This window comes from Heliconius melpomene, chromosome 4 (genome assembly GCF_056956725.1).
Source record: "Heliconius melpomene rosina isolate 202511_hmr_F chromosome 4, ASM5695672v1, whole genome shotgun sequence".
NCBI classification, from domain to species: Eukaryota; Metazoa; Arthropoda; class Insecta; order Lepidoptera; family Nymphalidae; genus Heliconius; species Heliconius melpomene.
The window spans coordinates 147,364-208,311 of NC_140392.1; the positions used below are offsets into that span (position 1 = coordinate 147,364).

Sequence of the window (60,948 nt, forward strand, 5' to 3'; positions counted from 1 at the left end):
GCTTGCGGTCGTGTCGAGCGGGCTGGGAGTTTCCCTATTCCAAGCAAAGCCGGCCGCGACACAGAGGCCGCGACCGGGGGATAAAATTAGACTAATTTAAGGGAGCTAACGGTCCCTAACCGCTGAACCCGACGGCGCCGAGGCGCCGCCGGGCCGTGAGATAAGCTAGACTACGTCGTCGGTTCCGGCGACGACGGTATGTGTGTCGTGCGTGTGTAGTGTGTTTCCTACCTACGTACGGGGCGTTTGCTACGGTAATGGCGTCATCGGGGTCTAAGAGGACGCTACGCGGGCGTCTACGAATCGCGTGAGGCGTGTAATCACACGCCTCAGCGATGAGGGGGTTCGCGTGCGAGCCTGCGCGCTCAAAGTAGCGCTTCGCTAAGCGTTTGCAGTGCCCGTGAATCGATTCCAGTTCAAAATCTCTATGTAGGTCAACATTACGCACGTACCAGGGGCACCTGATGCGATACGCAAGAATTTATTTTGCTCCTTTTGCAAGGGGTAACAAGCTTGGTGTGCGCGAACGCAACGCAAGCGTAAGAAAGGACAGGTCTAATACAAGTTTTGTATAGTGTCAGCTTATTTCTAAGTGACATTTTACTGTTCTTGTTTATGAGATAATATAGTTTATTGAGAATGTACTTTGCTTTATTGCAGACATTTTTAATGTGGGGTTTGAAAGTGAGTCTAGAGTCTAGAGTGACACCTAGATATTTGACCGGTTTTTCCCAGGGAATGGGTTTATCTAAGAGATGGATGGTAGAGACTTTTAGTTTTATTGAGAGGGAAGAGTATTGCTTTACTCTTCTCGGGATTGACTTCGATTCTCCATAGGCGGAACCACTCACCGAGTGCGCGGGCCGCTTCCTGGAGTCGATCTTTTAATAAAATAGTACAATGTGCGGTTGTGAAAAGGGCTGTATCGTCGGCGTACATAGCCATGTGAACATCCGGAGTGAGCGGCATGTCACTGGAGTACAACGAGTACAGGATAGGACTGAGCGTGGAGCCCTGGAGCACGCCTGCGCGGAGGAGGCGGGGGGAAGAGAGAGTGCCTTCGACTTTATAGCGAAAGTATCTATTAGTGAGAAAGTCCCGCAGGATGTGCACGAGACAGTCTGGCAAGCCGTAAACGGTGCGCAGATTGTAAATCAAGCCGTTATGCCAGACTTTATCGAAAGCTTTCGCTATATCGAGAAAAATAGCAGCTGTATTGCTGTGAAAATGATCCCTAAGCCTATTGAGCCTCTAAACTGTCAGCGAGACATTCCGCTTTTTCGGTGTCATCGGCGGCAATTGATAAATCTGACCTAATGAGAGGAGGCATAGTCGAGAGACAATAGACTCTAAAAGCTCGCGAGAGCGCCAGAATGCCTGTTGCGATGGAGCGAGCCCTTCGAGCTTTTTATCCCACGGCTCACCGCGCAGAAGTTCGAATTTGAATCGAACTCTCCTCTTTAATCTGTAAAATTCCCTACGATTGTTGTCAGTCGGGTACGAGTCGTGTCGTCGCATAGCTACGTTCCTACGCCTAATCAATCGCCTGAGCTTTTCTAAGATAACAAACCTACCGTCGGGCAGATTTGTTACCTCTTTCGAGCAACTCTGGGTTGTATTTTGAATGTAATCGGTGAATTTGTTCGCCGCGTCTATCGCTAGCGCCGCGGAGTCGGAGATGCCAGGTATTAGTTCCTTAAGAGGAGATTCATTTGAACGGAGGAGCTTTGCAAATCTCCTCCAGTCGACCACTGTTTTGGTGGGAGGGCCTGAGGGGCGCTCGTCACCTAGTTTGAGAATGACAGGACGGTGGTCCGAATCTATGTCGGGAATGGTATCCATTGAACGATGCGGCAATGCAACGTTCGAAAGTATGGCAATATCGAGTACATCGCCTGTGCCGCGGGCACTAAAGCGAGTGGGAGAAGGCGGGCCTATAACACAAGTGTTATATTTCTCACAGAAGGCTAAAAGCCTCTTGCCGCTGACCTGAGTCACCGACGAATTCCAAAGTCTGTGTTTACAATTGAGATCCCCGATCAGAAGGACCGAGTCACCCATACTAAGTAGCGCCAAAATGTCGCTTTCCAATATTTGCCTATTAGGCAAACGATAAACTGAAGCTATAATTAAAGGCTGGATGGCCTATGAGGAACACCTGACACACCGACGCCTCGGCTGCTTCGAGAGACGGAGGGTCGAGTGGTACACAATGTAAATTCTTCTTGTAATAAATCATAGTGCCTCCTCCTTTGGTGGCTCTATCATTTCTTACAATCCTGTAGTTAGCAATGCCAGGACTACGAACCGCAGGTTTAAGAAAAGACTCCTGTATACATAAGATATCTAACTGGTGGGCGAGCGCGAAGGCGCTCAAGGCCTCTTTTTGGCGTTTGACACCGTTTGCGTTAAAGGTCGTTATTGACAGGGCTCTAGGTTTAATTCGCGCGAGTTGCGAGTCAGCGGGCAGTGGGGTAAACTTATTTATGACCGCCATTGGAAAAATTTAAACCGCCACGAAGCCTTGAATGGCTTCTATGAGATCAATATGATCTATAATAACTTGGGCGTGATCGTCGGAACCATTCGTGTTCCGAAGTTTCGCCGCGAGGACTTTGATTTCCTTGAAATCAAAACATCTAGCGAAACTTAGCACAAGTGCTAAGTAGCGACTTAGCATTAGAAGAGGGCGCGGCGGAGGCGGCGGTCGCGCCGGAGGGCGCGACGGCCGCCTCCGCCGGGGAGCCGCTACCTGAACAGTAGACGGCTGTACCGGTGCCGCAGCGAGGGCGACGACCGGTGGAGGCGCGGGTTTAAACCACGCATTCTCCTTTGGAAGAAGGGCAGGCTCGTACTTAGTAGGAGCCGGCTCCTTTTTATTGGAGGCATGATTTTTGCCTCCGCGCCTAGTGCGTCTGCGCGGCGCACGGGAACATCCGCGATAGACATCCGCGATGACACTGCCCTATGAGACCCCTCGAACGTGGGGGTTCGACTCGGATGCCGGTGAGAGAACACACCGACCTCAGATTGAAAATTTCCTTTCCCTCTTTCGAGAGGTCCAGGATAACTAGGACAATATCGAATTTCGCTTTGGTACGCGAATTATAGAGACGGTGCGCCTGGCGCACGGGGAAGCCTTTGCTTCGGAGATCGTCGAGAACGAGGTCGACTTCGATCTCCTTGGGAATGCCCTTGAGAACGACGCGCAATTGGCGCTCATCCTCAAAGGCGTATGAATGGTACCCTATCTGATATTCCCGAAGGAATGTAGTGAATTGTCGGTGTTCCGACGAAGATTGGACTTGAATTTTAATTTCAACCTGCGTTAAGCGCGCGGTGGAATATTGGATCTTATGTCTATTAAGCCATTGTGAAACCTTGCCCCATTTGTGCTTTTCTTGCACATAAATGGGCGGCGGCGGTTTGACGCGGGGCGCGCGGGGGGGTACGTCCTCTTCCCGTTCAACCGCGGGGCAGGGGAGGGGAAAACCGTTGGCGCGTTCGCGCGGGAACGACGGCCTTCGGGCTTATTCGCCTTTTCGGCCGGGGGGGGGGGGGGGGGGGGGGGGCCTTAGGGGCCTCGGCCTTACGTTTGGCCGAGCGGGGTCCGACGGTCTCGAAACCGTCGTCATTGTCCGTATCGGAGGACGGGCAATTGCCCACCTCCATCTCTACCACAGAACGGATCGGAGAGGGGGGTCGCGGGAATGTTGCCTCGACGGGGCGACACCGCGGTCGCAAGGCCCGCCGCAGAACATCGGCTCGTCTTCGGCACTCGGGCCGGCAGCTGAAGGCTGCATACTACATTCGACGGCATCCGGGCCGACATCGGGCACGCTCGGTGAGCTTGGCGCATCATTACGCGTCTGCGCGAACCTGACTACGGCGTTGTACGTATCGCCGTGGAACGTTTCGAGGTACCTCAGCAGCTCGGAGCTACTGAGGCCGGCCATCGCTTGTCACTCCCCTCACCTTGCGGCGAGGGACGGGGTGTGTTCGTTAAATTAACACTATATTCGGCAAGCTAAAATCTACCGTCGGTGAACGGTAGGTGAGTACCTAGCTGTAACAACTGTGTATCCACTTACTTGACCGACAATCCGGACGCAGAAAAACGAGCGATGCGGAACTCAGCAATCGCAGTCAACCGCAGCACAACACTAGTATGTAATACCACACAACACAGGAAACGAAATAAATATAATATGGGGGGGCTTGGGGAAGCGTCCGATTGTGCAACCTCACCGAAGCAAGGCCGAATCGGATCTGAAAAATAAAGCCTCATACTGTCGGTCTTTTATTACCGAAGTGGTCTTAGTTGGGGGGGACCTATATTACCTACGTCACTACGTCGAACAAATGTCAAACAGCTAGCGAGGGGCGACATCTGTAGAACTCTATAGTCTCTGGATATTGTCTCTATTGAGATAGGTTATAGAATGCTTAAATAAATAGTGCAAACTGCGTATTTGCGTAGAGGTTACGCACGATTCTGATTTCGTCATGTATCTATACGCTGCATAATAAAATTGATTTAGGGCTTTGTGTTTTTTATTTAACCAGTTTAACATTATTTTCTTATGACTAATCATTGGATGTTTTTGTTAAATTTATAATTTTACGAAAATATAATGGAGCAGTTTTAAATGTTAACTATTTCATAATAAAATATTATTCTATTTAAATTATGGGTGTGAATTTGATATATTTATGGGGAAATTTGATAATTTTGCCCACACAAATTATTACACGTACTTTAAAGTTAGAGAAGACCCCTACTTTAACCGTTCTATTAGAAAAAAAAGGCCGATTCTCGACACGACAGCTGATTGTTGAAAATAACATTTGATATAATTATAAACTAAATATTACAAATGTCTTGTCAATATAGTTAGTCCAATCCATAAACAAATACTCAAATTGGGTTAATTTATCACTTATGATTGAAATGGAAGCTTTCCAAAGCAAAAAGCATAGATGCTTTGGAAGCGATGACAGGAATTGAAAACCATAATTCACATTTGGTTCACATCGAAGATGTTTAGAAGCAGGAGTAATCCATTTTTCTTGAACGACGACATCTATTGCGAATTTTATAATAAACCTGGTCTGTGATGATCTACAGTTAAATCATAGAGGTTCTGGCACATCGCATATCAACTGCTAAAGACATATAAGTCTTCTTCTTCTTCCTGGCATTAATTCCGGCTATTACCAGGGTCTGCCTTCCTACTTACCCTACTCCACTTTGCACGATCTTTTGCGTCCTCGGTGGTTAGACCATTGGCTCTCATGTCCTGCATCACGACATCCAACCGCTTCCTTGGGCGTCCGGGAGGTCGCGCCCCAGGAACTAGTATAGCAAGGCACTTGCGTCCGACATAGTTCTTAGGCCGGCGCGTAACGTGGCCAAACCATCTCAAGCGACGCTCTTGGAGCTTACCCGCTACGTCACGGACCCCAAGACTACCTCGAATGAATGTGTTGCGTATGCGGTCAGACCGCGTTACGCCGCACATCCACCTCAGCATCTTCATTTCCGTGACGTGAAGCTCCAGAGTGTGCCGAGATAGTGCTGGCCAACATTCGCTGCCGTATAAAAGAACCGGTCGGACGATGCTCTTGTATATCAGCCCCTTGAGCTTGGGCGGTATTCTGCGGTCGCAGACCACACTAGTGACCTCCCGCCATTTGGCCCAGGCAGCGCTTATCCGGCCATGGACATCGTGGTCGATGCCTCCAGACTCGTGCATAACGGATCCAAGGTACCTGAACTTCTCCGACTTAACGGCTGACTCAGGACCCATAAGGATGGTGCTCGAGTCCCGGCTCCCGCAGGCCATGTACTCTGTCTTCGACACATTTAGTTTAAGACCGCCGTTCTCAAGCGTACCCTTCCAGAGGTTCACTTTACGCTCCAGCGTCAGTCGGTTCTCGGCAATGAGTGCTATGTCGTCGGCATACATCATCAGCCATGGAGGCTGGTCCTGGATGTGAGCCGAGACAGTATCAAGCACTACATTGAACAAGAACGGACTAAGAGCCGAGCCCTGGTGAACCCCCACTGTAATCGGGAAGGGTCTAGTGTCGCCAACAGCAGTCCTAACCATAGAAGCGGAATCGTGGTACATGCCTCTGATAATCTCAATATAGGCCTCAGGGATCCCTTTGGATCGCAATGCCCACCAGATACACTGACGAGGCACACAGTCAAAGGCCTTCTGCAGATCTAAAAAGGCCACGTGCAGAGCTCTCCTTTTTTCCCTGTATGCCTCCATCAAAGTTCTGAGGGCGAAAATGGCGTCCATGATGCCCGATCCTGGCTGAAATCCATATTGAGACTCAGAGACAGTACACTCTCGGCGGAGCCTGAGGTCGATCATGCGCTCGAAGAGCTTCATGGTATGACTCATAAGCTTAATGCCCCTATAACTACCACAATCTTGAACACTGCCCCTTCCCTTGTAAATAGGGGTAATAAAGCTAAGCCGCCACTGATGCGGCATCTTACCAGTGTTAAAGATATGGTTAAAAAGGTCAGTAAGCATGAGCACACCAAGAGAGCCCAACGATTTCCACGCTTCGATCGGGATGTCGTCAGGTCCCACCGCTTTTCCGTTCTTCATACGTCGAAGGCAATTACGTGTTTCGTCAAGGGTTATTGGGGCAATAAGTCCGAGGTTAGGCGGTGGGTCGTGATGAAGACTGCATGGGTGCTGAGTATTCAGCAACTCCTGGAAGTAGCTTCTCCACCTCTACTTCACAGAGTCATGATTACAGAGCAGCGTGCCCTAGGAATCTCTGACGCAAAGACATTTTGCGATATCTTGCGTCACTTTATCCCGGGAACGTGCCAGTTTGTAAATGAGCTTCTGCCCCTCCACAGTTTCAAGTTTATCATACAATGGTGACAAACTCTCACTGCGGGCTCTGGCTACAGCTCTTTTACTGGCACGTTTAGCTACTGTGTACTCCAGTCTGTCTTCAGGAGAGTTGGATTCCTGCCACTTCTTAAAGGCAGCCTTCTTTTCACGAGTCATCTCCTGGACCTCGTCATTCCACCACCATGTCTCCTTGTCGATGACAAGTCCTCCCCTAGAAACACCAAGAACTCGCCTACCTGCCGCAATGATTGCCGACTGAGCCCGATCCCAAGCATCCTGAGCAGTCTCGGTGTTAGTCGAAAGATTATGACTTTTCACCTCTGCCAGGAAGTCGGTCTGCATCGGTCCATTCAGCAACCACCACTTGATCCGAGGCCTACGTTTCTCGGCTACTTTCTTCTTCGGAGTGACGTTAAAGTCCATGACAAGAAGACGATGTTGGGCTGTTAGGCTTTCGCCTGGAATGACCTTACAGTTAGTTACCCTGCCCATATGACACCGTCTAGTCAATAAGTAGTCTATTTGAGTTGAGTGGGACCCGCACTTATACGCGATAAGGTGCTGAGAATTCTTTTGGAAGAACGTATTCACGACGGCCAGATCAGACGCAATACAGGTTCTTAGAATGTTTTCTCCCTCTGCATTCCGAAAACCATGCCCAAAACCCCCGTGAACACGCTCATACGTCTCAGCAGCCCTACCGACGTGCCCGTTCAAGTCCCCCCCAACTAAGACCACTTCGGTACACGGCACAGCAAGTAGCACCCCTTCATACTGCTCCCAGAATGTCTCCTTTTCGGCCGCGCTACATCCCGCCTGGGGAGCATAGGCACTGATTAAGTTTGTGATGACGCCCTCAATCAGTACCCTCACTCGCATCAAGCGGTCGGAGCGACGGTCAACTTCAAGGAGCCCATTCTGAAGCTCTTCAGAAAGCACTACCGCTACACCGTTTCTACCCGAAGGTGACCCAGTGTATATAAGCCGGTAACCCTGTCCGATTTTACGGGACTTATTGCCCTTCCAGCGTGTTTCCTGGAGGAAGGCACACTGGACCCGACGTCTCATGAGTACATCTGCGAGTTCCCTGCATCGTCCGGTCAGAGAGCCAATATTCCACTTTGCAAAGCGGAGTTTCCTTCTGGGTACTAGCGTCTTTAGCCGTGCCTGTACATGACACGGTAGCCCTTGCCCACTTGTCGCAGGTGTAGGGCGATGTGCCTGCGCGTCGTTTTGCGGCGACGCCCTAGCCGTACCCAGTCTGTTGTTTTGTCGGTCCATATAAGTGGTGGTTGGCGGTTTTTAAATGGAGCGACTGCCGTCTGACCTCCAAAACCCTTTTGTGGGGAAAAACCGAGGAAGGGAGAGGAAAATAGAAGGGGTAGGATAGGTAGAAGGAGGGAGCTAAGGGAAGGAGGGGGGGAGTTAGGACACCATTCTTACGGACTGGATGAGGATGTAAGAGTGGCGGCTCAAGGATCCGGGGTCGCGTACCCGTATGCCCACAAACAAATATCGGACAGATATTAGTCAGGACATCCTCTGGATCAAGACATATAAGTCGTCGAGAGGTAATTACTTTCATTTTACATGACTTGAATATTGTATTCGTACAACATGGACTCATGTACAAGTATTTACTAAGTTACTTATCTTTTTTCTTACAGTATCAAGACAATGCTGAAGAATACCATGGGTTGTCTCAAGCAACCGTTTGCCGCATCAGTACTTTTGCTAAAGAAGAGCATATTATGACAGAATTTAGTTACTCCTATTTTGAACCATCAAAACCGAAGCGCGAAAACATAATGAAGCACATATTGCAAAGAGAAATACTGCAGAAAAATACTTGGGAGTGACATTGTAAATAAAAGAAATGAACAGTTCAGACAAGTTCTTAGGGGTAGTGAAAATACATATACTTAATTATTATGCTGTTTTACAATTTTTCTTAGGATACATTTTTGTGAGTAAAAAAAAATAAATTTTCTATAAATCTTATTTGCTCTGATAATATAAATTTATTTTTAAAGATTTCTTCTAAGTTTCTTTTTACATTTTGTTTTTCATTGTCCATTTGGAACTCATACAGCTCTTTTTGCAAGCAATTTCATTTTATGCTATTTGCTGAGCAGTACTGTTTCTATTATCACACTGTAACCAAAAATGTAATATATGCATTATTCTTTTTAATATAAGCTTTCCAAACAAATATGTATTAATCATGTTGAAACACTTTGTAGTAACAAGTTTGTTATACTAATTATAATATAGCTTGTAAATTGATTGAATTGATTTTTGAAAAATTTTCTGCTCCAGCATTGTCACAGGGAAGCGATGAGTTTTCTGGTTTATCACATTTTATTTCAGTTGTCTTTTTCCCTCCTGTTATATTAGGAATATTATATTTTGTTATATACTGAAACAAGAATTAATATAATGAAATAAATATTTTACTCAAAATTAAATACTATTTGAACAATATTCGTGTTTTATATAAGTAAGGTAAGTGACGGTAACTTCGTGATAGTACGTGGTTTCGTGAGTTTTGCTTCTGGCAAAAATAATAAGCAATTTAAGTATTATTTACGGAAACTATATATATATGACGGCGCGCTGCAATTTATTAGTTTTAATTATAATTTCGCAATTATTATATTTCGATTTTAATTGATTTATGTAATGGATTATATTAGAAGAATATTTAAAATGGAGCGGGTAACCCCGAATAGGGTAATAGGTGTAGCCACGAATAATAGCGGATGTCATTGGTTGACAGCTATGGCGTGAGATGTTCACCAATTAACCTATTGGCTCCTAATCTATTGTAATTTTGTTAATCTTGTGAGATTTATTGTAAAACTGTTATGTAAACGAGTAATAAGACATTGTAGAATATAAATGTGACTTTTATTAAAACATCTCTGTTGCTACAACGCCCACAAATGAATAGTAACAGCCAAGACCGCTTTGAGGCCCCTTCTGATGCTTCTACATATATATATACATGACGAATGACATCCACTCTTATTCGTGGCTACACCTATTACCCTATTCGGGGTTACCCCCTCCATTTTAAATATTCTTCTAATATAATCCAGTCATATATATATATATATATATATATATATATATATATATATATATATATATATATATATATATATATATATATAATTAATATATATATAATAATATAATAATTAATATATATATATATAGTTAGGAGACTTCTGTGCTACAAATGTCAACTGTCAAATATAGTACTGCAATGTGTCAATGTCACTGTCAATATCAAAAAGCCCGCTCTTTTCATTTTGTTATTAAGTTACTAATTTAAGCGGGAAGACATATTTGGCCCTCATATACTTGAGGTTACACGTGTTGTAGTCGATGTGATTTGTTACTAGGTTGTTAATAGCTCATTATTAGCAAGTTATAAAGTAATTTAAATGTTTTAATTAATAAATATTGTGAATTGGTTAAAAGAGCTGCTATAATTAACACTGAGTAAATACTTATATGTGTTTTCGAATGTTGTTGGTGTTTTATATAGGTTTCTAGTTATTTAAACTTCAGTTTATAGTTATTTTGATTTTTAATAAATAAGATTGTATTTGTAATAATAGTGTTGTATAGTTTTCTTTTGATATTTCACTTCTGAAACCTAATTATATAATATATAATTAATATATATATATATTTTATTTGTAAAAGGTTCACCAGCAGTTGTTACAATGATACTTATAATACTAACACATGCAATACAAAAAAAAAGAACTTAATTGTACAACTATATAAAGGTAAACACAGCATGCAATCACATAATTGTTTTACTTAAATCTAATGTTTATAAAAATGAATTCTAATCAACTTGTATGCAGTTTAAGTGCTACCTACCAGTTAATGAAAATTATTTGAGATTTTTCAAGATATTATTGTGAAATGTATTTATCGAATCATAAAATACATCCGTAACCATACTATAGTCGTTTAGAAGTTTGCTCAAACGAGGAATTGCTGAATTTGAACCGAGTACGGTGCGACGAAATGGGATAGACAGTAGTGCAATTTTAGACCTAGGATAGCAACGAGGGACTTTGAAATTAAAGCTACTTAACAATTGAGGACAGTCGATATAATTATTTAATATTAGCGAATATCTATCGATAGTATCGATACTTTTCCGACTGGAAGATACGATACTATCGATAATATCGATAGTATTGATTTGTCCGATAGTATTGTACCCTTTTGAACTATCAATAGTTTCGATACGGGTTTAAAGAAACTTTACTATCGAAAAGTCACAATGTCATTTATGCGATAACACAATTTAACTTAATATCTATTGTAATGTAAATTATGCATCGTCGTTACTTACTTTAATATTAGTGCGTATAATAACGTAACAAAATATCTTTGGATTTAGCATCAAGACAATAGTAATTTAATCTATTTCAGACGATAGTAAAATTTATGTTAGTCGGTATAATTTAATAGCTGTTACTAAAAAGTTAATACATAAAATATTTTTAGCCACACTGCAAAGTTATATGATACTATCTATTTAATCGATACTATCGATCGTTGTTTCGATTGCATGGGCTTTTTTAGATTAAAACTATCGTTTGCGAAACTATCGATAGTTTGGCAACACTATCTACAATAGTCTTGCTCTTGTGCATAGATAATACACAATCCCAACCCAGATAACATTGTTGAAATTGACAAATATAACAAAATAAAAAAGTGACATGTGGAAAATGAAATTAATATATAAAACTCCAATTTATTGTATAATTCTTTTAGTCTAATATTCTTCAGTAGATAAATTAAATTCAAAAAAGTCAAAAAAGTCAAAAGTCAAAATATCTTTATTCCATAAAAATGCTTAACATTCACTTGGACATGTCATAAAAGATAAAAAAAAAATGCAAAACAAAATAACCAAAAAAAATGTGCAATTTTGACTTGAAAAAAGCCCGTACAAATGGTTGAGCTCATGAGAAGATACAGGCAAAGAAACTCATGGCCACTCTTTTTAAATGCCAACATTTGTTATAAATCACAATTAACAATTTTAACTTAGAAATAGAGCAACTCATTTCCAAACATCTTTATCGCGAACATAATCTTTAACAGAGTAATAAGCTTTTTGGCAGAGCCTGTGCTTTACCACTTTTTTAAATTTGTTCAGTGATAAATCAACCGCGTCGTTTGGAAGTTTGTTATAAAAGTGTATACTTTGACCTACGAATGAGCGAGACACTTTATGGAGCCTAGAGAAGGGCACAGCAAGCTTATTTTTATTTCTTAAATTATATTGATGGAGGTCACTGTTTTTATTAAATTTATTAATATTCTTATGCACATATACTAAGTTGTCGTAAATATATTGGGAGTGTAGTGTGAGGATGTTAAAGTCTTTGAATTTATTCCTTAGTGACTCCCGTGGACCCATTTTATAGACTGCTCGGACAGCCCGATTTTGGAGCACGAAAATGGTATCTATGTCAGCGGCACTACCCCAAAGTAATAGGCCGTAAGACATAATGCTATGAAAATAGCTGAATTATACTAAACGCGCAGTGTCAACATCGGTCAGTTGACGAATCTTACGGACAGCATACGCTGCCGAACTAAGTCTACCAGATAAAGTTTCTATATGCGGACCCCATTGTAACTTAGCATCTAATGTTATACCTAAGAAAACAGTTTCATTAACTACTTTAAGTTCCTTATTGTTCATCAAAACCCTGGTTTCTACTTGTTGAACATTCTTAGTAAAGAACCTGATACATTTAGTTTTACTACTATTTAAAAGCAAGTTATTGGCACTAAACCAGTGTAATATCCTAGAAAGAGCATTGTTTACATCGTCAATTTCCAATTGCTGTCTATTAACCTTAAAAACTAAAGATGTATCATCTGCAAACAACACCATTTCACAGATATCTCTCATAAGGTGAGGTAAGTCATTAATGTACAAAAGGAACAAAAACGGACCCAGAATAGAGCCTTGTGGCACCCCCAATGCTACAGGTGACCCGTGTGATAGTTTCCCGTTGACATTTACCTTTTGAATCCTATCACTTAAATAAGAAGTGAGAAGATCCAAAGCAATGCCTCTTATACCATAGTGGTGTAGCTTCTTGATAAGAGTTTTATGCTGCACACAATCAAATGCTTTGGACAAGTCACAAAACACCCCAAAGGCATCACGTGACTCCTCCCAAGCCGCGAATACACTCTCTGATAATTTGACCCCAGCATCAGATGTTGACCTTCCACGAGTGAAACCAAATTGACCTGTGTGCAGTAATTTATTTTTATTAAAATAAGTAAGAAGCTGACTGAGTATCAGCTTTTCAAAAATTTTACTAAACGTAGGTAGTACTGAAATCGGTCTGAAATTTGTGGGGTTTTGCGTACTACCTGATTTAAACAATGGAGTTATTTTACTATATTTCATCAAATCAGGAAACACTCCACAATCAATACATCTACTAAAAATTGTAACTAAATCAGGAATCAAAATATCAATTAAAGAATTTATGATATTAACTGAGACACCCCACAAGTCGGCTGTCTTTTTCATACTAATTGATTTGAAAGCTACACTAATGTCTGAATAATTTACATGACGGAAAACGAAACCATTATAAAATTCGCGAACATTGTCTTTAATTAACGATTCTGCAATAGTGGTGGAAGAACCTAAATCGTTTGTTAGACTGACTGGGAAAGTAGAGAAAAACTTTTCAAATGCAATGGCCACTTCCAAATCGGAATCAACAATGTGACCGTCAATACTAAGTTTAAAATTAGAATCTTTCACCCTAGTTCTCCCAGTCTCGGCATTAACAACCTTCCAAGTGGCTTCAATTTTATTATTACTATTTCTGATTTTTGTTTTAATAAATAAAGATTTAGCAATTTTGCAAACTCTTTTGAAAATTTTAGAGTAAGATTTTAAGTACTCTTTAAACTCTCCACCACTATTAAACTGTTTTTCATAATATAACATATACAGTGTCTCCCTACTCTTATAAATACCTGCTGTGGCCCAGTCTCCAAAGATAGGACTATCAGTAATTGTATTCATTATAATTAAGTAAACGTGCATTTTTAATTTTACTTTAGCAACACACTTTTTAAGTACACAATTGCAGCATTGTAATTTGTCTCGTATGGCTAGAAATCTTGGTACAATATAATATTTCTGTAAAAAATATAATATTTCTGTAAATCGCAAGCAATATTAATAGGAAGCCCTAGCATGATTGCACGGATTAACTCTGATTGTTTGCCATCGATAACCTACAATAACACTGTTATCCCATATTACAGTACTGCCAAAGATCTTGGAATTCATCTAGACCAAACACTTTCATGGTCCGTACAGATGACAAATGTAAGCAAAAAAATTCTCCGTACCTTAGGCTCTCTCCGACGTCTTCGTTCTGTTTTACCTATTCCCACCAAAGTTATGTTAGCAAATTCTCTTCTTCTCTCAATTCTCGACTATGCGGACGCAAGCTATCCTGACTTAACCGAAGACTATGTAAGCAAACTTGAACGACTTCAAAATCTTGCTATTCGGTTCATATTTAACTTACGCAAGTATGACCATGTTTCCGAATTTCGTTTATAAGCTCAAGTGGCTCCCTATTCGTTGTCGCCGGAATCTACGTATACTTTCAATTCTGTACTGTGTGTTATTTACCCATAAGTCTCCGCCTTATTTAAGGGAAACTTTTGAATTTTTAGGAGCGAGATCTACTAAGAATCTCTCTTTAAGATTCCCTACTTACACAAGTAAGTTTTATGAGAACTCGTTCGTGGTACGAGCGATAAATCTTTGGAACGACTTGCCACTTCCTATTAGACGTTCCAAATCTTTACGTATATTTAAGAAATCTGTTAAAGAATATTATCTTAAGACCTATTTTTAAGTCGTTTGATTATTATATTTACTTAATATATATTTCGTTATTATATGACATCAATATATATTATATATGTATATTATTATGTATTAGTCTATTATATTACTTTATATATTGTACTATTTTATAAATATTTGTGTATTAAGTTTATGTATTAGGATAAAATATTATTCACGTATGTTTATTTATTTGCACCACCCACTATTTATTTTAAATTTTATGTCTCCTAACCTCAAGGTTGTCTGGAAGAAATCGCTAATTAGCGATAAGACCGCCTTTGTACTTCACACTTTGTTATTAGCTTATAAGTTCGGGGGACATACGTTGCTCGCGTCCGTAGGATTTACCATCTTTTCCTATAACATATAAGACTCACCCTACACGTGTCCCCTGGGTGGTGCTAAATGAGCAACACGCCGAGTCACAGGCGGCGGTTAATTAACCTGTTAAGGCCACAGCGGACCTAGGGAAGTTAAATGCCCCTTGAAATAGCTGCTATTGGGAAAGTACTATATGCCTCTTCTCCCAACCCTCAATTTTATGAAAATGTCGAATAATGTGAAAGATAGTACGTCATGCGATCCGGTTAACCCCCGGCGCTCTCCGGTACCCGGGCCGGAGGGTGTGAAATTAGCTACCGAAGACTTGATGGAAGTAGGCGACCAGGCTTCCATTACAGTGAATGTTACTGGCAGCAAAAAACTTACTCAGCAGGCTTTCCACCGCAGCATGTTTACCACCAGGCCTAGAAGTAACTCCATGGGTGGTAAACCCCCAGAACACATACAAACTGTGGTAAAACATCTGAAAGACACAGTTACGCAACACGCACCCAGCCAACAAGGCACTGTGAGCCCTCCTTCTTGGCAGAGAGTACGAGGCAGAAACCCCAAAAGGAAGAAACTCAGCAAATCACCAGAGAGCTTAACCACCAGCAACATGTTCAGTCAGTTACCAATCGACTTAACCGAAGACCCCCCTGCAACTAAAAAGGTAGTGGAAAAAAAACCTAGCAAACCCCCACCTATAGTATTGTATGGTATAGATGATGTGAATAAACTGACCGAACTTGTGGAAACTGTTGCAGAGAAAAGCTCTTTCACATATCGGACTACAAATAGAAACCAGCTGAGAATCAACACCCACGATATGGAGGCCTACAAGCAAATCATCACCAAATTTCGCGAATGTGGCTTAATTGGTCACACATTCAAAAAAAAGGAGGAACGACCCTGTCGTATTGTTATTCGAAACCTCCACCATACTACACCTATAAGCGCGATAAAGGAAGAAATTGAAAAAAGTGGGAATACTGTAATCGGGGAAATTATTAACTCAAGATATGGCCCGGATAAAAAACCAACTTCAACATTCTTCGTAAATCTCTTACCTGGCACAAACAATAAGGCAGCTAAAGAAATCAAATATATCTACCATCAGGCTGTAACTATAGAGGATCCGAAGAAGAAAAATTCAATTGTACAGTGCCAACGGTGCCAGCAATATGGGCATACAAAAAATTATTGTATGAGACCTTTCCGTTGTGTAAAATGCGCACAGGCTCACAAAACCTCAGATTGTCCAAAGCGAGATAGAAATACACCAGCTCAATGTGCACTGTGCCATGGCTCCCACCCAGCAAACTACAAGGGTTGTGAAGTATATAGAGAAATCCTTGCCAGAAAAAACAACAGATATGATCAACGAAGAGCTGTTACAAAAGACTACACAAATCGAGACATAAACCGCCCTAGTAATACTGCCCAACAATATACCTCCATTCAAAAGGGTAAAGAACCACTCTCATACGCCAAAGTCACAGGAAACGAATCACACAAAGTTGCCACAGAAAATCCCTTATCCGATGTAAACCAAAACCCTACAGTATTGGAAACTCTTCTCACCAAACAAAACGAAAAATTTGATTTGGTCTTACAACAAATGAGCACTCTTATGAGCCTCATAACCACACTCATAACCAAATTACAAGGATAAAAGGCCTTGGGCTAAGACTGGCTACTTGGAACATAAACGGACTTTCACCCAACAAAGATGAGCTCGACATGCTAATTGCCGTGCACAAACTGGACATAGTTCTAATATCCGAAGCTCATTGTACAGATAAAACCAATGTCAAAATCAAAGGGTTCCAGACATATACTACAAATCACCCAGATGGCACAAGTCATGCAGGATCAGCCATAATTATCCGGGACAAAATAAAGCACCACCTAATGCCTGAATATAAAACTGACCAAATACAAGCAACTTCAGTCTCAATACAAGATAGATGTGGGTACTTCAATGTTTCATCTGTGTACTGTCCCCCAAAACATCGTATAGACTCGGACCAATTCTCTAACTTCTTCTCAAGTTTAGGCAATCGGTTCATAGCGGGAGGCGATTGGAACTCCAAACATGTCTATTGGGGCTCTAGATTAATTACAACCAGGGGAAGACAGCTACACTTGAGCATCAACAAAAATCGCCTAAATACAATCGCCCCATCAGAGCCTACTCACTGGCCAGCCGATCATAATCGAATTCCGGACATACTTGACTTCTTCATAACAAAAGGACTCTCGAAGCTGTACATGAAAATCGAGACATGTAATGATGGGTCATCAGATCACACTCCAGTCTTACTAACTGTAAGCTCAACAATAATAGAGGTTGAAAGACCCATATTATTATACAACCGGCATACTGACTGGAGCTCCTTCAGAGACTACATGGGAAAGAACCTTAATCTAAACATTAGACTCAAAATGGCAGAAGAAATTGAAACAGCGGTAGTAGGTTTCACTAATCTCATACAAGTTGCCGCGTGGAAGTGCCCACCTACTGCCGAGCATAGAAATCATGGCACAAACATACCTCTGGAAATAAAGACCATGATTCAGGAAAAGCGCAAATTACGCAGAATCTGGCAACTTAGTCGCCACCCGCAAGATAAGACTGCCCTTAACAAGGCTATAGTAGAATTAAAAGAATCCCTGAGGAATGCAAATGACTCAACAATGCTAGCAAAATTGGAATCTCTAACTGCTACTAAAGCCACCAACTACTCGCTTTGGAAAGTTAGCCGCTCCTGTGACAGACCTAACATACCAAAGCCCCCTATAAAAGAAGGAAATGACTGGGCCAGAACAAGCCAAGAGAAGGCAAACTTGTTTGCGGAGCATCTAGCAAACGTTTTTAAACCAAACGTAATTCTAGACAAACCATCAGAAGAACATGTTGACCACATCCTAAAACAAGATCTTCAAATGGATCTTCCCCCTAGACCTGTATCGCCCGCGGAAGTCATAAAAATAATTAAACGGCTTGAGAACAAAAAGGCACCGGGTTACGATCTGATAACCAAAGAAGTATTGTTAGAACTACCCAGAAAGGCTCTTGTCTTCCTCACCGTTATCTTAAACGCTATGTTGCGAGTAGGGTACTTCCCTGATGCGTGGAAAGTCTCGGAAATCATTATGATCCCTAAAGTAATTACTGAAAAGACATCCTATCGACCGATCAGTCTGTTGCCTATACTATCCAAAGTACTAGAGAAGATAATACTTCGCAGAATTATGCCAAGCCTCTTGGAGCGCAAAGTAATACCAGATCACCAATTTGGCTTTAGAGAACGTCATGGCACAGTAGAACAGGCTCACAGAGTATGCGACACTATAAGAAAGTCCCTAGAGCAAAAGGAGTACTGCTCGGCAGCATTCCTGGACATCCAGCAGGCATTTGACAAGGTCTGGCACAAAGGTTTACTATGTAAAATCAAACAAAATGTCTCACACTCATACCTTCCTGTGTTCAAGTCTTACCTGGAGGATCGTATATTTTATGTGAAAGAAGGTGACGCCACCTCCGACTTCCAAACGATCTACGCCGGGGTGCCTCAAGGATCTGTCCTGGGCCCAACGCTCTACACCTTGTTCACTGCAGACCTACCACTGACACCAGAAACAATTACAGCCTCTTTCGCAGATGACACTGCTATATTATCAAGCCATAAGGATCCAAAACAAGCATCAGAGAAGCTGCAAAAGGGCCTGGATAAAGTATACAAATGGCTGCAAAAATGGAAAATTATGGCTAGTACCACAAAGTCAGTTCAGGTGACATTCGCCCTTAAAAGAGGAAGCTGTCCACCTGTCAAGTTAGGCCTATATACTCTACCTCACAGTGACCATGTAAGATATCTTGGCCTGCACATCGACCGTAGATTAACCTGGAGGCACCACATGAAATGTAAAAAGCAAGAGCTTCAACTAAAGTACAATAGCCTGTACTGGATGCTGGGAAGGAACTCAAGACTTTCTATGGACAACAAACTTCTTATCTACAAAGTCATCCTAAAGCCCATCTGGACATACGGCCTGCAACTATGGGGCAGTGCAAGCGACTCCAACCTAAATATAATCCAGCGCCAACAAAACAAGATCTTAAGAACAATTGCAAAAGCACCTTGGTATATAACAAATAATGAAATTCACGAGCACCTCGGGATGAGAACAATTAAGGAAGAAATTCGGAGTATGGCAGCTAAGTACAAAGAGAGGCTAATCCATCACCCCAATCAACTTGCTCGCCAACTCACCATGAACCATTATGTGAAGCGATTAAAGCGACACCATATCCTAGAGCTAGAAGCCCGCCATTAGCTCTGGGCAGCATATGAGTTGATGCATCCGCTGGGATGCCACTCGGCACGACAGCATCACAGAACAGATTCGCTCATAGTCACAAGACTGATTGCAAATATACACTAAAAAAAAAAAAAAAAGCTTATAAGTACTAAATGTAGTTTGTAACTTTGTTTTCTTATGCTTGTGGTGTACAATAAAGTATAAATAAATAAAAAATAAATAAAAATAAATATATGTGTGCAAGCAAAACTTTTTATATGGAAGACAACAGACCCTGCTTGCTAGTGTCACCAGGCGGGGAGGGCGAGAGAAGCTGCCCCTGAAACAGTGACATTTATGGCAGATTCTTTTTATCATATGACCCTTTGTTACCATAGTTAAATAAAATTGATAATAAAAGTAATTTAAAGAAAAATCAGATGTTACCTTAGTTTTTTATTATTTGTGCGGTAGGTACCAAATGTTTTTTTATTATTTATTATTATTGCAGTATGGATATAATTATATATTTTTTTTAAATGTATGCTTTATTTAGCAGATTTTTTGATAATTGCTATAATTATCAACATGAACCAAAACCAACGCCGTGCTTGTTTAGTCTGTGGTATTGACAACGTTATCAATATCATTGCTTGATGCAAATTCTATTTTTAATTTCAGTAGTCTATGGTGGTGAGCTGTTGGCTTGAGCTCGTTCTGTTAGATTATTATTTTGCAAGGAACATATACTTTGGCATTTTTCATTTATGATAATACTACATCACTACACTAGCCACATTTTACACGTAAATTAATCGTTTATAAGAGACATGGAGTTGGTGAGTTACTTATTTTCTATCTTCTGTTTGACAGATTAAAGTATATGAAATGAAAATTATATTTTCTAATTTATATTGTTTTTGCAATCTAATACTTTATGTACAGGTATAACACCTGCTATGTTTGTACAAACAATACAGTTATTTAATAAAATATACTGATAACATAAAATTTTAAATATAACTATTAATTTCTTTATTATGCTTTGTTTTTTGCTCTTTAACCTATATTTTACAAGATGTTTATAAATATACTTTTTGACTTTATTATTATTAGATATTATTGACTATATTTACATTATAGCAGTTCTCTTATTTAATATTCGACAAAGTATTTAAAGGACTGAAGTATACTTTAGTCGTCAAGTCGACTTTGCAATTACATTTGATTCATCAGACGAGATGTATGCCCATACATCTACCAAAGATTCAGAATGTAGTTCTGCTAAGTCGACAACAAAACTCAACATTTGCTCTTTTCTTTTTATCCTAAAAATGCTGTTCAACAAAGATTAAATGAGTGATGTATTTACATTGATTACAAAATTGTAATATAGATACTAATAACCATATATTTATTTATGAAAGTGATTTGTGTATCAGAATTGTGATTATTATTGAAATTTGGGACAGGGTTTAAACTATGTTTTATAAAATTACCACACTAGCAGAACTAGCATATAAAAGCTATATTTTTATATTGCTTTTATGCCAGCATGGCTTTTTAAACCAATTAGTCATCTAAAACATGGATATATGTAAACAGTTAGTATATCCCTTTTATAATATAAATATTTATTGATTGATTTCTTTATTTATGGAGTTTCAAGCGTGCCAGTTGAGCACAATTCATTTCACCAATGTCACATTGTACGGAAAACACAATTTCCTGTGTGTTTTCCATACAAGCAGTAAAATAAAATGATAACTACACAATTATAAAATACATGTAAAAAAGAGATCTAGTAAAAGTACAGCCTTCACCTAAAACAAAACAAACACATATTTACAGTCCATACACAACATATTAGGTTAGTAATGGTAATATTTCACATGGGTGTTCATTAAAAAAGTAATACTTATCCAAATTTATTATGTAACAATTATGTGAAAGTTGATTATTTCATTACTTAACAAACAAAAAAAATGCCAGTCCATGGAATAATACATTTCAATAAATAGCTATCGTAGTATATTCATACAAAAATGGTATCATGTATGTTTGTAAATTATTTAAAAAAAATATTTGTGTGTGTACTTATGTACACAAGTGAGATACTTCTTTGGTGTAACAACATAAATATTTTTCTAAAAATTTTAATAATAGTGTTATTATGTAAATGAGAGATATAATAAAATAGTGCCTAACTTTCATTGAATATAATTGGGAATAATATTTGAAATAAAGTTACCCATTGCCAGATATTTAGGACGGTTTCAAACCACTGCCAGACAACCCTAAATATACTACTAAGCTATAAGTGTCTAAAAACATATTGGGAGCAAAAAATATACTTTATTTGTTCAACAGATTTTACACAGAAATAATTGTTACAGAGATCTCCTTTTAAGCAAGTAATGCCTAGTGCCTCCATTAGGAGACCCCCCACTTCACACACACACTGATTGTCTTCTCATTAGTTAATTTAAATCAATAATATAAATAAATTATAATAATCCTTGTTGTAACTTTACTTTATTATATTTAATTAGTGCTTTTAATTTATTAGAGTTTAAAGGTGTTAAGCGTAGGGGCCTTTCTCATATCTTATATATCTTATCAAGAAAATATGAAAAAGTTGGGCTGTATAGTTTAATGAAAGTTAGGTACTATTTTGTGCACCTTATTTACCTAATAACTAGGACCAAAGTAAACACCATTCAAATTTCATGTTACTTTTTTTCATTCATATTTAGTAATTGCTGTTGTTGGGTATTTGTGAACAGGAACTATCAGGTTTTATAATCTAAAGAAGGTCTGATTGCTTTGTTGCCCCCTCTACAACCTTTATAAAATTCAAGCCAAATGTAACATTTGTTGGTTTGCCGAAATTGGGATCTTCTCAACTGAAGTTTTGATCTGGACCATATTGGCAGATGCACAACACATTCTGGCACACGCATTTAGAGGATAGTAGTACCTTTGGTGGATCTTGATAATAAACTAATTGTTAAAGTACTGCACAGTGATTATTAAGGTCTCACTGTCGCTAATCTTTTAGGACGGGTTATCAATTATGTAAACATGTAAAAGTGCGTTTTGCTGCTTCTGTTAATGTGTCGGAGTGTAGTTACAGGGCGTCGAGGCAGCGATGTCGCTGGCTGGCGTGGTGCCGGGAGTGGCGCTGGGCGTGGGCGCAGGGGTGGGAGTGGGCGTGGGCGCGCTGGTGGGCGCCGGAGTGGGCGCGGTGGGCGGTAAGTAGGCGCGCGGGTGGCGCGAGGTCAGTGCAGCATTTAACGTCCCGGCTGTGCTCGCTGTTGCAGGCGCGGGGCGGCGAGGCGCGGCGCGGCGCGTGCGGGCGGCGAGCTGCTGCTAGTGCGCGGAGTGTCACCCCTCAGTGATCAGTTCTGCTTTCTGTTTCAGGCTAGATATAAGTTAGGTTAGCTAAGCGCATAGGGGCCGGCCGCGCTCGTCGCCGGCGCCGCGCGCGAGCTGCCTCGTCTCACAATGTACCTACTTCAATATATCATGCAGTCCCATGTGCCCGTGACCGTCTGTTTGCGTTGCTGCGGCTCTTTATGTACTGTTGGTTAATATACACTTTCAATATAGCATTTTGTTGGGTTTATAGTAAAATTACACTATACTTAGTCTGGCCATAAATACTGTTACAATTAAAAATAAACAAAATATTGTTTTTGATTTTGAAATTTGTAATTTTTCTGTTTTCTTAATTTCTCGCAAAATATTTTACAATATTTTATATTAAAATGAGTGAGGCGACAAAGGGAACCAGAACGTTGTGATTGCAATACTTAAAGTAGGTAGGTATGGAGCTAAATACTATTTATTATGTACACTTGGTATTCGTCAAATGTTTGTTTGTGTAGGTACTGGGAGATGAAGATAGCGCCTAGAACCATGTCGGGTATTTGAGACATTGATAGGAAGCGCATCTATGGTCAGTTTTAGAGAATAGTGCTTGCTCTAAACGCGACTAGCCTCAATGTTTAAAGGACTGCTTTATCGCAGCTACTGAAGACCACTTCGAATAAGCTTCACATATTTTTAATGTTACGTATATTAATTTCTTTTTCTTTGTAACAATATTTATGGTAAGATTAATAGGTAAAGTAATTATTAAAAAAAAGCTTTTGGTATTTTAAACTTCCAACTATACTAGGGGACCACTATAAAAAGTGTGAATGTGAGAATTATGACAGTAAACTGCTGCAAGAGAAGTATGAAATGTATTAGTATAGATAATCGAATGAGCCGCGGTGAGAGTGTGTGTTGCGAGTGCGTGCGTCCTCCCGCCGCCCCCGCGCGCGCTCCTCCCCGTCTCACCCATGCTCTGTTGCAGGTGGCTTTCTGGCCGCGCCCGTCTACGACCTGCAGCAGGTGGGCGACGTGTACACAGGTGAGTGCGCACACAGACACACACAGAGTACACATAGCACATACAGCACAAGTGACGTGAGTGACGGAGGTACGTGCGCACGCGCAGGGCCGGGGGGCAAGTGCTCGACGCTGCCGGCCATTCTGGGCGGCACGCTGCCGCGGCTGTCGTCGGAGCAGGCGGAGGCGGTCGCGCGCGCCAAGAAGTACGCGATGGAGCAGAGCATAAAGATGGTGCTGATGAAGCAGACGCTGGCACACCAGCAGCAGCAGATGGCCACGCAGCGCACGCAGGTGCAGCGTCAGCAGGCGCTCGCGCTCATGTGCAGGTACACTTGAACACAATAATACTTACAGAGAGATATATCGAGGGCATCACGTATTATCCCACATGTAGCATTGTGCTCAAACTAACCATATTAAGGCATTCCTTTCTATGAAATCAACCTCTATAAAATAGGCCATTACTGAGAAAGAAATCGTGAAAATTAAAGCAACAAACGGGAAAGAACTCAAAACGCATCGAAACAAACCGACGACGCCGGAAAGCGATCTTGCCGTATCTTTATATAAAGCCTTCCTTTGAGATGCGACAAAATCGCTTTCCAGCGTCGAAGCGCAATGAGTGAAGCAGATAAGGTGTCGATGTCAATCGTCTGTCACAGCTGTCATTTAAAATATGATTGATTTTACTTGATTAAAAATAGGTTGTCTTTTGATTTTTTACTAATTAATTGACATTTTCTTTATGTATGCTCTATTAATATAAGCAAATAAGTTTGTTAATATACTTAAAACTATACTGAATTAAAATGAACAAATATTTTGTTTTCATATCACTGTAATAGATTAGTCGTATCGGTTATGGACTATTTTTCTTATTTTCTCCGCTTCCAGATTGTCAATTAAGCTGATTTTTGGCATTCTAAAATTAAAAAAAAAAAAAATTTTTTTAGACCATATCCCAATTCTTTATATTTGGGCCCACGTTTTTCGTCTCCTTTATTTTAATGATGAGAGCGATACCTTGAGATTCCCGCCTCGGCTGGTCGAGTCCTTGATTTGTTTGCTGAAAAGATCTGAGCTCTCACCAGCACTTGACGTTGGTGATCCTTGAGGTCCGTTTCTCTAAAGCACTTGTGTGTGTGCGTGTGTGTGTGTGACTGCAGAGTGTACGTGGGTTCGATCTCGTTCGAGCTGAAGGAGGATACGATTCGGCAAGCGTTCCTGCCATTTGGGCCCATCAAGTCCATCAACATGTCGTGGGACCCCGTCACGCAGAAACACAAGGGGTTCGCCTTCGTGGAGTACGAGATCCCCGAGGCCGCACAGCTCAGCCTCGAGCAGATGAACGGCGTCATGCTCGGCGGAAGGTATTGTTTATATATATTGTAAGAAACTATTGGAAATATTAAATAAAATGGGGAAAGGTAATGAATTAAAACAAGGCTTCAAATAATGATTAAACAACCAAAGGAGCTTTCGCTATGTCTTCGTACATGGCATCGACTTCGTCGTCAGGATATGTAGACGTAGAGGCATATACTTGTATAACTTTTAATTTATATCTGTCAGTTATTCCTATAACAAGGTACGCCACCCTTGCTGACACACTACCAACCTCTACAACGTTGCGTTTGAGTGATTTGTGGATCATAAATCCGACGCCATCTTGGGATGGTTGGTGTCCTTAATCTGCCAGTTAAAATGACTTAGCTCCACTTCGAGTTCTGCCAGGTGTTCGTTCAGCCGCCAAGAGCGTCCGTTAAAAGTTTATTTAATGGAGTATTCAAAACACACAATATGTTACTCTTTTATGACATCACTTGGTCTTGTAAAGTGTGTTAGGTAATACCTAATAATAATAATCATAGCATAATGTAAATTAAAAAAAAATATATATCGAATATTGTACTAGGGGTATATTTTATCCGGTTTAAATATATAGGAAAGTACATTTGAGCAAGTGTGAGGCGTCCCACAGGAACATCAAGGTGGTGGGTCGTCCGTCCAACATGCCGCAGGCGCAGGCCGTCATCGACGAGATCCAGGAGGAGGCCAAGCAGTACAACCGCATCTACGTCGCCTCCATACACCCCGAGCTCACCGAAGATGATATTAAGAAGTGAGCCTATCATTTATTTATTTTTTAGGGAAACAAACAGAATATAACATTACATTCACAAACATTACAAATTTAAAAAATAAGACACAATCCAATTGAGTTTCCACATAAAAATTACAGATACAAACAATAAAACACATGATATAAATATACAATTAAAAGTTACATATAAAAAAATAAATAATTCAATTATTTTAATTTCAGAATATATATATAATATATATATATAGAATAATATATATATATATATATAATATATATATATATATATATATAAATTAATCACAATTACAGTATTTCATCAGTATTTTTTTAAAATCATTAACATCATTAATTTTGAAAATATCATTGGCAAACAATTTATCATATCTGGTGCAGGCTCTATTGACAAAGATATTTTGGTTGTTGCTGGCATCTATTAAAGGGTGTATTAAATAGCATATTTGTTAAATTATTCTATTTCTGATTGTTTTTATTGTAATGGACTTAAGTAAGCATTTTTCATGGTTGAATGTAAAAAAGGTAGTTTTGCTGAGAAAAGTCGGCAACAATCTCAACAGTTGCTCTTTTCAATATAACGTTTGTTATTGTTTTAATGAATTAATATTATAACAATTTTGAAAATGTATGAATTCTGAAAATATATGCCACATAATGTTGTATTCGCACCTGCAGCGTGTTCGAGGCGTTCGGGCCCATCACGTACTGCAAGCTGGCGTACGGCGCCTCCGCGCACAAGCACAAGGGCTACGGGTTCATCGAGTACGCGACACTGCCTGCTGCGCTCGAGGCCATCGCCTCCATGAACCTCTTCGACCTTGGCGGCCAGTACCTGCGCGTGGGCCGCGCCATCACGCCGCCCAACGCGCTGGCGGGCCCCCCGCAGGCCTCCGCCATGCCCACCGCTGCCGCCGTGGCCGCCGCCGCCGCCACCGCTAAGATACAGGCCATGGACGCCGTCGCCACCAACGCCGTCGCGCTCGGTCTTTCCAAGCTGAGCGCGCTGGGCGTGCCGCCTTCGGCCGCGCTGCCCTCGCTGGCGGCTGCTCTCCCCCTCCCCGCCGCCCTGCCCACTCCCGCCATCCCGCCGCCCGGCGTCGTGATCCCGGCGCCCCCCGCGCCCGCTGCGCCTGCCCCTCTCCCCGCCGCGCCCTCCGCGCAGGACGCCGCGCTGCAGCGCAAGCTGCTGGACAGCTCGCCCGACACGCTGCAGCAGCAGGAGTCGCTCTCCATCTCGGGCCAGTCGGCGCGCCACCTAGTGATGCAGCGCCTCATGCGGCGCCGTGCCTCACGTACGCTGCTGCTGCGCAACATGGTATCGGCCGAGGAGGTGGACGAGGCGCTGCACCACGAGATCCAGGAGGAGTGTGGCAAGTGGGGCCGCGTGGAGCGCCTCGTGATCTACAACGAGCGCCAGAGCGAAGAAGACGACCCGGCGCAGGCCAGCGTCAAGGTGTTCGTGCAGTTCGCGGAGGCGGAGGAGGCGGCGGCGGCAGCGCGCGCTCTGCACGGTCGCTATTTCGGGGGCCGCACCGTGCGAGCGGCGCTCTACGATCAGGATCTCTTTGACCACGGCGACCTGTCCGGCTAACGAGCCTAATACTCGCTAAACTTTACTGCTATTTTACTATTAATCCTTGATTATTTCATAGTAAAAAATAAAGCACACAGCTTCCAAGTCGCTCGACCTCTACGACCGTATCCTCTTCAACTGCGGCCATGCATTAAGGACGAGGATCCACGATATGTGACAAAGAACGAAAAGCGATCCTATATTTAATGACATCACATTTCAAAATATTTTTATATTTTCTTAAAACTAGAACACGAAATGTGAACAGAAATAATATCCAAACTGTTGATTCAATAATTTTTAAGTGTGAAATTGGAAAATTCAACCAAACTTACTACTGTAAGACATGAAATCTGAGTTACTTGAGTTTTAGTTATTCTTTGCCATGTGCTTTCTTTTTAAGTTATCTTATTTATAGTTTTAAAGTAAATTTTTTTTAAGACATATTTCAAAATTATCATAGAGAAATAAGTGATATATTGCTTCTCTTATGCTTGCTCAGTAATAATATATTTATATATATATTTATTTCTTTTTTATTCTTCTTTCCTCCGGATATGAAAAATATAGATAAAAGTATTTTATATTTTAAGACCAGAAAAAATATTTTTCTTTTGAATTTTCTAAAATATTTAGCTTATGAAATTACATTATAAGTGGTACAGTGATACTCGGAGAAAATAACCAACAGTGCATGTGTTAGCATATACACATACATGTTCCATAGAAATAAAAATGCCAAGTTCAGATGTAAGTAATGCTGACAGTAATAAGTTAATTAGTTAATAATGTCATCCATTATGTTACACAAAATGGTTCCTAACAAAACAAGGAATCTTAGATATTGTAGAATTTTTACTTAATAAATATAATTATAAATTCTTCAATAGTTTGTTTCCATGTCTTTAAAAAAACCTGCGCTTATCTAAGATTTTACAAAATGTCTAAATGAAATAACTTTCTTCACGCACATATCTTACCCAGCTATATAACTAAGCCGCCGCGTCGCCGCGTAGCAAGAGTTAACGCGGCGTGTTCTTAAGAAATTGTTGTTTAATCATTTTTTACCTTGATTTGTGTGCTCCGATTGTTTTTGTGTAAGTGATGTGCTTGCTTTATATATTCTTTAATTAACATGAGAACAGAAGCCAGGCCAGCCGCCAGTCGTGGCCAATTTATGTCTTTTTAATTAATTTTGTAATTAATACTTGCATAACGACGTTATTTAATTTTAATTATGCATCAACTTATTTTGTTTCGCTGACATCGTCACTAAATGCGTTTTGCAAACCGCGTTTAGTAATATATTTTTTTGAAATAGTAGTTAGAAATATGAACTAGCGAACTTTGTTTAAAGAAATCGGACAATCGCGAGTACAGTTCGCCCACCGTTCCGTAGAGAAATTGGTCTCGAGGTTTAGTGCTTTTTCTGAAATCCAAGCTTAGCTTAGCCAGTGTCAACCGTAAGTACGCTATTAATTTTGTTCCCTTTATAGTGTCGAAATATATATTTTTTCAGGAAATCAAGGGACTGTAGGTCTAAGTAGGTGTGTTTTGAATTTCAACTCGATATATGGAAGTATTTTTATGTTAGTTCGTCGATTTATCTGTCCTCTGTAATTTTGATTTTAAAGGTTCTTTTTTTATTTCAAAGTGAACTTTTCCATCGGTCTCATTACCACTGAGTCAGGATCTGGTGAAGGAGACCCGTGAAAGATTGGGGAAACTCAAATTTTATAGTTTTGTACTATACCTATGTATCCAACAATGTCTTATAATCATCATCTGATAACTGATTGGTGTTGATGATAGGAGACTCAACTCCTCAACGACTAGGAGTTAATCTTTAAATATTATAGGCAATGCACGTGGGCATTGCCCCGCGCGGCGACAGACACGCGATGTTATATGTTCATAAGTAAATGTGGAATACCTATATTATAAATTCAATATACAATTATACTGACTAATACATTTTCAATTGTTTTATAATACCTGAATATTATGTAGATTAGCTGTCGGTGCGCTATTGTTTTAGTTTAATGTTAAACAACACAATTTATATTATGTCGTTAATATACATCTGGGTCAGGCAGGTACAGTATATTTGCAAGCATGTGTTCAGAGGCCGTCCTGGCGCAGCGCGCACTCGTAGGAATGAACAACGGCCGATTAAAACGCAATGGAACGAAATGAAGTATTAATAGCTTTGATATATCGGAAAGTCAATACAATATAATGATAAGCCAAAAATAATGTTTTATGCAAATTACACTAAGTTCATCGTACGAATAAATTATCATAATGTACAACAAAACTACAAAAATCACGAAATCGGCGGAAAATGGGGAACGGAGGGTCTCGTGAAGCTGATTTAATTTGATTTGATAAAAAATAAAATTATATGAGTACATAAAACTTTATTATTTAAAAGTAGTGACTTTCAATACCATTACAATATTACAGCAAAAAATCAATAACAGTAATAGATGAGAATAACTAATAAGTATTAGTTAATAATACAAAACATTAAGGCAGATGCGCCTTGCAGATATAGGCAAGTAACGTATAGGTACTACTATATACTACCAATCTCTAGATATGTTGCGCGTTGGGCGTCCTCTCGAGGAAGGTCAGGGGCAGGCCCCCGCGCACCACCTGCACAATGCCGGACGCGGGGTCCACGGCGGGGCAGCGGGGCGCGGCGGGCGCGGGCCGCACGCTGCAGCGCGCCAGCACGGCCGCCAGCCCCGCCACCGACTGCATCATGCCCAGGCGCTCGCCTGCAATGAACACACGGCAGTACCTTAACAGTAGGTTCCCAGGTTCCCTCTGCCTCCCTTGCTATGTGCGAAATATAGCGTATACTAAGCATTTTTTATATATATTTTTATCTTCAACCGCATATATAACAGGTTGAGCGGTGTTGCTTAGGTGTTTAGGTTACACTGCCAAACTCTCTATTTACTATTTGTATTGCGTATAAGAGTGGTAGAACTCAACGCTCTGTCTTATTACCAGAATTGGGAAATGTATGAATGAACGGGGTTCTTATCCGCCGCGCCACAACCGCAGCGTTAAGAAGAAACACATTAATGAGTCACATTATATACTATCTAGTATATTGTAATCAACACAACAACAACAACAACAACGTTAGTAGGTTCTCTGGACGTTGTGATAGTACTCACCTATACAAGCGCGCGGTCCCTCGCCAAATGGCATGTATACGTATTTATTTGATGAATTAAAATTTTCAGGACTAAATCGCTCCGGCCGAAACTCGGAAGGGTTTTCGAAATATTTTGGATCATTTTGTATTGCCTGTAGTGGAATCACTACTCGCACGCCTTTGTTGATTGTTAAATTGAGTTCTTCAAAAGTGTAGTTGCGAGAGCATTCCCTTATTAAAAATCCGAGAGATGGGAACATCCTCATCCCTTCCTTGAGGCACCATTCTAGATAAGTCATTTCTTTGATAGCATCGTAGCTGAGTTTATTATTATACTTGGCCAACACTCTGTCTATTTCTTTTTGAGCCTTTTCCTGTACTTCAATATTGTATGCGAGCTCGTGCAGCGTGTAGCTGGTGGCGGACGATGACGTTTCAAACCCTGCAGCAAAGAATACAAACACTTGTGCTGCAAGTAGTTCGTCATCCAATTCGAGCGTCGTGACTTCCGGCGTGCCATCCGGCTTCATCCTCTCTATAGACTCTCCTACCATCTTTCCCTTTTGCTTACATTCGAGTAAAAGATCAATAAAATCGTTTCTACCTGAAGGCTCATAATTTCTCTGTTTTACGACGGAATCCACCAATGTAAATATACCTCTTTCTACCCGGCTCAAAGTTTTTAAACTTTTGAATACATTTGGAAATAATTCTTTTAATGTTATGACTACCAGTTCTTTAAAGCCAAATTTAAATATATTTGCTCCTAGTTTACGAAACGCAGAATTCTCGTCCTTCAAGGAATCTGCATCGAGGCCAAATCCGCAAGCGCCTATGAAGTCAGTGGTATAGCGAGCCATGAGGTCCCGCGCGTCCAGCTCGCGGCCACACGCAGAGAGGGAGGGGCCCTCAAGCATGCGCGCCTGTAGCCGCTCGGCGCGCTCCACGATGAGGGGGAACATGGCCTTCAGCTTGCCGCTGGTGAAGGCCGGCGTCATGCGCTGCCGCAGCAGCCGCCAGGTGTCGCCGTCCACGAAGAACAAGTTCTTAAGGAGAGGTTCTATGGCATCTCTATATTGGTTGAGTCCGCGTGGGTAAAAATATGCGAAATCTGTGGTAAGTATGCGTTTTGCTATATCTATATCTCTAATAACCAGCTCAGCGCGAGACGCGCGATAAAAACCTACGACTTTCTCCGTCGGGTACTTCCAGTACATTTCCACCGCTAACTCTGTTACACTCTTTTGTCTTAAGTAATTTTTCGAATTATTCCCAAAGAACAGTACCGGTTTATCATGTTTCACTCCCTTTTGTTGCCAATATTTGTGATTTCTCGTTCCATATATATAAAGGGCAATAACCGCTACTAGTATCAAGGATAAAGTAATCATTTTAACATCAAGTTACTTCTACTCCGTGTTGAAGCCGGTTCCGTGAGGCAACAAAACGTAAACAAATGTGAGTCACTATTTACAGTTCCACTGGCTGTTTGTTGTCCGTGACGCGTGCTCGCGGCCGCGCGCTCCACACCACTGGCCTGGAAGCGCCGCGATGTGCGTTTTATATTATCAAAGCGGAACGAGTGGAGTTCGTAAATAAGAGATATGATGAAATGTTCATAAAAATTATTTAATATTATTTGAAGCAGTAATTTGGGACACCAGAAAAAAAAACAATGTAAACGTTTTATATGTGATTAGGTACATTATAGCAAGTATTTTCATATATTTTGGAACCTACATGTACTTATGTTTATTGTATTTTAAATGACTAATATATATATCTTATCACAAATTTAACTTACAATTACGGGGCAATAGTTTCTAAGTAATTTCACAACTACAAAGGCAGCAGGCTTCTACATTAAATGTAGCGCCAACAAGAGATTGTAATGAAGTTATTTATTTATTTATTTATAGAAAGACCCTAGTGTTGCGATACTCCTCTCCGGTGCCGATTTTAGCACTACCGGCGCCCTGGGCGAAGTTTTTTCGGCGCCCCCTAACTACAATTCAATAACATACAAAAAAGGGAATGGGTAAAACGAAATAACCATCTATTAAAAAAAAAATAATGAAAAAAACTAATAAAATTTCACTTCTTCTAGCCTTTCTATCTGCGAACTCTATTGAAAAACCCTCCTCGGTAAGAAAATTCGGCAGCAGGTAACAGATCAAACAGTTCTCCAGAAGACTCCCCGTAATCCGTAATCAAAGTCGACGATCACTTTGTTTTTTTTTACCTCTTAGACCATTTTAAAGGGCATCAAAAGGAAAGGGGCATCAAAGTCGACGATCATTTCGTTTTTTTTTAGATCTTAGACCATTTTAAAGGGCATCAAGTACGCGAAGCCGCATCGGGCATCAAAGTCGACGATCACTTTGTTTTTTTTTTTAGATCTTAGACCATTTTAAAGGGCATCAAGTCCCCTAAGCCGCATCGGCAGCAAATACCCTAGGAACGCCACAGCAGCGTGGAGACATCTTTGCACAAAGCGCCCTCTTTATCCGGCACCCTAACGCCGCTACTGCTCCTCTCTTCATATTCCGCCGAATTCTGAAGGCATTGCGTGTTGGGTTGCTGAAACCAACGCCGTGCTGTCATCGACACCAAAGCGAACAAATGTTAAATACTTTATTTTCTCGAGAGAGAATCGAAATGGCATCGATAACCGTCATAAAATAGTTCCTTTAAATTCACTTTTAAATAGATTTCATTGAATACGTGTTTCGTGGTTTTTTAGGATACACCTCCTAGGGGTGGTGATAAGGGATTCAAAGTTTGTATGGAAAAATCTTTAAATGGCCACCGATTTTTATAAAATTTGAAACATAGACTCTTAAAAGTATTTAATTGAACATATGTTTCACGGTTTTCTAGAATTCTCCCCCTAAGGGTGCAAATAAGGGGTTGAAAGTTTGTATGGAAAAATCTTTAAATCTGCGCTGATTTTTATAAAATTTGAAATTTAGATTCTTAAAAATATTTCCCTGAACACGTGTTTCATGGTTTATTAGAATTTATCCTTAAGGGTGTAAATAAGCAAGCGAAGCTGCGCGCGTCCGCTAGTTTGAAAATAAAATTTCCAGCTACATTGCGGCAATGCAACATTAAATGTTTTATTAATTGCATTAGATAAACATTGGCCTAACGATGCTTGTTGTTTTATTTCAGTAATTTCGGCCAAAAACTTTGAATCGTAATAAGAAAAGTCTAGTTTATAATACTTCGCGGACAGTATCTCGTGCTAATAGATTTCGGAGTAAGATCCTATTATATATAGATTATGTATATGTACATATTTTACGCCAATATATCATTTTACTCGTCGTGTGAGGCAGTCCTGGCATAGTGGCGCTGTGAAATTCGGCCACTCAACACGCAATGTCTCGAACAGCCGGCGGCGCGCAGGGAACGGAGTGTTCAGACATTTAGTATGTAGTTGTCTCTGCCTACGCCGGTATGTAATGGGATGCACTGTGAACTTCACAGAGTGAAGATACATTATTTTTACAAATTAAAACCTATAGGTACTTATAACAAAATCGTGACTGATTGGTGTCTATACTTGAAACATAACTTAACTTAGCTTCCCGCTTTATTCCTAGCGGGGTCGTCAGGGAGAACGGAGCGCCAAACGCTACGGTCTCTACATTTCTCTTTCGCCTCGTCCCCTAATCAACCTCCTCATACATGCCCTCCGGGGGGTCCTCGTGCTTTTTACGTGACCTTCCTCCAGTATCTTTATGTTTTTTCGAAGGTCAACCGGGGTCTCCCCCTGCTTCTCTTACCACTCACTTTTCCATCATACTTTTTTTGCCATTCATCTCTCATTCGTTCGACGTGCCCAAACCAGCTGAGCACGTTCTTCTTCATTCTCACCGTGACTCTTCATTTTCTGTGTGTCTCTTCATTGTGGATTCGATCAGATAAGCTGACTGCGCATATCCTCCGAAGAGATCGCATCTCCACAGCAATCATCTTTCTTTCATTCTTCTTCTGTAATACCCACGTTTCGCTGTCGCATAACAACGTTGGCGGTAGTTTGATATAATAATTATGTCAACCGATAGACTAACTTCACACCCACCTCAGTCTACCACCACGTCTCACCACGGACTACTGCAAACTATTCGAAACGTCGGGTTTCCAAGAATGTATAATCTTAAATACCTATACGCGATTAATCTGTTAAAATAGTTTCATTTAAAATGCGTACGTAGTGGTTGTACTATGTTAAACTTCTTTTTGTCTTAATTTGGCATATTGACAAGAACAAACATAATAAATATTCGGGTGAATTGAGGAATTTAATATTTTTAAATGAGAACATCCTTTTTTTTAAGTTAGTTGAAAAGAAATGCACCGATTGAGGAATGTCATTTCTGGCGAAAAGTTTTAACAATGTTTTTTCTTGCAATTATTACAGTAAAAGTAGGTATTACAACTTCTGTGGTGTGTGGTCTTCATCATCAGTTCCACGTCATCAAATTGTACTTTTCGAAAGCAAACACAAGAGTCTTTACAAAAATACCCAAATTATTGTAAGTGTGCCTATAAAATTTAAAGAGTTCCCTTGACTTCTCCAGGATGTCATTTTCATCAGTGCTTAATATGGTTACCATCAGACCACCTGTAAGGTGTACCCTTTTAAACAAAAAAAGAATTGTCCTAATCGGTTTAGGCGTATTCGAATAATCGGTGAACATATATAAAAAATAAAAAAAAAGATTCCGACGAATTGAGAACTTCCCCCATTTTTTTAAAGTCGGTTTGAAAAACAAATATAAACCTGAGATAGTTACATTTAATAAAAAAACTGTTAATTTACTGACTTGTAGGTTGTAAGAGATGTACGTTTAGTGTGTACTTAATATTATAAAGTGGAAAAGTTTGTTTGGTTAACAACGCTAATCTCAAGAATTATTTTGTAGTTAGATTTTAAAACCTGCTATTGTGTAGGATTGATAAGCCTAATAAAATACAGCCTTTGGATAGAGAAAAAATAAAAAAAATATTGAAAAAACGGGAGAACGTCAGACCTTTTACAGTTCCGTGTAAAACATTTAAAGCTATGCAAAAAAACATATCGAATTTTTCTCCTTTGAAACTTTTAAGAAAAATCGACGGCATATTATTATGCCTATCTCCTAAAGATAACCCATAGTAGCCAGTTTTATCTTTTACAAATTACAAAAAAATTAAGGGATGTTTTCGTAATAATTTTAAACAATAATACTACGTGTAAAAGTTGTAACAATGAAGCACGATTTAATGAAACACGAGCTATTAAAATTCTGTTGACTTCCCCGCGAATGAAGGCTCCCTTTTTTTAATAAAAATGAATAAAAAAACCTTAAAAAAGCGCGTCTAATTGCACCTTAAATGCCGGCAACACACCTGTAGCTCGTCTGGTGTTGCACGGGTGCAACACCAGACGGTGTTGCATTGCAACGGGTGACCCGTACGCTTCTTTTCCATAAAATAAATAAGAAAAGATATACCTAGGAGGTAAATAAGTTGTCCAAAGAATTAAATTTGCTTTAATAAAATGAAAAATGATTACAAAAACGCGCAACATCTATGTGCGGGATACCGACCGCGTGAAGTTAAAATAAGTCGTATGAAAAATTTATTCAGAAATAATATTATTTGTTAGAACTATTATTTTTTGTCAAATTATTTCATTACTAAACCTACAAAATATTACAGTGTACAAGAAATTACATAATTAACGTAACAGTAGGCTCAATTATAACTAAACTAAATGTGTTAGACATCGCCCTCTCGCGGCGCGCGTCTGGGCGTCCTCTTCACGAACACGAGTGGCAGGCCGCCCTCCACGGTCTGCACGAGCGCAAACAAGGGGCGCGGGCGCGGGCGGCGGCGCGCGCCTGGCGCGGGGCGCACGCTGTAGCGCGCCAGCACGCCCGCCAGCCCCGCCAGCGACTGCATCAAGCCCAGGCGCTCACCTGCAGCACACGGACACGTATTAAGTCGCTTATATATTTTAAAATTAAACAACACTCGTAACCTAAAAATGTAACATCATGAAATATATATGGTGGAAGTGTCAGCGAATCATTTACGGAAACAGCATATACTCGTATGTAGGTTCAAATCCATACCTAAAGAAATTAATCAAGATGCCTCAACAGTTTGGACGTGGGATTTTTTCATTTTACGATCTTTATCCATACTTGTACCCTGTACTTTGTGTAGCGCAGTTACACAGAGCGAGTTCATTTCTTTCTGCTCGCTTAGTCCACCACCAATGGTTTGTGTTTTTTTTGAGTTTGGTGTTAATTGGTGGGCATTTTTATTTAACTTAAGCGACGAGTCTTTAATAATTCCGCTTCTCACGGTGGAAACCGAATTTAAGGAATGGTTATTCTTTATAAGCTTGCGATATGTCGCCATATAAATTTACTTACCTATACAAGCTCGAGGTCCGCCACCAAAAGGCAAATATGCCAACTTATTTTTGCTATCAAATAAACTTGGATCAAATCTTTCTGGTCTAAATTCAGTCGGATCCTCAAAATACTCGGGATCATTTTGATACGCTTGCAGTGGTATAGTAATTCCTACTCCTTTGTCTATAGTTAAGCCAATTTCTTGGAATGTGTACTTCCGCGTGCATTGTCTTTTTAACAGACCGAGAGATGGAAAAATTCTCATCGCTTCTTTGAGTGTCCATTCCAAATAAGTCATCTCTTTGATTGCATCATAGCTTATTTTATTATCATGTTTGAGTAACACTTTATCTATTTCATCTTGAACCTTATCCTGCACGTCAGTGTTGTACGCCAGCTCGTGCAACGTGTAACTCGATGCGGATGAGGATGTTTCAAATCCTGCGGTAAAAAATACAAACGCTTGCGCTGCTAATAAGCCATCGTCCATTTCTAGCGTTGCAATTTCGGGAGAACCATCAGATTTTTTCCTTTCCATCGACTCGCCTATCATGGTTCCTTGTTTTTTACATTCTAGTAATAAGTCAATGAAATCGTTTCTACCAGAAGGTTGATAATTTCTTTGTTTTTGGACTGCATCTACAAGTCCCAGTATGTCTTTCTCTATTCGGGCAGTTGTTTTGAGATACTTAAACAAATAGGGAAATAGATCTTTCAATGCCAAAACTACCATTTCTTTGTAACCCACATTAAGTATATTAACGCCTAGCTTTCTTAAAACAGAGTTTTCGTCTTGTAGTGAATCCGAATCGAGGCCAAAACCGCAAGCACCAATAAAATCTGTGGTGTAGCGAGCCATCATATCTCGAGCGTCGATTACGGTACCGGCCTCGGCGGCGCTCTCTAAGCGCTCTTGTAAGCGTTCCACGCGTTCCACTATGAGAGGGAACATCGCTTTGAGCTTTCCGCTACTGAAAGCTGGAGTTAGCCGTTGACGGAGGAGTCTCCACGAATCACCTTCCAATAAGACCAAGTTTTTAAGAAGAGGTTCTTTTATATGTTTCTGTTGTGAGATTTCCCGCGAATGAAAGTGGGTAAAGTCAGACGTAATAATTTTCTTAGCGATTTCCGGGTCCCTAATTATGAGCTCTGGTCGAGACGCGCGGTAGAACCCTACAACCTTCTCACTGGGGTACTTCGAATATATTTCCCCCATTAACTGAGTAAGGCTCCTTCTCATAAAATATAACTTTGAATTATTGCCAAAGAAGGGTACTGGTTTATCATGTTTTACTCCTTTTTCTTCCCAATATGTAAAATTTCTCGTCGCATATTTGTAAAGTAGGACAATACCCACCAATGTTAAAGTTAATGTTATCATTTTTAGTATTTTAAACGTTCATATGCAAATTGCCTTTGACCTAAAGGGTATAATGATAATATAACTATTTTGCAATTACAACAAAACAGTTATTATGTATATGAAAAGCTCAGCGTTGATTGAAGAAGCAGTCTTTTAATCAGTGGTGCTACTTACCTACTAACTAAGCTTGCTTTAATCTCTCACTCTTTCAGAATCGCTGTTTTTTAAGAGAATAAACTAAAGAGAATGTATGAAGACCGAAAATATGGAAGCTATGTAAAAAAAAAAAATAAACGTTTTATCTATGCTAACGGGCCCCCGCGCGGCTTTGTCCGTTTTAACTGTACAAATATATTTATGAAATTATTTTCAACTTCAAATAGGAATAGTTAGAATGTATTAACTTAAATAATTAAAATAAGCAAAAAAAAAAATAGTAGACGGTAGTCATGCAAATGAATCACTTTAAAAAAAAAACAAGTAAACGTAATTATTAATATTAGAAGTAATTACTGAGAACATAAATTAACAAACCAGCTAAATTATCAAACTAAAAGTAGAACGAAATATAATACCAAAATAAACAAACATACTTAGCCTAATCAAGAAATTTGTTAAAATTTTACTACTATCTGTATAAACGAAGAGAACTAAACAAAACAACTGCACAAACTGACAAAATTAGATATGGATTAATAACAAACAGCAAATAACCACATGAACATTATACAACAATTATTAGCAATAACTAGGAAATTTATAAAAATTGACACAAACGTCAACATCGGCCGCCCGCTCGGGTTTGAATCTGCGATATCTTCTAAAGTATTTATTATAACAATATACAGTAAAGTGTAATTTCAATTTCAACGAATTGCCAATGTTGGCTATTATATTTATTTTGATAAGGATTAACAACAAATTATAGAAAATACATTAAAAATAAGCAGATAAATTTAAAGATAAATTTAAATTGAAAATTATATTAAAATGTTACTGTGGCTCAATTTTCCGAGATAAACATACCATCGCGGACTTTTTTATAGGTTTTTAAAGAATAATATTTCAGTAGAACATTGTTTTTATGTGTCTTATAAGATTGAGTCAGCGCAGGCCATGTAAGCGTTTAGGAAGTTCATTTTCGGCGACTTTTTTCAAAACAACGAAATTTCGAAAGCCTATGATCATTCACGATCCTCAAGTATCTCTTTATGCTATTTTATCACAATCGGCTCAGCAGTCGGGCCGTGATAATGTCACAGACAGGCCGACAGACAGAGTTACTTTCGGATTTATATTATTAGTATACAGGTTGGAAGTGCCAGGGTTTACGGAAACAGCATATAAGGTAAAATATTTCAAACCCATACCTAAAGAAATTAATCAAGATGCCTCAACAGTTTAGACGTAGTAGTATTTTTCGTGTGACGCACTTACGCATACCTATATACCAAGAACATAAACACTTAGATACTACTATTAAAGATTTAACAACTTTGAACTTTATCGCCAATACCTACGACTCGATTTCGGAAAGAGGCGTGTGCGGCGGTGTCCTTTTGAAAGGTTTAAGTGTGCGTGTGTCGTCCATACAAATAGTGTTTTATTTTACAACGTTAATTTTATTATTTATTTTGTTTGAAAAAAAAAATCAGTTTTAAGAAAGAAATAATAATAATTGTATTAGGCTTTTATAGAGTAGTTAAAACTGCGGTTTCATTTAATGTAGAGCTGACACTTCCACCTGTATAAGTACGGATTAAAACATCATTTCTAATTCACTTACACTTACTTTTGGATTACCTACTTCATTACTTTTTAGAATCTGTAGCACATCATTTATTAAATAAATATATTTTATTATTATTTTTAATCTATAGCGGTTGAGATGTGATACCACTATTTAATATGATCTTATTTATTTTACACTAAATGAGTAAAATTAAAAATCCAAATTTTGTGGAGAAATTGTCCAAATTTATTTAACTCACAGATACGTGAAGAGAAAATAATCACAGAAGGAAATAAAGAAATTTAAATAAATACCAATAGAAAATACAAGCTAAACTAGCACGTAATAGCAAGAAGCTAAGGTTGAGAATTGAATGCAAGTTAAGAGAGCAATGGATACACAAGTGAATGTCGCAAGCGATTCTAGCCGACTCTTTAAACGTGGCGATGCTAGCTAGCAGCCTACGACACGCATAGCAAAAAAACTCGGAACAGGTTTGAATTGTTCCAATGCGCTGCGTGCGGATGATTTTAGTAAATGTAATAATATTAATTTAGAATAAATAATGTTCCCTACAGTACTCCCCCCCAGAGACCTGGTTAAGGGCGATAGTAGTCTGGAAACTTGACTCTTCTTCCGCTTCTTGTCCGCCTCTCAAGTGTCTGCTCCACGTCAGATTGAGAGATAGCCTTTGGTGCTGTTATTATCCTCTTTGATGCAGGAACGGCCTCTCGCGTAACATATGCGGGCTTGATCCTGTCCACACTAACGTTATTAGGCTTACCACATATGTCTATTTTGAAATATTTAGGAGTCCTCTTGAGAACCTTGTATGGGCCTGCATAAGGTGGTTCCAGTGGTTTGCGGACGTGGTCCTGCCGTAAAAAAACATGTGTTGTCTCTGCAAGGTCAGCTGGCATATAAAAAGGACCTGTCCTATGCCATGACGTGGGCTTCGGTGAGAGTCGTGCCATACCAACACGAAGACGAGTGACCAGATTTGTGATATCTGCAGTCCTGTAGTCTTCTGAGGGTGCAAGAAATTGCCCTGGAAGTCGAAGGGGCTCCCCGTAGAGCAGCTCAGCCGCTGAAGCCTGAATGTCATCCTTCCAAGCGCTACGGATGCCCAGCAGCACTAACGGAAGTGCTTCTGTCCAGGTCGAAGAGGGATGGCACATGATAGCTGCCTTCAGCTGCCGATGGAGTCTCTCGATCAAGCCGTTGGAAGCTGGATGATACGAAGTAGTCGTAAAGTGATGTGCACCAACCATGGCTGATAGTGCCTTGAAGAGATGCGACTCGAATTGCCGACCCCTATCGGTTGTAATTCGAAGAGGGCAACCAAATCTTGCTATCCAACCAGAGAGAAGAGCGGCAGCACAGGAATCAGCTGTGATGTCCTTAAGTGGGAATGCCTCAGGCCATCGTGTGAAACGGTCGATGACAGTAAGGCAATATCTGAAATCAGACGAAATAGTTAAAGGTCCGACGATGTCGAGGTGGATGTGTTCAAACCTCGATGTAGGAGTTGGAATTGAGGATAAGGGAGCAAGGGTGTGACGGTGAACTTTGCTCTTTTGACAAAGTATACACTCTCGTGTCCACTCTCTACAGTCTTTGCGAATCCCTGGCCATACGAATCTCTGTGTAACCAGCCGCACTGTAGCTGTCCTACCAGGATGGCTCAAGCTGTGTAAAGTTTCAAAAACTTGTCGGCGAAACTTCTCAGTAATGAACGGGCGCGGAGAAGACATTGATACGTCACAGTATAACTTCTGGTTACAGTCTGGCAAATCTACTTTAGCCAGTTTTAACGATGAGCCTTTTTGAAGCAGACCTAGCAGTTCAGGATCAGTATCTTGAGCAAGTGCTAGAGCCTGGTAATCAATAGATCGACTCACCTCCGTGACAGAGTATCAGCCACTACGTTCAAACGTCCTGGTAAGTATTGAATAATAGTTGTGAACTGAGAAATATAATCAAAGTACCGATATTGGCGCGGTGAGCATTTCTCCCTGTTAATGTTGAATGCATATGTGAGAGGTTTATGATCCGTGTGAATCACGAAGTTTCGAGCCTCAACCATGTGTCGAAAATATTTAATGGCTTCATAAATGGCTAACAGTTCTCTGTCGTAAGGACTATACTTCTTCTGCGCAGATGTTAATTTCTTAGAAAAGAAACCAAGAGGTTGCCATACGTTATTAACACGTTGTTGAAGAACTGCTCCAATTCCGACATCAGAAGCATCAGTGGCAATAGCTAGCTCTGCAGAAGGATCTGGGTGAGCCAGTAATGTGGCTTGAGATAAACAAGTCTTACATTTTTGAAAGGCTTCCATCATCTCCGGTGTCATAGTGATCGGCTTAGCTCCTTTCATCTTAGGTCCTAGAAGCGCAGCATCTAATGGTGCTTGGATATTTGCGGCATCGGGAATAAAACGCCGATAAAAATTGAACATACCGAGGAAACGTCGTAATTCCTTAGCAGTTTTCGGCACATTGCACTCCTGTATGCTCTTTACGTTCGTCTCTAAAGGTTGAGTCCCAGAATCTGACACTAGGTAACCAAGAAATTTTACCTGTCGCTGCCCGAAGACACACTTGGATGTGTTTATCAAAACACCATACTCTTTGAGCCTGGTGAAGAGTAGTCTGATGTGGCGCTGATGTTGTTCTTCAGAACTGGAAAATACCAAAATGTCGTCTAAGTAACCAAAACAAAAGTCATCAAAATCACGTAGCACTTCGTCCATGAACCTCTGAAAGGTTTGTGCTGCATTGCGCAGTCCGAAGGTCATGTACGGGAACTCGAAAAGTCCAAAAGGAGTTGTAATGGCTGTTTTGTGGATATCATTGACGTGTACTGGTATTTGATTGTACGCCTTGACTAGATCGATAGTTGAAAATACTGTACAACCAGAGAGTTGGTAGGAAAAATCCTGGATATGGCGTATCGGATACCTGTCAGGTACTGTGCGAGCATTGAGTGCTCTATAATCACCACAGGGTCTCCATCCGTCGTCCTTCTTCTTAACTAAGTGCAGAGCGGACGACCACGAACTGTTAGAGGAGCGGGCAGTTCCCTGTGACAGCATATCGTCAAATTCTTTTTTGGCTGCTTTCAGTCTAACTGGGTCTAAACGACGAGGTCTACTGGTAACCGGTGGTCCGGGAATGGTTTTGATGTAATGCACGGTATTATGCTTAGGTAAGGAAGACGTACCTGATGGTCTCGTTACCTCTGGAAACTCATGAAGCAGCTGATGGTATTTTGATTCTCCCGAAATGGCTTTGACTGACGCAAGGTCATCGGAGATATTTTCTTTTATTGCTTGCACTGACAGAGTGGTATTTCCATCGACGAGTCGCTGACATCTGCAATCTACAAGAAGATTGTAAAATATCAAAAAATCTACGCCGATAATGGGCTTTGAAACATCAGCGATAGTAAATTTCCAGGTGAAAGTACGTTTCAGTCCTAGGTCTAAGTGCAACAATGTAGGACCGTAAGTATGAATGACTGTACCGTTCGCCGCCATGAGTTCATACTTTGTCTTGGTACAGGGCGCCTTGGTAGCCAACCGTGGAAAAACGCAGAGATCCGAGCCAGTATCAATGAGGAAAAGCATTTTTGAAATACGGTCGGTAATGAAAAGACGGCCTGTAGGTAAAGGGCAGACGTTGGCCGCTACTTCCGGCTGCCCAGAGAGTTTTCCGACTCTCCGTAATTACATGGCTGCACACATTTTTTAGCATTCGAACCAAATTTAAAATGGTACCAACACTTTTGCCGGGTAGTCGACTTCCTGCGATGTCTGGAATGGCTCCGGGAACGCTCTTTAAATTTTGATGAGACCGAGTTGTGACGTACCTGGGTCGAGAGTTCCGATACCTGCTTGGTCAGGAGTTGGATCTGCTTGGCCATTTCTTCCAACATGGAGGATGCAGGGGGTGTGGCCATCGCAGATGTGCTTGCGACCTGTGGTGATGAGGGTGCTATCTCATGCACTTTGTCTGCCAGGTCAGCTAATTTTTCGATAGGCAGATCAGGCTGTGAAGCTATAACCGTTTGAATGTTTTGTGGTAACCTACTCGACCATAATGTTTTTAAAAAATCCTTGGGGACAGATGAACCCGCAAGATCTTGCATGTATCGCAGAAACTGTGATGGCTTGCGATACCTAGCTGCTCGTGCCTCAGCAACTGCATCACTTTCTTTTCTTGAGACGCAGACAATCTTTTAATCAGTTGCGTTTTAAGAGTGATGTATTTATCCGTCTCGGGAGGAGAAATGATAATATCCTTCACCTCGACAGCAAATTGATTATCTAACTGAGCGGCAACGTAATAAAATTTTGTAGTATCACTTGTTATATTAGATAAAGCAAACTGACCTTCAATTTGTGAAAACCAAAGGGCTGGTTCTTCCGGCCAGAATGGTGGAATACGCACGCCAATTCTGCACACGTTGGATGTAGTCGCGTCCTCCATCTTGTATCAGAGGTCACTTGCCAAGGTCGTCAAAATGGCCTCTTGCCGTTTTAAATCTTCTTGCCAGCAGTAAACGCAGGTATTTATTGTAGTGCTCACCAATTTAGGGGTCACCAATATAGCGGTTGAGATGTGATACCACTATTTAATATGATCTTATTTATTTTACACTAAATGAGTAAAATTAAAAATCCAAATTTTGTGGAGAAATTGTCCAAATTTATTTAACTCACAGATACGTGAAGAGAAAATAATCACAGAAGGAAATAAAGAAATTTAAATAAATACCAATAGAAAATACAAGCTAAACTAGCACGTAATAGCAAGAAGCTAAGGTTGAGAATTGAATGCAAGTTAAGAGAGCAATGGATACACAAGTGAATGTCGCAAGCGATTCTAGCCGACTCTTTAAACGTGGCGATGCTAGCTAGCAGCCTACGACACGCATAGCAAAAAAACTCGGAACAGGTTTGAATTGTTCCAATGCGCTGCGTGCGGATGATTTTAGTAAATGTAATAATATTAATTTAGAATAAATAATGTTCCCTACAAATCCATTGCAACGTTTATATTGGTAAGACAAATATTTCAAATTTGGCAATTCTTGTCCATTCATGTCTTTGTAATTAGTTTGATACTACTGTTTATTGACATGAAAATGTTTGCAAATTAATGTTTTGACTCAGTCTTATGCCATCACATTGAATCTTAGTAAGATCTTTGATTTTCACGTTTTGATGAAACTATTTAACGGGATAGAGTTCGTGACGGGTAGCCACCCATGACCACAGACTACTGCAAACGTCGGGTTTTTAAAAATGTATAATAAAATAGTTTCATTTAAAATATTGAATTTTGTACAATATTATCTATATACTTAAAATTTAAAATAAAAAAAAAATCAGCTTTACGTTGTATCCCGCTCGCAGCAAGGTAGGCAGAGGGAACCTAGAGTATCTTACTCCGTTCCCATTGACAGTTACAAAATAATGGTATGGTATTGTCACAACTAAATAAAATTATAGGCATAATACATAGTAGTCACTGACTTATGTACTTCTGGCCTCTCGTGTGGCAGCACCTTTACGGTTAACCTTATAATCACCAAACGATCACTTTATAATAGCCTGCTATTATATATATATATATTATGTATATTTAGTTCCAATTGTCTACATCAAGTATACACTGACTGACACTTAAATATAGGATTTTGATTCCATTTTATTATTCTATTCCTATATATTAAATATGTTTGAATAATACTTTTATAGTCAATCTGTATGTTGATGTCCTGGCAGTACGCGCAGGGATACGACCACTTGTTTTGTGTTTTTTTATATAGGTAAAGTATTAATTTTCACAAAACACATTTGTTACAACATAACTTTCATGATGAGATTATATTTATTACAGAGCACTTTTACATGCAGTTTTTTATTCCTTTTGTTTACTTAATTAAAATTCTTAAGAAGAATATAATAGTTTCTCAAGGTAGAAAAAACAGTTGTTATTTTATACCTAACTAGCGGACGCGCGCAGCTTCGCTTACGTATTTAGGGGTGAATTCTAATAAACCATGAAACATGTGTTCAATGAAATATTTTTAAGAGTCTAAATTTCAAATTTTATAAAAATCGGTGACGTTTTAAAGATTTTTCCAAAAAAACTATCAACCCCTTATTTGCACCCTTAGGGGGTGAATTCTAGAAAACCATGAAACACATGTTCAATTAAATATTTTTAAGAGTCTAAATTTCAAATTTTATAAAAATCGGTGGCGATTAAGAATTTTTCCATACAAACTTTCAACCCCTTATTTGCACCCTTATGGAAAGAATTCTAGAAAACCATGAAACACGTGTTCAATTAAATACTTTTAAGAATCTGAATTGAAATTCATTTTATAAGAATCGGTGCCGATTTAATTTTTTTTCCATACTAACTTTCAACTCCTATTTCACCCCTTTAGGGTTAAAATTTTTCAAAATCCCTTCTTAGTGGATGTCCAGATTACGAAAGTAAACATCTGTCCAAATTTCACGTTTCTACCATGAGCGGTTACGGCTGTGCGTGCGTCTTACCTCAGTCAGTGAGGACAAGTCCTTTTATATATATAGACTAGCCGACCGGGGCGGCTTTGCCCGCTGGAACAATACGAATATTTATTAAATATATTTATGAAATTATTTTCAGTTCAGGGGATAAATAATGTAATGATTTTATATAAATAGTTTTTATATTTACGATAATTTGTTATAGAAAAATGTAAATCAACCTCTTTGTTTAATAAAAAGATATATTTGAAAATTTATACATAGAACTAGCGCGACGCTTGATGTGTTGAAAATTCTGATGCGCATTATTAGATTTGGAGCTGAAGAGGAAAGTGGTCCTCTAGAATAAAATATTGTATTATAATTTAAGATATACATTGTACAAGCCTAATGGTATCTAGCCCTGGAAGAAGTATAAGTTCTGTAAAAGTCCTGAGATATAAATTGTAGAAGCCTAATGTTATTTAGCCCTGGAAGAAATATAAGTTCTGTAAAAGCCTCGAGGTGTTTGATTTCTTTACAGTCAGAAGCGGGATCAGATTCCGCCCCAAAGTGAGGTACGTACAACAAAAACATGGAAATCAAGTTTTCCACTGCTAGCTTTTGTAGATATTATTGATCGGAGAGCTTTTGATTGAAAATTTAGTCACTTTAAGAGTTATTATGCATTTTATTAGAATAGTATGAAGATAAAGTATATTTTATAGAATAGTGTGATGATGAAGTATATTTTATTAGAATAGTATAAAGATTGATACACGGCTAAGGATGCCGTAGATGAATTAGTGGTCAGCGTGCCACAGAAGAATGGTTAGAATACCATAGATGAATTAACGGTCAGCGTGCCGTAGATGAATTATCGGTCAGCGTGCCGAAGATTGATGATTGATATTATGTATTTAGAGTAAGAGCCTGCTTGTTCGAGGCTGGTGGTGGCCTCGGTATGTCGGGCGTAGTAGTAAAGTAAAACATTAAGTAAGCGCCTGCTCGTGACTGATGATTGCGGCAGTCAGGCATAGTGTGTAGTAGTCTTTGTAAGTAATGTATGCTTAAATTATTATGTTTGTTTATTAATATTGATTATTTTAGTATTTTTTTTTTCTTTTGATTGATTCTGATTTATTTATTGACATTTTGACGATCCATTTTAAATATTTTTTGAATGACATTTAAAAGAGAATGCTTTTGAATTGATAATTTATAAATACACCAATTAATTTATTAAGATTATTAGTTTTTAATGACATTTGTTGCATTAATTTGAGGGAAATGGAGTCGGATGCTGAGACGCACCCTAGAGGAACCACCCAGTGGAATGATGGCAATGACAAACAAAAAAAAAAAGGAATTTATCTAAAATGCAAAACTTCGAGATCTTCGCAGCCGTAGGAGTGATTTACATCTTCTGATGAGCGGTTCATCTGATGTGATAAAGCGCTTCGGTGACATAAAGACAAGCAAAGGAACTTTTTACTGGTATACAAAAGCAATGTTTAGATTTATAAATTTCTGTATAATAGATAAGAATTAAAGTTAAACTTTAGTTACTGGTATTATAAAAGTTAATAGATCACATTTAAATGTAATTCCGCAGTTTGTGTGACATATAGAAAATTGGCTTACATAAGTAAATGAGTGTATAAATTTTGCTCGTTTGTTTATAATGGGTCTTGTGAGGAAATAATTCGTATCTACAAAAAGTTTAATAAAGTGCTTTGAGCGAAATTATGATCAGTTTCTCAAAGAAATGAAAGCTAATACTAGACAATAAAAAAATATACATCAATATTTCTGTAATAAATTACCCTTAGCTTTACTTTTAGATCTGGTTAAAACGAAAGAAAAAAGCTATTTTCTGTATTAGGATACTCGATAAACCTATTAGAAATGTAAAAAAACCAGAAGATTTATTGATTTATCTCAGATATCATGCATTAAAAGTAGAAAATTAGTCTCACTCGGGTATCGGGTCAGGATTAGGATCAGGATCAGGATCAGGTAGGTCAGTGTCATAAATATCATAGGTCATAACAGTGTTAGTTTGGTCTGCTAGTTCAAAATTTTATATATTGAAAGATATATATTTTTTATGTATCAATTATTGTGGCAACAAATATATTAAACAAGATAAATAGAAACACGATAACAAAGTCACAGCATTAGGTTCTGCCACCAGTGTAGTACCACCTACAAGTTTCGACATTTTTTATTTCCAGTAGAATTCATATATGTGATTTATATCGGGTTGGGGTGATTGGAATAAATTAATTAAATTTGTTTCTATGTACATAAGAGTTTATTAGCATACACACGTTACAATTTTATTATTAGCATAATTACAATATGTACAGACGTTGCAAATTATGTGTAAATTAGAGAAACGACAGTCACAATTAATGAATCATCTCACTTTGTTGTCTTTTAGCGTTATCCAGTCTGCTTTGATTTATAGCAATTATTATCTTCTTACGTTGGTTTTGTATTCACACGTATTCACTATTTTATCGCACTATTTAAACGCTATGTTTAAAAAGGTAGTATATTGTCTTTATATATATTTTTCTCCAGTTCCAAAACATATTATTTAGTACAAAATGTATATTTATGTATTCTGCCATTTTCTTTATGGTAGCGAATTGAAACGCACATAGAGCGAGTGTCAATATCTGCATTTCTTAAGCTCATAAATTTAATAAACATGTAAACTAAGACTAGTAAACTTGTTAGTTTCTCTTCACCTCTCTTGGACCTCTGTCCAGGGGTTTACTTACCTTTTGAAAATTCATCTGATGACTAGGCAGGCGTTAGTGCTCTAGTTGTAGATGAGATTTTACTGCATTAAAATGTGGCGTTCCGCGTTTGTTGCTTACCTTGTCTTAGTCAAATTTGTCACGAAGATAGATGTTTACTCTCTTACGAACTCGAAACTTTAACAATTGGTAGCTCGTAAAAGATCGCAATTTGTTTGCTGGTAACTGTAAATAATAATAACTGCTACGTACGTAGTTATTTTTACGCGATTTTGTTCCCCTTATGACAACATGGTGGTCACAATTTAGTGTATTTTCGTTCTGGGACCGCATCGTCAACGTAGACTTAGAAACAATGTTTATACGTTGAAAATTACATTTTTAGCCGATTCAATAAGTTATTTTGCAGCAATTTTGTCTTACAAACGTGCTTCATATTAACATAACGTTTTTATTCATAAACCAATTCTAGTCATTAAGCGTAAATGGGCAATAAAGATTTCTAAATTTATTTATAAAAATTAAAGTATCTCAAAAGAAATATTTTTTAGGAAATTACTAGGGAAGTTACATAGGACTAAAAAAATAGTTTTTGTAGCATTGTGTGTGTATACGTTAAGAAATAATACGGAAAATTATTTTTTATTTATATAAATCATAGTTTTTAAAATTTGATTTAGCCGTCGGAATTACTCGTCCTTGATATATATATATATATGTATTTTTTTACCTAAATTCAGTAAATTTCAATTGCAAAAATTTGAGGAATTTTCGGAATCGGTTCTTTAACGAGTAAATTTTACAACGCAAAGAATATTTGATGGTTTAAATGACTTTTATGTAAATATAGTTCAACAGATGATCGTTTCGAATATTTCAGCCACAGCCAACTCTCCTTGCATGTCGTTCCGTGGCATGGTTAGGGATTGCTGTGTTTAGGTCGGTCTTGAATAGTTCAGGGAACATGTTGTTCTACTTAATTAAAATTGGAATTCTCATATTGGATGATTTTAAAATAAAAAAATAACTTTGTAAAATCGTTATAGTGTTTCTCATGAGGTTATTCTTTACATTACATAAGAATTTATTTACTACTAGTGGGCCCGTCCGGGGCTACGCCCGCCTGAAATAGAAATATTAATAAAGGAATTGAAAACTAAAGATTCAGTCAGTTCAGTAAAACACTTGTATAAAATAACTGTTACGGCAATTAGCAAATTTGTCGAACTAAATACTTTAAATTGGCATAACTTTTATTTTTTTTGTTTATGAACCGATTGTAATAAAATAAACCCTATATGTGTTTTCGGGAGCTTGCCAGAACCCAATAGTGAAAACCGCATTTAAATCGGTTAAGTCGATTCTGAGATAGCAAACGCACAGACAAACGGACAAATAAACAAAAATTCAAAAATAATTGTTTTGGGTTCTATTAGGTTAATAACATTTTTTTTTTTTTAAATATTTTTCAAGTAAAGACCGAACCTCTTACGATTTTATTATGAGTATGTATGTGAAGTAATTGTTATAACTCAACTGCAAAATTGTTATTATATATATTTATTTTTGATGATGCCAATACCTCGACGCTGTATTCCTATCGAATGTAACGTTCTCAATCCAAACATTATAAGCCCAGCTAGATGCACACTACTTGGCTCTGTAATATCGTAGATCCTTTTACTTTTCTGAACGTACTGTTATGGATTTTTTTTACATACTTATCAACATACATCTATTGTGTTAATTAAAATTGCTTAATAATATTTCCTAGGTATCCTTATACCAAGACCTAGACCTAGACATATTTAAGTTTTTGTATCCTTTTCTTTACAAATTAACGTGACCGTATTTATATATATTTGTTGACATTAGAAATTATATTTTATTATAATTAATAATTCTATACAATATAATAGGATATATTACGTATGTGTATAAGGATATAAAGCAGCGGTCCGAGTGCACCTTAAGGTAGCCTGGCAGAGATCGCTTACAGCGATAAGGCCGCCTGCTGTGCATTTTCTTATGTGAAGCATTTTCTTTTACTACACTTTATTTGATGATGGACAATAAAGTATTTCGTAGGATATTTGTAATTTTAGCGGAGTTTCAAATATAAATACGCTATCCTTATTATTTTATATATTTAAGAGTGAAATTAAAGTTCAATAACGGAACTGACAGATAATAATAGGTAACAGCAAGAAATAAACTTTAAATAGTATGTACGTAAAGAGTGCAATATACGTAGAGATAAACAAACATGTAGCCAGTGGACATTAGAACATAATATTTATATTTGTGTGTATGATTATTGATGTTACTTTAAGTTGAAACTAAACTTTATACTACATATTTCTTTACTTGCTCAACTTTGCGTACAGACAAACGCAGGGACACATAAACCGACAAAACCGACAGACAACATTTTAACAAAACATGTTTTATTTATTGATAGATTTTCTCGTATTTCTTCCACGCAGCGATAAGTTACAATTTCGTTATATGTACATATGGTTAAACTTCTGAGAGAACTCCAAAAGTCTTCTGGTCTCAAAAGTAATTATTTTTTGTAAATTATATGTTAAGTCTAGTATCTATTGCGCATTTTGTTATAATATGATTGTACTAGCTCAAGACGCAATGATTTAATTAGTTGTATATTTGTTGAAACTAGTGATGTCAAGTAGGCTGCGGCAATATCAATACATATATTATTTGTAATCGACCGAATGTAATGAGTGAGTTTGTGAGTAGTCGTGCATCGGGAGATTGCACGAAGTCGGATGGCCGAATGTAATGATTTTATATAAATAGTTTTTATATTTACGATAATTTGTTATAGAAAAATGTAAATCAACCTCTTTGTTTAATAAAAAGATATATTTGAAAATTTATACATAGAACTAGCGCGACGCTTGATGTGTTGAAAATTCTGATGCGCATTATTAGATTTGGAGCTGAAGAGGAAAGTGGTCCTCTAGAATAAAATATTGTATTATAATTTAAGATATACATTGTACGAGCCTAATGGTATCTAGCCCTGGAAGAAGTATAAGTTCTGTAAAAGTCCTGAGATATAAATTGTAGAAGCCTAATGTTATTTAGCCCTGGAAGAAATATAAGTTCTGTAAAAGCCTCGAGGTGTTTGATTTCTTTACAATACTAAAAAAACTACAGTGTAGAAACATGTGTTCAATGAATTATTTTTAAGAGTCTGAATTTAAAATTTTTTATAAAAATCAGCGTCGATTTTTAAAAAATTCCATACAAACTGTCAGTCAACCCGTTTTAAAGGATGTGCAGATTACGAAAATAAACATCTGCCCAAATTTCACGGCTCTATCATCAGAGGTGACGGCTGTGCGTTCGTCTTACCTCTGTCAGTGGGAACATGTCCTTTTATATATATACTAGTGGGCCCGGACGCGGCTACGCCCGCGAAAATATAAGCCTAAATCATTAAAATAAGTTAAAAAATAATAATAAGTGGAGATTTATTATTAGAAAAAATATCTGAGTAACCGAAATGAACAAACCAAAGAAGTAAAAGTAACTAAAGGAAATTCTTAATATTAGAAAAAAAAACCTAAAGTTTGCTGTGCGCGCGTACTAAACATTTTTCTATATTAAATAATTATTAATTTTTGCGAACAATATTAAATAAAATCTCAAATGATTAAAATTACGATATTTTAAGTGTATAACATCGGTATAGATAACCGAACTGAGATAAATTAATTATAAGCAGCAAATAATTACATAAAAAATAATAGTAATTCGAAAATCTATAAAAATTTACAAAATCATCAAAGTCATCCGCCCGTTCGCGTCGGTCATACTCATATTATGCCGCCCGAAGGCTAGGTCATTTGGAATCAGTCACATCTTAATTATTTATTAGAATGTTATACAGTAAACTATAATTTCCATCTAGATGAAATGCTAAAAGTGACTATTATATTTATTTTCATAAGAATGAATATCAAATTATAGAAATCATCTAATTTTTGTTAATGATTTGTATAAAGAGATTTGTATAAATCTATATCGGCGCGCACCATGTATGCATTAAGCAAACTCACTGTGGGTGACGTTTTCTTAAAACAGCAAACTTTGCAAGCTGTTGCTTAGCAACGCGTAGCGACGATTGTTATTAACATGGCGGAATAAATTCCTTGTCAAATTAATTATTTTAATATATTGGTATATAACGAAAATATTACAAATATGAGAAAAAAAAAGTATCCTATGTTCATCCCGGGACCCTCAAGTATCTCTATATGAGTATTTTATCACAATTAAATTAGCGGTTTGGCCCTGATTGCGTAAAAGACAGACAGACAGACAGACAGACAGACAGACAGACAGACAGACAGACAGACAGACAGAGTTACTTTCGAATTTATAATATAGGTATGGATACAGGGTGTCCCAGGAGTCAACGATAAAACGAAACCAGGTGATAGACCAAGTCATGACAGTTATGAGAAAAATATAAAAAAAATTCTTTGTCATGTATTTTTCATATTATATTGATTTAAAAAAATATCGGAAAAACCGATACCCTGTGATGGTTTTTCAAGTCCCAGGACTACAAATATTAGTCTTTCTTCATTTTTTTTTCTGTAATGTAATCATGAGTAACCTTTCTGTGAATTACAGTTTAAGATTGAAACATACCTGCATCAGTTTTCAATAAAATATCATGTTTTTGCCAAACATTAAATTCAAAATATTTACTACACTCAACTTTAACCGACTGTACTATAAAAAAAATGTACTGTGCTGTTTTTGCAAGTAACTTTAAAAATTGGTGCATTTAATCTGGATTCCGAAATGGTACGACACTTGCTGGATTACTTCTTTGTTGAAGAGAGAAAAATCTAAATACATGATAACCGGGATGACGTTCAACGTTTTGGTATCTTTTCCCAATTCCCATACATTCTAGCTGCAGTATTAGCGTTACATAACCATTCTCCATGAATGAAATGCATATTGGCAATGTGTCAAAGACCGAGTATATGGCCTGCGAGAGACCAGACTCGAGCACTATCCTTATAGGTCCTTATAGAATTTAATGTTTGGCAAAAACACGATATTTTATTGAAAACTGATGCAGGTATGTTTCAATCTTAAACTGTAATTCACAGAAGGGTTACTCATGAATACATTACAGAAAAAAAATGAAGAAAGACTAATATTTGTAGTCCTGGGACTTGAAAAACCATCACAGGGTGTCGGTTTTTCCGATATTTTTTAAAATCAATATAATTTGAAAAATACATGACATAGAATTTTTTTTATATTTTTCTCATAACCATCATGACTTGGTCTATCACCTGGTTTCGTTTTATCGTTCACTCCTGGGACACCCTGTATATATATATATACCTATATATAGATAAGGAGCGCTTTTATTCACCTGATCCCGAAGAAAGGCAATGATTTCAATCCAACTAACTACAGGCCTATCGCTGTCACCCCCCTGCTCTTTAAGATGATGGGGAGCATAATAAATAGCCAGCTCTTGGTTTAACTGGAGGATCGTCAATATGGCTTCCTCCATGGTAGCTCAACTGTTCAAGTTCATCCGTAATGTTCTGGTTTACCTAATCCAACGCTGAGCTGTGGCTATTAAAAACAAGCGTGTGTGGCGACTGACCTCGCCAGCTTCCCGAGATTTTATGCAAATAGATGACCAACGATCACGGCAAAATAAATTAAACAATGAGTGACCGCTGACAGCGCGCTTCTAAAGGGTTGAAACAGAGGAAAGTATTAAAGCAAGCTTTTTTGGTAAGTTACACTTATATAAAAAAAAGCGAAATTGAGAGATTGTCTTTTAATCAACGATGTGCGTTTCGAAGTAACTTAATAAACAGTTATAACTGGTTGCTACGCGATTACAGACATCGGAGGCGATGCACAGACGGCGCACGTTCGTCGCGGCGACGCGCACTCTCGACTGACGACAGGTGAACTGATTACATGTATATAAGAAACTTGAACTATGAAATATTATGCAATCAAGAAATATAATTTTAATATTTTTCGATGACGCTTGTGTGAAAGCATGATTTGCCCTTATCTATATATATAAAAGGACTTGTCCTCACTGACTGAGGTAAGACGCACGCACAGCCGTAACCGCTGATAGTAGAAACATGGAATTTGGACAGATGTTGTATATTACTTTCGTAATCTGGACATCCACTAAGAAGGGATTTTGAAAAATTTTAACCCTAAAGGGGTGAAATAGGGGTTCAAAGTTTGTATGGAAAAAAAATTAAATCCGCACTGTTTTTTATAAAATTTGAAATTTAGATTTTTAAAAGTATTTTATTGAACACGTATTTCATCGTTTTCTAGAATTATCCCCCTAAGGGTGCAAATAAGGGGTTAAAAGTTTGTATGGAAAAATGTTCAAATCGCCACCGATTTTTATAAAATTTGAAATTTAGACTCTTAAAAATATTTCATTGAACACATGTTTCATGGTTTATTAGAATTCACCCCCTAAATAAGCTAGCGAAGCTGCGCGCGTCCGCTAGTTTTAAATATATAGGAATCAAATAATTTTAATATTCATATATACATTTAAGTATCAAAAAAATATACACATAAACTATTCCATAGGAACCTACAGTAATTACAAAATCTGAATAACATGAACAAATTGTTCGTAATAATATTTTGATGATATCTGAAATGCAATTTTTCCCGACTGCTAAGGAAGGGTTATGTTTTTCGCGCGATTCTAGTATGTACGTATGTAATATTCTTTATTACCTTATAGGGAAAAAAACAAGCCCAATAGTTTATTAGGACTAACAGTCGGGACCTATAAGTAATTCTTCAATTAATAAAATCTTTACCAGGAACCCTGCATAATTTCCATAAAGAGTTCCCGACTTAATCCTAATAAACTATTGGGCTTGTTTTTTTTCTTTCTAGTTTTATGCATACAAAAACCCCGACGGTTTTTATTTTTTTTTAATATTTTTTTATTATTTCGTCCACTTGTCTAACTAAGTATCTGTCTGTGTGTAAGTTATTCAGTATTATTTTTTATCAGATAAATAGTTTTGTCATTTAATTGAGTTCAAAATCGTATTTTACATGTTTTAATAATTAAATACATACTTTAGAAGATTCGCCACGATGGGTCTTGCCTTCGCTGTGATAATTTTAAATATTATATAAACATACAAAGTATTTTCGAAACATACAATGTTTCAAATATATTTTATCCTATCAAATTACTTGCGTTGTCCAACTATTATAGATTAAAGTTATCCTTATCATATACTCCTTATCATTTATTTAAATTATTAGCGAACCGAACGCGGCTTCGCCTGCTTAAGCTCAATCATTTACTTAATACACGGAGTTACTTTTGTGTTCTGATACTTTATGTTTGAGTTTAATGTGAAATATTCTAAAACTTTGGTAATACATGATGGTAATTCTTACACCTATATATGTTTAATATTGATAGTTTAATTTGAATTATGACAGCAATTTAAAATAACATAAACATACATTATTCCTCCTTTTCGCTGCGTGCGTAAAGGAGGAATATCGATGACATAAGGGTGAAATCAGATGGAAAGGAGAAGAGGGTACCAGGTCATGCAGCGCTGCTGCACACTCTCCGAAATGTATTCTATAGAATACTGATAGGCAAGCTACCTTTCGTCGATGTTCAAGGCTTTGCAGCTTTGCCTTAATAATCGCTGTGTCGCCAATGAGCTTCTTGGCGCGATTTTCAATCGAGTCTAAAAACGCTAGCTGGTATTTAGCAGATCCGTCCCGTAGGTGACAGCAGTACTCCATACACGATCGGACTTGAGCTTGATAAAGTTGAAGAAGCTGTCCCGGTGTGAAATATCGCCTAACCCTTAAGAGGACACCAAGTTTTTTAGCTGCAGTTGTAGCTGAAGACTCGATATAACGGCCAAAGTTCAAATCTAACGTAAGGTGCCAAGTGATGCCAAGAAGCTCAAGATGGACAGCTATCGGCACGGGTACGGGCACCTCGGAAAGTCGGAGCAAGATCAAAGGGGCTCTGTTTTGCTGAGAATAGACACGCCTGAGTTTTGGTTTGTGGTTGTCCTGTGTAAAACTTAATTTAAATAGCTATTATACTGTGCAAAGTAACATTTGGGTATATTGACAAGAACATACATAAAAAGTATTCGGGCGAATCGGAAATCTCCCTTTTTGAAGTTGGTTGAAAATGAGAACATCTTCTTTTTTGAGGTTGGTTGAAAAGAAATGCAACGATCAGGAATCTCACTTATGACATTAATTTAAAAAGTTTTTGCTTGTAACTATTACAGTATAATATTTTTTTTACAAAAAATAACAAACTTTCTTAATTTTGAGCGGATTACGGATAGCAGAACCTAACCAAACTTTCACCAAATTATCCTTGAAGTGTATTCTTTCAAATAAAAAAAGAATCATCAAAATCGGTTGGGGCAACATTGATTTATTCGTCTATTTGTCGCGCACATACCTAATGCAAATTTAAGACTTATGTGATTTTCTCATAGATATCATTGTCAGACATAGACCAAAAAAAAATGGGAATTTAGGGAAGCACTATCTTTCAAATAAAAAATTATCCAAATCGGTTCACCCAGTAAAAAGTTATGAGGTAACAAAAATTAAAAAAAAAAGCAAATAACAAAAAAAATATATAGTCGAATTGATAACTTCCGTTTCTTACAGAAGTCGGTTAAAAACATCCAAAATGGAGGTGGAAGTGGACCATGACGCTGTGACACGAAATGAGATAGACTACATTATATCAAACAAAAGACGAATATTTAGGGATATCTCCGTCGTCACTAGGTTTAACATCGGGAGTGATCACCGTCTTATACGAGGTACTCGAATCAGCTTCACGCTGTATCCCGCCCTGCAGTGTCAGGCTGTGACCTAGTGTTAAGACACTCCATTTCGAACTTTCTGCCGAATTCTGGAGGCATTGTTCACCAGAGCCCAGCGCGAAGAAATGGAAATATAAACGTGAAAAATAAATAAATATTTCACTTCAGGAGGTGCTCTAAATATTCACTATAAATTTGAACGATAACGTCTCGTAAAAAATAAAAAATATATAATAAATAAAATCTGCTTCAAACTGTTGCTGGGTCTGAAATATTTACTGAAAAATACAAGCGACGTTGACATTAATCATAAACTAGGCTAAGTGGTGGGTATCCTTCGTGATGAAGGGACGAAATTCTACCAGACGCAAAATTCCAGTAAGAAATCCAAACTTTCGGTGGAATCTCTACGGCTAATACAGAGGAAATGTGATAATCCTACTGGTACTTCATCAGATTTGAATAAGCAAATATCTAAGCTAGTAAGACGCGACCTGCGAAGCTCCAATACGCGTTCTATAAAAGAAGCGATCGAGCAAAATCGGAGGTCAAAAGTCTTCGTACCACAATTGGGTCGAAACTATCTGTTGACCACTTTTAATGGAAAAGTTGTCGCCTATAAGCCGCTCACAAGTACACTTTATGCCTTAAAAGCGCCCCATGCCAAGCCAGATTCAGGATCCCAGAACCATTTTATCACGCCACCTCTCAAAAAACTTGCCGGAATTAACACAGGACGAAATTTCGACGTAAGACGGAATAACGACGGAGTTACTAAAAGCTGGCGGAAAACCTATATTTGCATGTCTCCAACGTATATTTAATTGCGTCTTGTTTTCGTTAAAATCTCCAAAGGCATGGAGCAACAGTATTGTCGTTGAGATTTGCAGACGACGTTATCATTGGCTAGAGTGGCTGAAACCTGCAATATATGTTGAGCACCTTGGCTGAGTGTTTTGCTCGCATCAGTCTTCGCTGAAATTTGGATAAAACCAAGATAACCACGAGTTAAGTAGAAACAGGTTGAGCAGCATTTATACAACTGCTTGAAGTCTTTTTGCCACCGATACGAAGGTCACTAACGAGTGCGTCCTACCAGTTATGACATACGGAGCCGAAACGTGAACACTGACAGTGCGACTGGTCGACCAGTTATTAGTCGCTCAGCGTGCTATGGAAAGAGCTATGCTTGGAGTATGCTGAAGGATCGAATTCGAAATGAAGTTATGCGACAGAGAACCAATGTTATCGACAGCCCAAAAGATTAGCAGGCTAAAGTGGCAATGGGCTGATCATATTTGCCGCAGAAACGATGACCGTAGGGGTAAGCGCGTTCTAGAGCGGAGACCACGCCTCGGCAAGTGTAAAAGTGGCAACGGCTGGATGCGAAGAGCTGTAGATTGAGCTCAGTAACGTGCCATTGGAGAGGCCTATTCAAATTCAAATTCAAAATATTCTTTATTCAAATAAACTATAAAAGCACTTTTGAATCGTCGAATGTACATGTCAACAAAAAGCTACCACCGGTTCGGAAGGCAGTTCTGCTGAGAAGAGCCGGCAAGAAACTCAACAGTTGCTCTTTTCAAAGTCAATGGTATATTTTACTATTACATTAGCTGGCAGCTGTCCTGCCTGACATTCAATAGACATTACTTCCATACGTGTTTATCCTCTAAATATTCTTGAAAAGTGTAATAAGCATTACTTGTTAGAATTTTTTTTACAGATATTTTAAATTTTGGTAGTGGCAAACTAAGAATACACTGCGGAATTTTATTATATACACGTATACTCAGCCCCGTAAAAGATTTATTAACTTTTTAGAGGCGAAAACTTGGAGTAACAGTCTTATCTTTATTTATCGTTCCTATCTTATGACTGTCGCTATTTTTTCTATGACAATGTATATTTTGTCGGACAAAGAGAATATTATAGTATATAAATTGGGAAGCAACTGTAATAATACCTGCATCTTTGAAAACATCTCGCAGAGAATCTAGAGCTCTTAGATTATAAATATATCTCACGGCTCTTTTTTGGAGAATAAATATTGAATTGATATCTGAAGCACTGCCCCATAGCAGCATTCCATAAGATAAAATACTATGAAAGTAGCTAAAGTAGACTAGTCGGGCAGTTTCAACGTCCGTCATTTGTCTTACTTTCTTAATTGCGAACGCGGCAGAGCTGAGTTTATCTGCAAGTGCTTCCAGATGAGCCTTCCACTGGAGTTTGGAATCTATAGTAACACCTAAGAAAATAGCTGATTCCGACACATTAAGAGGTTCTCCTTTAATTATTAGATTAAAATTATGTTTTTTAACATTTGGTAAAGCAAACTCGATGCATTTCGTTTTTTTAGCATTTAACATTAGATTATTAACATCAAACCAACGAAGAATATGCGATAATGCACTATTCACTTCGTCATAGTTTATTTTATTTCTGTCAACTTTAAATATTAAAGAGGTATCATCCGCGAAAAGTACAATATCA

The 60,948-nt window shown here is 38.6% G+C and overlaps 4 protein-coding genes, 1 long non-coding RNA gene and 1 pseudogene across 10 annotated transcripts; 2 read left to right on the top strand and 4 right to left on the bottom strand.

Moving 5' to 3' along the window:
* Positions 1-115: 115 nt before the first annotated feature.
* LOC146539314 (uncharacterized) lies at positions 116-2,061 on the bottom strand. The gene is made up of 3 exons (XM_085185153.1): positions 1,314-2,061; positions 938-1,190; positions 116-461 (listed from the first exon to the last, which is right to left on the bottom strand). Exons 1-3 carry the CDS (start codon positions 2,059-2,061, stop codon positions 116-118), a joined length of 1,347 nt encoding a protein of 448 aa, XP_085041279.1.
* Positions 2,062-7,541: 5,480 nt separating this feature from the next.
* Positions 7,542-9,361, top strand: LOC146539315 (uncharacterized). The gene is made up of 3 exons (XM_085185155.1): positions 7,542-7,604; positions 8,411-8,458; positions 8,555-9,361. The coding sequence occupies exons 1-3, from the start codon at positions 7,542-7,544 to the stop codon at positions 8,744-8,746; spliced, it is 303 nt and encodes a 100-aa protein (XP_085041281.1). The 3' UTR covers positions 8,747-9,361.
* A 10,756-nt stretch (positions 9,362-20,117) lies between these two features.
* hfp (Poly(U)-binding-splicing factor hfp) lies at positions 20,118-28,450 on the top strand. 5 transcript variants are annotated; one of them, XM_085184882.1, is made up of 7 exons: positions 20,119-20,306; positions 22,598-22,721; positions 23,831-23,887; positions 23,975-24,194; positions 25,035-25,238; positions 25,814-25,990; positions 26,666-28,450. In XM_085184882.1, the coding sequence occupies exons 1-7, from the start codon at positions 20,298-20,300 to the stop codon at positions 27,579-27,581; spliced, it is 1,707 nt and encodes a 568-aa protein (XP_085041008.1). In that variant the 5' UTR covers positions 20,119-20,297; the 3' UTR covers positions 27,582-28,450. The 5 variants fall into 5 exon arrangements, with proteins under 5 accessions (XP_085064570.1, XP_085041008.1, XP_085064571.1 ...); XM_085184883.1 differs by having other exon boundaries at positions 20,125-20,306; positions 25,850-25,990; XM_085208444.1 differs by having other exon boundaries at positions 20,118-20,306; positions 23,831-24,194.
* Positions 28,451-29,963: 1,513 nt separating this feature from the next.
* On the bottom strand, positions 29,964-32,796 carry LOC146539317 (cytochrome P450 6B5-like). Its single transcript, XM_085184885.1, has 2 exons — positions 30,755-32,796; positions 29,964-30,346 (listed from the first exon to the last, which is right to left on the bottom strand). The coding sequence occupies exons 1-2, from the start codon at positions 32,124-32,126 to the stop codon at positions 30,159-30,161; spliced, it is 1,560 nt and encodes a 519-aa protein (XP_085041011.1). The 5' UTR covers positions 32,127-32,796; the 3' UTR covers positions 29,964-30,158.
* A 3,468-nt stretch (positions 32,797-36,264) lies between these two features.
* Positions 36,265-55,364, bottom strand: LOC146539318 (uncharacterized). The gene is made up of 2 exons (XR_014877963.1): positions 55,218-55,364; positions 36,265-36,707 (listed from the first exon to the last, which is right to left on the bottom strand). It is a non-coding gene; the product is annotated as an uncharacterized LOC146539318 (long non-coding RNA).
* Positions 37,068-55,500, bottom strand: LOC146539319 (cytochrome P450 6B7 pseudogene; annotated as a pseudogene). The gene is made up of 2 exons (XR_014877962.1): positions 55,361-55,500; positions 37,068-38,572 (listed from the first exon to the last, which is right to left on the bottom strand). The product of XR_014877962.1 is annotated as a cytochrome P450 6B7 pseudogene (transcript).
* Positions 55,501-60,948: the final 5,448 nt, after the last annotated feature.

What these genes read in the sequence shown, in the direction of transcription:
- hfp (XM_085208444.1), top strand. An exon ending in GCGCTCGCGCTCATGTGCAG is followed by an intron (nt 24,195 to 25,034) that starts GTACACTTGAAC and finishes GTGTGACTGCAG; the next exon opens with AGTGTACGTGGGTTCGATCT. An exon ending in ACCGAAGATGATATTAAGAA is followed by an intron (nt 25,991 to 26,665) that starts GTGAGCCTATCA and finishes TCGCACCTGCAG; the next exon opens with CGTGTTCGAGGCGTTCGGGC.
- LOC146539317 (XM_085184885.1), bottom strand. Translation starts at nt 32,126, where the DNA reads ATGATTACTTTATCCTTGATACTAGTAGCGGTTATTGCCCTTTATATA. An exon ending in GGGACCGCGCGCTTGTATAG is followed by an intron (nt 30,347 to 30,754) that starts GTGAGTACTATC and finishes TGTTCATTGCAG; the next exon opens with GCGAGCGCCTGGGCATGATG.
- LOC146539315 (XM_085185155.1), top strand. Translation starts at nt 7,542, where the DNA reads ATGCCCAAAACCCCCGTGAACACGCTCATACGTCTCAGCAGCCCTACC. An exon ending in CTACCGACGTGCCCGTTCAA is followed by an intron (nt 7,605 to 8,410) that starts GTCCCCCCCAAC and finishes AATATCGGACAG; the next exon opens with ATATTAGTCAGGACATCCTC. An exon ending in GACATATAAGTCGTCGAGAG is followed by an intron (nt 8,459 to 8,554) that starts GTAATTACTTTC and finishes TTTTTCTTACAG; the next exon opens with TATCAAGACAATGCTGAAGA.
- LOC146539314 (XM_085185153.1), bottom strand. Translation starts at nt 2,061, where the DNA reads ATGGGTGACTCGGTCCTTCTGATCGGGGATCTCAATTGTAAACACAGA. An exon ending in ACTATGCCTCCTCTCATTAG is followed by an intron (nt 1,191 to 1,313) that starts GTCAGATTTATC and finishes TTCTCGATATAG; the next exon opens with CGAAAGCTTTCGATAAAGTC. An exon ending in CCGGATGTTCACATGGCTAT is followed by an intron (nt 462 to 937) that starts GTACGCCGACGA and finishes GTATCGCATCAG; the next exon opens with GTGCCCCTGGTACGTGCGTA.